Here is a 65,898-nt window from a genome sequence, read left to right on the forward strand (position 1 = left end):
AAAGGCCTCTAATAAACCAAACTAGAAAATACAAGAAGAGCATTATGGCTCCGACCATAAATTAATTATGAATCTTAATGCTATACCTCTGTTCTTTTGCGCTGCTAGAGGCACATACATAAAATAAGGGTAAACAGCCCTCATATTTCATGACCCTAAACAGGGGATTAATGCCTGCCAACATTATTAAGAAGATGCAAATCATCAATCTCTAAGTTTTACTGCCATCTTTGGTAACCTGAAAATTCTGGTAGTCAAAAGGCAACAATCATTAGACGAGCAAAACGATAACTCTCAACTTCATTACAGAACAAGGAGCTTGGTATATATAAGTTTAAGACTGGTGCCGGCAAAACTCTTTTTTCTAGGTTTAAGACTGGTGAGAACGAGTTCAGCCACGGAGAAGAGACGGATCAAGTCCGGTCGGGTCGACCTCTAGAGCGCTATCCATATGCTGCGCATAAAACTTGCTGGGTTTGTTGTTCACAGTTATTGTTGTTGGTGGGTAAATAAGAGTATTAGGTCTTGAATCTTATTATATTTGATATGATTTTTGATTTGATTAAATGGGAGTTAAGTGGATGAGAGTATTAGAGTCCAACAAATAAAATTAGATTTTGTCCGACTAATATCAAAATGATATTTTATTAAGGTCGGTTGACTTGCTAAGGTAGGAGCTTGATGAATTGATGTAGAAATTTTACTTCTGTTGAGGCAGAGAGAGGTCTTACATTTACTAAGATAGATTTTCTTGATTTTTACCAATCGACTAATCAAAAAGATTAAGGGGTACCTTTCTGAAATTTATATTATGATATTAGTTTACTGATATTCCATCACATAAAATCTCCAAAAGTAACTTACTATAACAATGCAGGCGATTATATTATATCACATTAGTACTATGATTACCACATGATACAAGTTTGGCAATAAAAAGCTGTCACTGTAGTAAAAATGTCTGAATTAACAATTCTGTTACTCTAGTAGAAATGTCTGAATTGAACTATCAGACAGCTATCTGTTACAATATTAAAGCTACTGTCATCCATATCCAAAGTAATCTCCGATCTTACAAAAGTTCAGCAAGGGATGAGAAAGAAGATGCCACCAGTAAATCATTCAATATTATGTAGTTTTGGCATCAACACCCCACTACTCCTATTTTCAAATGCTTTCCTTGAACCTTGTCATTTACCCAATCAATACTGTATAATTGAGTTTCTTGTTATAACCATTTACTGTTCTCTTTTCCTTTAATTACCTCTCTTTCAGACTCGGAATATTCCTGTTATGTTTCTCTTTATCCTCTCCCTCTCCTTCTCCTTCACCTTCACCATTCTCCTCATTGTTTGTCTTGTTCTTGGAACATATTTCTTTGGGTGCCTCGGCCCGTGGTTGCTTCTTGTTTTCTTCCCCTTTTCCCACTCTATATCTTTCTTCTCTTTTACAGGTACTCCTGAAATGGAGATCAGATGTCCCTTTTAGAGTGCTGCACTTCACCTTTTTCTTCTTCAGTTTCATTAGATTTATCAACATCAAAATCCAACTTTATATATCTTCTTCAACAGGAATTCCTTCTGACTTTGCATCAGTATCTTGTGGTATATCTTTCTTCTTTTCCTGATTCTCCACATCCTCTGCTGTTTATGCATCATCCTTTCTCAGTTTTTCTAGCTTCTTAGTTTCGGTATCTTTGCTCACCTTTGCAGAAGCTGAAGATTCCTGCTTCGCCTTTTGGAGGTTCACGTTACAAGGGCGGAGCTGCCTTTGCCTCAAGCAAACCCTGTGGGTACAGCTGCACATAACCAACAAATTACAAATTCAAATGACCGGAATAGAGAACAAGAAATGGATCAGGAAAACATTCAATATCCGGAAACTTAGACATCTAGAAATTTTCAATTAAAGGTTCCAGGCCTGGATATATAGCTACTAAGACCATCACTAATACTATATATTGGTGAATAAGAATGCACTCTGAGGTCAGAAAATCACAATCAAGTAATGCTCCATGAATTCCATTCTGCAACTTCTGAATCGCATTAAAAGTGTGAAATAAACTAAAATATGAAACCATAGAATGCACTGTGAAATAAATGAACTTATGGTTGAAGACACTTGAATCAGAGCAGATGACATAAGACTTCATATCAATGTGCTAGCTCAAATAAGAACAATGGAGATGACCTCCACAATGCTTTTTCTTTTTCTGGGTTGATGTATGAAGTAAAACTACAAGTCGTCCATGATTCTTGGAGTAAACACAAGACAGTTGTTCCAATGAAAAATTTCACATCAAAATGAGCAAAATCCCTTCAATGTGAATAAAGTTAAAACACTATAATGCATTGTAAGATATATTCAAGTTCTATGTCTTATCTTACCCTTGAATCCAAAAAGTTTAAATTGGTTTGACAATTATTTAAAAAAAGTTCTAAGATTTTAATTTGAGTCCTTAATTAGTTGGACTGTCGTAGAGAATTAAAAGATTAAAGTTCATACACATACACAAGCATTGCTAGCCATTCCGCAGCAGTACAAGCAGCTTGCCAAGTATTCTCCAAATGAACCCTTCTTGTAACCCCCTTAAATCATAACAGGGGCAAGTCTCTTCGACCTATCATTATTCAAGATGAAGTTCTTACACTACTAAAAGAAGGAGCACAGATATACTCTTGCATGGGGACAAGGAGTTGTATATTCTTCCTCTCTTAAGACGAGTATAAGAGAACAGCTATACTCCCAAATAATAATTCTGTTCTTATTAGGGTACTAATCTATTGATTGATGACTTACCTTATATCATAAAAGAATTTAATTCTCGAGAGATCCATTCTCTTGAGGTATTTTAATAATAATAATAGGACTATCTTTACCATTTTACCGGGGGAAATTGCTGCTTTACCAGCATTACACATTTATTAGACTTTGGATTTGTGGGTTATCTCTTCTATTGAGACGCAAGACAAGTAAAGGCTAGAAAAAAAAAGGAGATGGGAAATTAATTAGAACATAGAATGAATCAAAGTTTCTATTAAAATAAAACAAAAGAATGAAGCAAGTTTAATCCCATAAGTTTATTAAATGTCTCAACTCTCAACACTTTCATCAGCCAGCCTTGTGGTCCTTTGAAATATTTAGCTTTCAAATTAATCACGATGGCTTAGTTTCTTTTGGTAAATGAAATCACCCCCACAGAAGGAACACTTGGATTAGTGGTCCAACAACGACCTGGCCAGCCCATTTCTTTAGCTGGTCGACGGGTTCATTGACCCTTTAACATATAACTACCAACATTTTCCTTGAAAATGAAACATATTAAATTTGGCATATTCCAGAATAATAATCAAAACAAATTATCACCCACAAGAAAAAAAAAAAAATGACGTACTAATTAAAACTGAAAATGATATGGCATAAATATATACAGTATCCTACTTGTCCTGTAGTTTCAATTTACGCATTAAATCGATTTTCCTATTCAAATCCAAAATCAGCCTCAAGACTCTGGGCACTGTTTGTAATAAACCAAACCTATCCTTTTCTAGCGATTTAATGGAGAAAGACCTTAGGGCAGAGGGACAGGCCATCTCAGTGGCGGAACTACAAATTGAATTAAGAGAAATCTCATTTTTTATTTAATAGAGAGTATACTATATGTATAAAAAATATTGTGGGAATTTTGGAGGACTAAGATTGACAAATATAAAAGAAAAGATTAAGTTTCTGAAAATTAGAAAGAGCATAGAAAAAGACTTATCAATCTTAAAAGTAGGCTATGTGACTATCAAGTATTATCATTCAGGTCGGGAAAAAATAAATATAATCTAACAATATCGTGATTATATACATTTTCAGTGTTGGGGCAGATCCCGACACTTGCACAAAGTCTAGCCCCCAGCCCATCCACTTTACCAATCTTTATGTCTGAGATTGTTATTGGTGCTAATAATCTAAAATGTAACATTTTTTTAAATTTAATTATCAATTTTTAAAATTTTTGTTGAACTGTTTTTATTAAATTTCTTGTTTTTTGAATAATTATTTTTTTTATAAAAGAAAAAAACACTTTTACCAAACACAATTTTAAACGGACTAAAATAAGTATTTAGTCACAAAGAAAAGAAATAGGGTGTGGTCCTGGAATTAATAAGGGGTTATAAATGTGGCCATATAAATTTATGCAAACAAAAAATAATATCAGAGAAGACGACCCATCTTAGGTGGGCTAGTTTTAGAACGTGCAAGAAATCAATTAAAGGTCATGTTGTCCTGCGCCATATTGTTTCAATCTCCTGTTCTTTTCACTTTGTAATTCTGCCTGTCCTTTTTCCATGAACTTCAGCTTTCTTTCTTTGGTAAATTCTATGTTTAGTTTACGATGGTTGCCCTAATTTCTGATTATAATTAATTATTACGATAAGCAATTGTATATATTTTTCTTTGATCGTATTGACTAGGTATCTGCTGGATATCTGATCCATTTATGCATATATATGAAAACTTCATTATATCTTAATTTTAATTTTCTAAATAAGACTCAATCAGTTCTCAATTTAAAGTATATAGAGGCTGATGACAATGTGGATTTGCCAAGGATCATATCTATATACAATCAACAAAAAGAAAATCAAAAGAATTTGCATTTTCAACAGAAGCTAAGCAACAGGGACAAATCTAGCCGAAGCAACACCCACAATGTCTTGAAACATGAGACGACACAATTCCGCAGGAGGATCAGTTAGAACATGATAACCAATGGGAAACTTTTCAGCTAGACTAGCTAGACAATTAGCTGAGCGATTTGCTTCTCTGAACGCATGACTAAAAGAAACATTTTCAGCACTTTGCTAGCATAAGACGAATACCTTATGCCAACTGGATCTGCCCATTAACTTCAGTTATGAGTTCAAACAGTCAATAAATTTAAAAAGGATATTTTTTGTATAATACTTACAGATAAAGAATAAAGAAAAGATCAAAAAAATTGATTTATAAAGAAGAACCAACATAACTACCACATCTTCGTAACCATTCTTTTCGATTCAACAGACTAAGTACTACCCTTTCCAAAAATGACAATAAAAGATTGAGTACTACCATAAATTTGGAAAAAAATAGTTTTAAATTAATATGAAGGAAGCTCAAAATAGGCACTTCTATATCATCAATTATACGACAACTTAACCTAGAGAAACAGTCTAATGAGAATAGAGAATGGATGCTAGGTAAAGATAAGTTATTTGAATAAGGAGTGGCTTTTGATAGACATTTAAGATACGGAAGTACGGAAGTACATGACATTGAAACGGGTAGGAAACAAATGATATTATATATATAAAGAGTTAGAATCAATTACATGAGATTATTTTAGTAGTTTGGCTATAGAATTAACTCTGAATTTAAACATGCTAAGTTCACAAAGATTGCAGGATGGATGTGAAGCTTTCGAATCCTTAAGATGACAAAACTATAAGATCGATGGAGATCAAAGCAAAAAATATCTTATGTGATTCGATTATGGTCATTACAAGATACCTCCAGCATATGTATGGTTTGATGAGGAACTAGGCAAAAGCCGATGGCATGTGACCACCATAAGAACAGGGGAATAAAAGCAGTCCAATAAGGGTGAGAAGTGGATAATAAAGTAAGGACATATGATTGCTAGAAAATGAGTAGCTAGGGCTGAGCATGGATCTTGGTGATTCTCGCCCGAACCGAATAACCGTACCGAAAAATACCATAACCGAAATAACCGAAAGTTTTTATAACCGAATTGACCTGATCCGAATTTTTTTACTATTATGGTATGGTACTGGTTCTTTAGTAAAAACCACACCATAACCGTACCATAACCGATCCGTCTTGTACTGATCCAGACCAAACCGTAGAACCAAATTTTTTATATATATTTATTAATAATTATTTATATTATATAAATAATACATATTAAAAACAACTATAATATTATAAAATACTTTATACTTTATAAAAATATTATTTTATATTTATCATTTATATAATTCAAGCAATTATTATTAAAATAAAAAAATAATACATATTAAAAATAACTATAATATTATAATATACTTTATACTCTATAAAAAATATAAGTTATATATTTTAATATGTCACATAGTATACTGATACTAGTAATCTAGTATACATACTATAATACTAGATTTAAAGTACTTGAAAGCTAGGTGCAAATTATAGTAATTGAAAGCTAAGTATACCATTTATTATGGTGAAGATGAGGTAAAAAATTTGAAAAAAAAATGTTGAAAACAGCTTTAGAGTTGATGGTGGATGAATACAAGATAATTGATGATCAATTATATATGAGTGAGGTTGTAGGGAGCTCACAGAAATCTGCATATGATAGTGGACCAAGTGATACGGAAACAGAAGAAGAGATTGATGAATTCTTTTTAGAGGAAGAAGTACAACAGAATTTGTCTAAGATATTTGAGTTAGATAGGTATTTCGAAGAATTTGCAAAACAATTCACCATTGATTTCGATATTTTAGCATGGTGGAAGGTGAATTTAGTAAGGTATCCTATCTTATCCAAGGTTGTACGCGATGTATTGGCTATCCAAGCTTCAACAGTAGCCTCTGAATCTGCATTTAGTATTGGAGGATGAACTCTAGATCAATATAAAAGTTCTTTACTTCTTACAACAGCGTAGGTCCTCATTTGTTGTCAAGATTGGCTTATAAGTTCAAATAAACCTATCCAACTAGAAGAATCAATAGAGGATATTGAAAGCATAGAGTTAGATAACATTTCTTTACTTCTTACATATGTTTGTTTATTGTTGATGTTGTTAAGTTTTATTGACATAATTTTTTACTTTTATTGTAGAAATTATTCAAGATCATGAGATTTGTGAGTTCTTTATGCCAAGATTAAATGTGGAGTGCTAATTTTGAGGGGAGGTAATAACATTCATTTGCTAATTTTGGATATGTATTTTAGTGCTGCATAAAATCTGTAAATTTATTTATTTTAATGATTGTCATCTACAAAACATTTTTATGCTAGCAGTAACATATATTTTAAAGGTTTGTATTTGAATATTGAATGAATTATTATATTTGCAAGTGACTCAATTGCAAAACGGGTTGTTCAAGAATGTGATTGCAATTCTAATTTAGATTTTCATGCTATTTTTTTTAGGTTGGTAATCATATTTTCTCTAAATGTATTTGATTAAAGATGATATTAAAGTTGTGTTTTTTAAATTTTTTAGAACCGAAAATAGCACCGAACCGAACTGTATTTAACTGTAAAATTGCTACAATACGGTATTGGATCCTTTTATGTTTGGTACGGTACTAGTATCTTCAATTTTAAAATAACCGAGATTTGGTATGGTACTGGTGATTTATAGATAACCGAATTGGATCGATCCGTACTCAGCCCTATGAGCAGCTCCTGATAGACCTTTAGAATGGTGACACCATAGGGACGGGAGTGCATGACAGAAATTGCACACTTAAAACAAAAAAAATAAATAATTGATAACATATATAAAGAGTTGAAACCAATTACACGAGATGTTCTTTGATAATTTAAATGTAGGGTTAGAAGCATTCTAAAATTAAACATGCTGGGTTAAAAAAAATGTAAAAATAGTCTCTTAGAAAATTTTCGACTCCATCAAGAGGATAAAATCATGAGGGACTAAAAAGAATAAAAAGAATAATATTTCATATGATTCAATTCTGAATCGTTATAAATTGAAGTAATCTCATTGTGGACAAAAATAAAATCTAAAACATTATGACATCCAATATTAGATTACATAAATGCCTAAATTAATGAATATCTAAATTGAAATAACACGATAAAAAGTACAAATTAATTTCATGATTCACAAAAATGAAAATGAAAAGGGAAAATGAGACACAACAATATAGCATGGGAATGCTTAATTTTCTTACAAATAGAACACAAAAAATTGAGGAAACTTTACCATACAAATATATGACTTTATATATATATATATATATAGGGATAAAATACAGCATAAATATTAACTTCAAAAATACTTTACTAACAATATATGGAGTAATTGATCATCATAAGTTCATGCTAATATCTTTTAGTAAAAACAAAAATAAGCAAATAGTCATTCATTATAAACTGAAAATAAAAAATTAAAAAGATATTTACATATATCATATTTTAAATTATATAACTTCAAATTAAAATAACCCATCATTTCAATATTCTTAGCTATTTATTTTTACTATTATGGAAAGTATTGAAAAATAAACAAATAGAAACTGTTTTTAAAATTTTTGAAAAATGCCTAAGAATGTCTGCAAAATTTTCGGTTTCCAAAATATATCCAACATTGAAACACTGCTCTTCTTAAGGTTTCATGCAACCTAAATTAATTTTGATTTGAAATTAATATGCAAGTGAATAATCTAGTTTTAAAGAACGAATTTATGATCTTTCTCTTCATGCTTAAGCAAGCTAGATACCTGCAATTCTGCAGTGTTCCTAACCCTGCAACTTCATTAATTTTACGCCGTTGCCAACACTGAAAATTGAGATTGTTTATGAAAAACAAAGCATCGAAAGGATTAACTGGGCAAGAAATGTTAAGCATTCGGTGCTGGAGAAAAATCAATGCTAACATGTGCTGAAGGTGCAGGAACGTTGAAAAGAAAGGTTCTTTTTTCTCTTGAGCTGGCTCAATTGCTCGTTGCCCATCACTAACAATTTTACTCGCCATTTGATTTCATTTCATGCTATTACCTTAAAGCTCAGTGGATCCAAATGATTTCCAATTTAAAAGTATTACCTTAGCATTATAAATAACAACTACGAATCAGGGTAGCTTTAGGAGTCATTTGGTATGGTATAAGTAAAGAGAGATAGTAGCACCTAGAAATAGAGATTTTAATTTTGTTTGGATAGCACGATAAAAAGAACTTGTAAAGGAATAAACAACTCAACCTTCTTTTCTTTATAGAGAGAAAGTAACTTATTAGTTAGGTAAGGAGAACTTTCTAGTGAAACTTATTAACTAATATACTCTTAAATAATCTAAGAAAATTAATATTAATTTTGTTACATGTAATACTATATTTTAAAATATATAATAAAGCTACAAAATTTTCTATATTCTAGAAAGTTAAACTATGTACTAGATATTTTTAATTTTTAATTCCCGAAAAAGCAACTTCCATACAAATTTCTCAAGAAATAGACTATTTATCACAACTAAGAACTTAAACGGGTTATGGCAACAGTCTCTAAACTGCTGCCAAGAATCCGATGTCCAAAGTGCGAAAGTGGCAATGTCAAAATACTAACACACGATATCTTATTATTCTATTCTATTCATGATGGAGACTTAATAATTAAATAGCGGATAACTAACTAATAAAATTGACATTTACAAACCAATAATAAAATGGATGAATGGATAATGAAAAGCAAAGCAAGGAGCACCCAACAATAAATAATCTAAATATATATGTGACCTAGAAAGCTGCATGCAGGATGCAAGCAACGAAGTGATGGACCCTTAAGGAGATTCTTGAGTGAAGGAAAAACCTAGAGCTAGGTGGATTTTAACTAGTAGGCAGTCGACAGAATAACATATATAATTGAGATTTGAATGTAATAATTGGTACGGTTAGGATGGATCGATGTAGATGGTGCAATGTCTTAAGTTGAAGACAAGCTGAGTTGGGCATCATAAGGAAACAGAGTTCACATGCTACACATGGACTTTCATGGCAAAGATTATACCCAGCATCAACATGATGCTTCTTTTGATCCATCACTATCATCTCTGAAAGAGAAAGGTTGCTTCTGCTATCATTGAGGGAGTATGTGTACATATTTGTCAAGCCTGTCCTCGTTTCCTGTATTGGTTTTGTTTATGTTTTTGCAAAATTTCTTATATAAGATAATGGGGATTGATATATATATATATATATCAAAAGTATATACTTGGTGACATTTAATTTCCTTTCATGGATCATAATTAATTTGATAAATCAATATTCATCATTGTACATGTGTTTTCTTTATAGTTAACACTTGCAAAACTTTCTAAATAAGTATAAGATTAGTGATAGATCACTTGGATGACTTAACAAGTAATGTTTGAATGCAGAATGTAGAGCATAAAATACTATTCATCTTGTGAAAAGTATAAAATTTAATGTCAGTTATTTTTCACAACAAAAAGTGATTATCTAAAATTAAAATAATAATTTATATTAGACAATTTGATCAATATAAATTAGACATCGTACATGATATTAAACAGATCAAATAACCCAATATCGTGATTTTACTAAAAATATGATAATATATATATATATATATATATTGATAAATGAGTAAAAGACTATTTTGGTATAAAGAATTCAATAAATTAAACTTTTTCTGTTTAAAATGAATATTCAACTTCTGAATTTCGTTATCCTAGTTAATGAGAGTAAATCTGATATATGTACACTATTGAATGATTGATCTCAAAAAGAAGAACAGATAAAAGAGCCAATAATCTTGCGTAGAAAAATCCTTTATCAAGAGTCTAGGTATTGGCATTATGAAACTCAAATATATTAATTTACTTATGATGGGACAAAACGAAACCACATAGAAGTGATGCAGGAGGTAGAGCCTAGAGATAGTGAAAGTGCAGCCCCAAACCAATGCCTCATTATTTCACTGCGCAATCTGATTTAATGAAGAAAACCTGAAGAAAATATTTGAGGGACAAAACAAACAGTCGATGCAGGAAAAGCACAACTCCATGCAAACATGGTAACAGACTTCTTACTATTAACATAATGAAGTCCTCATCAATTCCATTCAAAACACCATACCTAACAAATCTGTGGACAACTCTTCTCAATTATTTAATGTTCGTAAACAGAAGATCAACGGACACCTTTACGTACCTTTCGTTTTAACTCGACTGATGATTGCAGGTTTTTTTTTTAAATCTTACACATTATAATTTGATATTTGAAATTAATGAACCTTTCTTTTTCCTTTCTTAAATTCTTTAATAATTTTGCATCTCAAATAATAGGTGCCAGGATTCAAATATCATCGTATCCATAAAAAGGAAAAAACAACATTGGAGGGACGAAGAAAAATGTACTTTATATAGTAAAAGAAGTTGTCAAGTTAAATTTTTTGTTTTAATAAACTCAATAAGTTGTGAATTACAATTATTATTATTATTATTCCACCATTAAAAACTAATAAAATATAGATACCAGTCATTTATTGGCTTCAATTGAATTATACATCAGTATTATAATGACTAAAATTTAATCGAATATTATCAATTGATTGCAAGCTTGCTTTGGTAGGCGAGGCATCTAAAATGGCATAAAAGAGAAACATAAAACAAGAATAACAATATCTTACAAGCTCTTAAGTTATATTTATTTATTTATTTTGTCATGGAAAGCATATATTAAAATTAAATTTTTAAAAAATTTCTAATTTTTTTCTTAAAATAACTTAAAAATCATATTCTTTTTCTTTAGATTTATTAGGAGTTTATGCTTAGTGATTTGTACTTCCTACATAGTTAATAAATAATGCGGCTTGCATGATTAATACTATTATTTCTCAAGAGCACAATGCATATTGTCCCATTTATGTACTGATTGATTATTCTTGTTTCTTTCAACCTTAAATACAATATGTCTGCTAAAAAATTTGAAAAGAAAATGTAAAATCTAAATAATAATAATAATAATAATAATAATGGGACGTACGAGTTGAGATTTCTTCCACAATTTATGGGACCCAGTTTTACTGCTCTTGATTCGTTGTTGTTCCATTAATTTGATTGCTTCATATTCTAATTGTCATTCAAACATGTTTCCTCGATTCTCTGTTGTTGTTACTGTTATATGTGAGTTTGTGATTAGCAACCAATTAAATAATAGTTTCATTCAACTTAATTAAAAATAAAGGTTGATATTCAAGTTGTACAAATTATTAAGGGCTGAAGAATTCAATGATTCAGCCATTATAGATTTTCCATTTTGATGTTCAACATTTAAAAAGAAAAAGAAATAAAGATTAATTGTTTAATCCAATCTCTATCTATCCCTTCCAACTGGGAAATAAACTCATTTCATTTACACATTCACACAAAAATGACATTGACGTTGAGGAAATACATTTTGGTTCTCTAATACTTGCAATCACTTTAATAGCTAGAGTTTAATTAATAAAAAAGAAAATAATTTTTATTTTGCAATAACACTTTTTCTTTTCACTTTATAAATCTAAAGTTTATTTATTTAGCTATTTTCACACTTTAAAGTTCTTGATATAATATAATAAACACTTCAATTTAATTTTTTATAATACTTAAATACTTTTTAATATATGATTTCATTAAATAATTTCATATGTATGGCCTGTAATTGTTTAAATATTATTAAAAAAATAAAATTTAAAGATTTATAAAAATTAAATTGAGATTAAAAGGTATTTAAAGTATAAAAGGAGTACATGTATTTAATAAATAAAATTAAATTATTAAAATAATTAAATAATCAAAATATAATTATATGTTTTGCTATTGATAATATAGACTTAGGATGCTGACACATAAACAACTGCACAAAGAAACAGACTCTTCTTTTTGTTTTGCCTTTGTGTAATACCATACTCTCTGTCTCTACGGATTGGCTTGTAAAACCAAAGCAAACCCTTATTCTGAGAGGAGCTATCCAAATCAAGATAACCACATGGATATTGACGACCAAAACTAAAACACTCCACATGCATATTTCTTTCCTATTGCGTACCTTATTTATATATACTGATGATACAAATAGAGGTAATTGCATAATATTCATTGCTAAGAAAACTTAACCTAAATGATTATTTATACTCTAATCATGAAAAAGACTATACTACCCTTACAATAAACCTTTACAGTGTTTAACATTCCCCCTCAAACTCACGATGCGATAGCAACAAGCATCGAGAGTTTGTCAGATAAAAAACGAAAACGTGAGGCAGTTAGACATTTTGTAAATAAGTCCGCAAGCTGTAAAGAAGAAGAAACAAAAGGTAAAGTCAAGGTGCCATTCTGAAGATGATAACGGGTAATATGACGGTCGATTTCGATATGCTTGGTCCGTTCGTGAAAGACTGAATTGTGTGCAATCTGAATAGCGCTCTTATTATCACAATGTAAAGGAGTTGGTTGCCGCAGAAAGACACCCATATCAGCAAGCAACCATCGCAACCAAACTATTTCACAAGTAGTAGAAGCCATAGCGCGATATTTAGCCTCCGTTGAGGATCGAGAAATGACATCCTGCTTCTTACTTTTCCAAGAGATAAGGGAATCACCTAAAAAGATACAAAATCCAGTAGTTGATTTGCGGTCAGTGGGATCACCAGCCCAATCAGCATCAGAGTAAGCACATAACTCTAAAGATGAAGCAGATGAAAATAGAAGAGTCGGCGAGTCCCGGAGGTATCTCAAATCTGACGGCCCGATGAAGCTGTAGTAGGAGAAGTAACAAACGACCGACTATATGAACAACATATGCAATATCGGGGGCGAGTGATAGTAAGATAAACTAAACTTCCAACAACAGTCCGATATAAACTCGGATCCGTGAGTGAGAACCATCGGGCGAGTAACGAGCGTTGAGCTCAATTGGAGTAGCAGTCTTATTGTCGGGAAAGGCGAGCACGCTCAAAAATATCGAAATATACTTAGATTGAGAAAGAAGATACCCTTTTGGAGAAGAAGCAACTTCAATACCCGAAGTATGAAGGGAACCCAAGTCCTTCATAGCAAAACAACGAGTCGATTCGGACTTTAACAGACTAATTCCGACAACATCATCACCTGTAATAAGCATATCATCAACATATAGAGAGAGCAAAATTCGACCGGTACCAAGTACATTTGATAAGCGGTCGAGTCATGATGGCTAGGATGAAAACCAAGTGAAGTAATTACGAGAGAACTTCTCGAACCAAGCGCGAGGAGCCTGTTTGAGACCATAAAGAAACCTTCCTAAGTCCTGCAGACTTCACCGGGATGATGATCAAAACCGGAGGAGGGACCATATAAACTTCTTCATGAAGATCGCCATTCAAAAGGCATTTTTGACATCCATTTGAGTTATATCCCAAGGCAGGCAATGAGAGTTCGAAATGTAGTCATTTTAGCAACGGGAGAAAAAGTCTCTTCATAATCCATACCATATTCTTGAGAATAACCTTTAGCCACTAAACGAGCTTTATACCTTTCAATAGAACCATCAGACTTAGTTTTAATCTTGTAGACCCAACGAGAACCAATAGCACGTTTACTGCAGGAAGGAAAACTAAATCCCAAGTATGGGTTTGGTGAAGAGCGATTAACTCCTCGGCCCATAGCACGCCAAAGAGGATCAAGAATGGCTTCTTTGAAAGATGAAAGTTCAGAAAGACGATGAATAGAAGCGAGAAAGGAAACAAATGAACTCGAATAACAAGAATAATCAAAATCAGGTTGTTTAGTGGACTTACGATTGCGTCACAGGGATAGCGAGAATGCGATAGTATCCATGATCTCGGAAGATGATTGGGCGGGTGTGTAGTAGAGGAGCCAATAGAGGTGTCGGGAATGTCGGTGAGGATAGCTCATCAACATCGGTAATAAAAGGGTCAATATGGATAAGATCAGACATAGATATATGGTGAGGACGGTCAGGAATTGTAAAATAAGGAATATGTTCAAGAAAAATAACATGACGAGAAACATATAATTTATGATTGATTGGATCAAAACAACGATACCCTTTTTGACCTGCACCATAACCAAGAAAGACACATATAGTAGATCGAGATGATAGCTTACTGCATTCAACATGAGGAAGAAGAACAAAACATGTAGAACCAAAAACACGAAGAGAAGTATAATCTGGCGGACGACCATACAATCTTTCATAGGGAGACAAGCCAGAATTATAAGAAATAGGAATTCTGTTAATTAAATGAACGGAAGTAAGAACTCCTTCCCCCCAAAATTCACTAGGAACACTAGCGGACAACAAGAGTGATCGCGCTCTAGAATGTGTCTATGTTTTCTCTCGAAGAACTCCATTTTGTTCAGGAGTATCAGTGCAAGAAGTTTGGTAAATTGTACCATCTAAAGTAAGTAGATCCTTAAAAGCATGAGAAGTATACTCTCCCCCCAAATCACATCTAAAGCATTTGATAACAGCTGAATGTTGGGTTTTTACAAGAGATCAGAACTCATTATATATGGCAAAAAAGTTTGAACGACGTTTCATAAGATAAACCCAACAATAACGAGTGCAATCATCAATAAAAGATACATAATAGCGAGAACCCCCTTTTGTAGAAACAAGAGAGGGTCCCCATACATCAGAATGAATAAGATCAAAAGGAGAGACAGATATAGCAGTGCTTTTAGGAAAAGGCAATGCATTAAACTTGGCTAGTTTATAACCACTGCAATCAGAAATGTCATGAGTTTTCAAATTTCCTAAAGCTCCTGTAGAAACTAAAAATTTTAAACGAGACACAGAGACATGACCAAGGCGAGAGTGCCACAAATAAAACACAGATGAAGAGGGATTCAAACGAAAGGATGACAAATTCACACCAGGAACAACAGCCGCAGTGTGAGGGGTTTTGAGTTGATCCAATACATAAAGTCCTCCTTCTCTATGGCCGATCCCAATCACTTTCTGAGACTGTGGATCCTGAACAAAATAAGCGGAAGAGGAAAATGAGACTGAGCATCTAGTATCACAAATCTGACCAACAGAAGCAAGATTCAAAGCAAGACTAGGAATGTGATAGACATTAGATAAAGATAGAGAAGGCGTAATAACCAAACCAACACCTTGCAATGGCATAGGTGTACCACTAGCACTCATAACAGGAATTGAAACTTCAGGGGTTAGAGAAGTAAATGATGATAAATTAGGTGACATATGGTTTGAAGCACCAGAATCTAAAATCCAGGAGGAGGGGGATATACCTGAAGGACTAGATGACAGACCTACTTGAGAGGAAGCAGACATGGCATGAGGCTGAGAAGCAAGGCTACTGGCCTTTCAATCAGTGATGGGTCTAAGGAGGAGGTTGATAAGGCATTGTGAGGACGAGGTAGAAGAGGAGGTCCATTGTGGAGAGGCGGTGATCGATACGACCACTGGTGATGCTGTTGATGAAACTGTTGCTGTTTTCCTCTGCCCAATTTCGGACACTGAGATTTCCAATGACCTTTTTGCTTGCAAAACCCACATTCATCACGAACAACAGATCCATATAGCCTAAACTGAGATTTAGAATTTGATCGAGGAGGCATGACAAAAACAGATGGAGTAAAAACTGAAGAAACCTCTTTTACAGCCGAGGACTTTAAACGAATTTCTTCAGCCAAAAGTTCACTAACAACAGAATCAACAGAAGGCAGTGGATGACGATGCAGAATAGACCCACGAAGTCCCTCAAACTCATCACGAAGGGCCATTAAAAACTGTACCAATCTATGCTCCTCTCTTCGTACAATATAAGGCCCAAAGACTTGTAATTCAGCAGGTTCTGTGAGAGCCAACTGATCCCACAAATCTGTCATAGCATCGTAGAATTCTTGAATACTCATACTTTTCTGCTGAAGAGCACGAATGTCAGACTCCAACTGGTATTGCTTTGCAAAATTAGACTGTGTATACAGTCGAGCTAGGTGATCCCAAACCTCCTTAGCCGTCTCATATTTTGCTAATTGGATGCCTATCGAATGCTTAACAGAATTATTGATCCAAGTAATAATTTTTGAATTATCAACTTCCCATTTATCCAATAATGCCACATCATCTTGAGGCTTAATATAAGCACCCGAAATATATCCCCACTTTTATTTCCCTTTCAAGAAATTTTTCATCACGTAGCTCCAATATGCATAATTCTTACTATCCAACTGAACACTAACTGCTTGAAGCGAATCATCTCTAGCTTCAGCCATACGGAACAGACAAACGAAAGGAAAACTCAACAGAAATCAACAACAATCAATTACTCTAAAGACAGGGCAACAAATCTACTTTCACAGATTGCTTATGTGCCATAACCATTTATCAATATAAAACCACAATGCATAATTTTCTACCAATTTTCTTTTAGTGCAATGGCTCGTACAAAGCAAACAACAAGAAAATCAACAGGAGGAAAGCAAACAACAAAGCAAAGTGGAGTAAAGAAGTCACACCGATTCAGACCAGGAACTTAAAGAATTTTGTCGAGCAAGTGGTGTGCAACGCACACAGCACACGCATCAAGAAGAAGAAGACTCACGCGTTGACGCCCGGCGGTCGATGCATAGCGATCGACATACGCGACGACAGGAATTTTGTCGAGCGGGTGGTGTGCAGCGGCAACACACGCATCAAGAAGAAGACTCACGCGGTCGGACGCAACCAAAGCGGTCGACACCTCACACGCATCAAGAAGAAGAAGACTCACGCAACCAGCGATCGGCCTAAGGAATTTTGTCGAGCGGGTGGTGTGCAACGCAAAGAAGAAGACGCACTCTACCAGACGGCCAAAGAGACCAGGTTAGAAGACTCAATCAATTTAGGCTCTGATACCATGATACAAATAGAGGTAATTGCATAATATTCATTGCTAAGAAAACTTAACCTAAATGATTATTTATACTCTAATCATGGAAAAGACTATACTACCTTTACAGTGTTTAACAACTTACACTGTTGGAATTTAAATGCAATAAATTAAGAGTCAAAAACTGTTAAATATAGTTCATAATTACTAACATTGAGACAGTTATCTGCAGTTAGCTAATATTTTTCTTTTCAGAAAAAGAAAAAGGAAAAGAGTAATAACCATTTCATTCTATATTAACTGCTATTTTTTAATAGATTACTTAAATGAAAAAAAAGTATTTAATAGGCTTACTTTCAACACTAAAAAATTAATATTTGTATTAAATATAAAAATAATGAATAATTAGAATTTTTTGAATTGAAAAGGAGATTGTTAGTATAAAATGCTGCTGTAACTAAAATTAAGAAGAAAAGAAAAAGGCAGGGTAAGCTTTTTAGAACAAGCCATGTGGCAAGCTCTTATTACATTCTTCATCTTTTATAGTTTGTATCAAAAAAAGAAAAGTTTACTTTGAAGAGAGAGAGAGAGAGAGAGAGAGAGAGAGAGAGAGAGAAAAACTATAAAAAAAAAAAAAGAATTGCAGTGTGTGCGTATCAGAGCTTCCTCCATTAATTGCCAATCTGATAGTTTTTCTCAGAGAAGTTAAGCTGCATACACAGATTTACAAATACATGCACGAGAAATTTAGAAATGCGGGAAACATCTTTAATTTTTCTTTTTCTTTCTAAAAGAAAAGATTGAAAATCTTCACACACACCCTTTAATTCACCATTTATGTATGCTGCAGTATATACCCTTTTGAAGTTTTTTTTTTTAGCTTTAATTTTACTTGTATAAACATGCGGCTGAGGGAAGAGGGATTAAAACAGAAAACTTTTACTTTGCTATCAGAAATATCTAGTAGATTTTTGATAAGTTGATAGCAAAGAGGATTAATCAAACTAGTTGTCACGATCTGATCTCTGTGTCTGTGATCGGCACTAAGAAATGGATAGGTTTAAAACCACTAAAGTCCTGTAATAAGTTTTATTAATCGATATTCAATAAAGTGCATATGAAAACATAATATTGATCCTCTCTGACATGTCATACACAAATCTCTAACTGGTCATTGATAACATTTTCACCTTTTGTTATAAACCAGGTTAAACATAACATATCAAAAATACTACTGCGGAAAGATAAAATTTTAAATTATTCAAATATAAAAGTATAAGTTCATTACAATAGACCCGATGGAGAAGAAAGTCGGGCTATCAAAATGAAGGACGGCGAAGAACTCTAACTGTCACCTGAAAAAATAAAATCGAGCCTGTCAACCTCGAGAGTGAGTTAAAATCATACAACCCTGTAACTATTGCAGTCTCCTAAATATAATATTCACTAAATCAGTATATCATGTCATTTTGTATTATAGTACGAGTCATGCTATAATTTAGAAAGAAAGTATATTTGAAGACTTATGGGACGAATAGCTCAGCAGAACCCTAACTCCAAATGCTAGTAGCCTTTTGGCCCTCTTATTCCAATAGGTATGGTGCCCAAAGAGCAAAGCTCAACCAAGGTCCTTACATTAAGCATAGACACTTGATTCCCAATTAAGCCGGCGCTCGGAGAGCATTACTCGACTAGGGACCTTTGTCCAGCAGTCAAGCTTTCACAGCCTAGAGAATTATACTCGACCAGGGCAAAATTCAAAAATAATCTTTATTACCTGTATCTAATTATTACCGATGTGCACGCAGCCCTAATATAACCCATCAGGTGGCATGTTCTACTGTCACCTCATCCCAATATCACAATTACAATATTTATAAGAACCATAAATAGAATAATCATAGGCCAACATAAATTATTCAATAACATATTAAAAATTAAAAATTTAGAAATATCGGGATTAGTAAACATGCAATTATAAGTAGTTATAATAATACTAGTATTAAAATAGCATTAATTAAAAATATCAAAAATAATAACATAAATTTACTAATAATAATACTAATGTTATTCGTGATAATTATCAATTAAACGAAATTACTTATAATAACGATAATGATAACCATATTAAATATAAATCATTAAACATCCCAATAAATTTAGATATGCTAATGGTACAGTGATTATATGACTTTAACTATAGTTTTGTCGCGCTCCGTAGTCCGCTCCTACGCTTCGGGTGGAGCTGGCGAGATGGACGAATTATCTATTCACGAAAATACTTCGTTAATAGATGTTCTTAAATTTTCTTAGGCCTAGACCCTGTAGATTAGGCTGCCTAAAAATATTTCAGACTTGAAAATTCTGTCAAAAATTCGGCAAAACCTCCTCTAAATTATGGATATTTACCTCCCGTAGAACAGGTCCAGAACCTGCTAGAAACACTTCAAATATTTTGCAATTAACTAACGAGAGTTGAGCTGCTAGTACTGTATTATTTTTTTTGACTCCGCAATATACCACAAATCACAATTAATTAAATCCAATTAAGTTTAATTTATCTATAATTGATAATTAACAGCAACAAAATTTTTCTAAAATTATAACATAATTTTTGAGGTCTAAATTAAATTATACCGAGCTGAAATTTCAATTCCTACCAACAGTTTCGGAATTCAAATTCGTAAGCGTCTACGGGAAGCTCGCATTGCAAGGAGTCCGAAAACACAAGAGTTTCGATTGGACATCGGTAGGCGGCCAAAACAGCGACGACAACTCCTTCTTCCTTCGGTTGAAGTCGCTGTGGAAGGGAAGGAGAAGGGGAAGGGCAACACAGTAGCGTGGGGGGAAGGAGGCGCTGCTGGCGGCGGCGGTGGCCTGTTCGGTGCGCAAGCAGGAGGGGAAAGAGGGGAGTCGATGTAGGGGAGAGGAAAGGGGAGGAAAGAAAAAAAAGAGAAAAATATTTTTTAAAATTATTATTATTATTATTATTATTATTATTTTCGGGTATTACACTAGTATTGGGTGTATCTTTTAATTTTATTAACTAAGATTTGTTTTTCTGTTTCGACTCAACACCCTAAAATTTATTTCTAAATATAAAGATAAACGAAATCAAACTGAAATTAAAAAATTGAAATCAAAATTGAGTGTTTTAATTCAGTTTTAATTATTTTAATAGTTCAATTTATATCAGTTTTAAATTTTATGGACTAGAATAAATTCAGTTCACTTCAGTTTTTAGTAAAAAAAGAAAAGAAAATAGTTTGCAGTTTTAACGATATTATGACTTAAATTTTTTAAAGTCGTAAACTTTGTTTTTAAATTAAAAAATTTTATTTTTATGTATGTAAAATAAGAGCATGTCATTGAAATAAATACTCAAGTTCACATTTTAAAAAGTTCAAATGGGATACTTAAGAGCTTATAGCTCAAATAGTATTTTTTTTTTTAATTTAATTAAAATTTTTAAATTCGAATTTTAATATAAAACTCAAATAAAAACTTAAATCAGAAACTAAATCATATTAATTTAGTTTGATTTCATTCGCTTATAATTTATAAGGAATCCGATCGGTTCTATTATTTTGACCCTGCTTCGTTTTTAATCTAATTGCTAACTCCGATTAAATGAAGCAAAATATTTCAAATTATCACATACCAACGTCAATAACAATAAAAACAATAAAAAAAGAAGAAAAAGGAAAGGAAAAAGAGGCATGGTATTGTTAAGTCAACCCTCCAAATATCATTATTCATTAATGGAAATTCAAAAAGGTGGGCAGTAAAGAGTCTCGATCTACTTGAGAGATACTATTTTCAATCTTGTGTATTTATTAATATTGGAACAAAGAGAATTCTTTTGCCAAAACAATTTGAATCATTTTTCTGTTTTCTCATTAACCCATCTTATAAAAATCAATTTTAGCTGAGTGATATAACATTATTAATTTATATGTATTTATAAATAACGTCACAAACATAACTTTGCAAGAACTTATCTGTATTGAATTCATATGTAACAGTAAAATAAGGGATGTAAAACGAGACATTTGAAAACAGGTCCATTTTGGAACCACAAGGCCTGAAATTTGGAAGATATAGTTTGACAAGTTGACATTTTTGAAATGGAAAGAAAACAAAAACTATATATTTTTTCTCCATTTCTCTCATCTTCTTCATTTTTTTCTATCTTTTCTCCGCTCCTCAAAATTTAATAAATAAATAAAAATTTATATAAAATTTTAAGTAAATAAAATCAAATTTTGCAATTCATTCCTCTCAAACAATAAGGTCATATCCCAACAAATTTCATTTATTTTCATAATTCAAATCCTTCTATTCCTTTTATATATTTTGAAAGTTAAACTTTTTAGCTATGGGGCATAACTTAATATTTGAAAAGAAAAAGGGGAGGAGGAGCCTCCTTTTTCTTGTCCTTTTTTTTTTTTTTTCTGTAAACTAGTCTTTTTGATTAATTGCTTCTTTCTTTAAAATCATTCCATTAGAATGGAATCCACCCTCTCCTTCATCGCCGATGCTACTAAAGAGGCATTGACCACTTCGGCCTCTTCCCTTTAGCCGGTGCCTCAGCTAAGCAAAAGAAGTCTTAATAGTTATATTCTTTTGTACGGTTTCGTCTCATTACCACTACCACCATTTACAACCTTCGTTACACCTTCCGAATTCCTCTCGTCAGCACCACCGCCGCCGTTTGGCATGTCATACAATTATTGGTGTTGGCTGCACCATCTTAATTTGGTGTTGGTTGTTATCTGGAGTGTGTGGTTGTTTTGGGTCCAAATGGATGTTTAATGTTATGTTAAATTAAAATTTATATGTGTTGTTAATATTAGATAGATTTTTCTTTTATATTTTTTTCTAAGAAAATATGAAAAAATTATAATCTTGCAATTAAAGAGAAGAGAAAATAAGTATACATGTCGCTCACGTGTGTTACTCAATGACATAAATCCTTTTTTTTTTAAATTACCACATTGACTGTCTCAACAGCTTTCCATAAGTGTGGCTAATGGAAATTGATGGTAAGGAATTTAGTGTTATTAAAGCTTATAGGATTTAGTAGTTACAAATTAAAATTTAGAGTCTTTAGTGGCAAAAGTTTAGGACAATGAAGGTAATTTAGCCACAAGATTTGTAAAATCATGTTTATGCTATTATGTTCCTATATTATTAACAAGCATTAAGGTAGAAAGTGAATTGATCACTTCTAACAATTTCTAAAAAAACATTTATGATGACTTGGTAACTTGATCTTTTTATTAGAGAAAAAGGATTTCATTAAAAAAAAAATGAATGGGTAAAAATTTCTATCAAAAGATTGCTTCGTTAAAAACCTTTTGAGATAAAAATTCAGTGAGATAAAACCTCACAAAAAAAGGAGTGCAATCGAAATATAATTACATAGACTATAATAAAATAAGGTCATGAAGCCATACGGGGCAATCATCCTCAATGAATTCCCTAATAATAGGGATAGAAACACTAAATTTTGCTAATTCATCAGCCACAACCATTAGCCCTCCTCTAAACTATCTGAAAATCAATCACACCACCCTCTCTAGCAAGACAATAAATATCATTAGCAATCAATCCGGCTTCAGAGATTGAGTTTTGACTCTTAAACAAATTAATAGCCTCGGTGCTATCGCTTTCAACAATTAAATTCCGAATACCACAGTCTCTAGCTAGAATGAGGCCATCCCATAAAGCATATAACTTACTCAAAAGGACGGAAGTACTCCAAATCAAAGAATTAGCTGAAGATACAAGATTTAAGCCAAAATTATTCTGAATTGTTACACCTGTAGCACATGTATCCAATTCTACATGAAAATTTAATTTGGTTTGGCCCAATTTTGATTTTGTCCATACAGCATCTGGTAACTTGATCTTTTGGATGCATACAGTCAAGAACAATTAACAAATTCATTCGGCTTAGTTAACTTCTAAATAAAATAGTTAATCCAAAATTAGTTTCCTAGTTCAGATTGGAATAGAGAAACCCATCTTTATTTTCTTTCCGAGGGATGTGGGATTTTACGCATACAACTTTAGGTCTAGCTACAAGTGGTATTACCACTAATTTGTATAATGGAAATATCACTATCTTTCCATTTGAATCTCTCAGTTGAAAGTACAATTCATAGGAACTGATTGGCATGGACTTCACATATACACATGATTAAATTTTGATTGCTATCATTGCCACTAGTTATATAGGGTCATCATTAGTCTAACTTTGATGAAATTGTGGAAGACGGTTAATGGTGGGAGAGAAAGATAAATTGAATTTACTGTTATTATCGCTGTATTTAGAAAGTGATTCAAATTCTATTTTTGAAGTTTTATTTCAAAGTATCTGATGCCATTGACAGTTGCTGGGTAAAAATACCTCCATTGCTACTCAATTTTGCACTAAATATCAATTTCATACTATGTTTCTAATTTTCTTTATCTTTCATACCTATGTTCAATTTTTAATTTCAGATAATGGATACCCAATAAGATTAAGTGTAATTTCATATTATTGTCATTTAATACCTAAAAGTTTATATAGTAAGATATAGAATTTCTATATTCGAAAAGTCTATCATTTGATCCTTAATCATCCCCATATAATTAATTTAAGAGTAATTACTGTTTACTTCATGTATTTTTCCATATTATACTAGTTATTCTGTAATATTTAGAAATTATATTTTTTATTCTTCTATTTTATAATTTAATATTAAAAACTCTTTCTATCAGAATTTCTATTAAATAATCGTTAATTAAGTATTTGTCCCTCGATCTCTAGTATAATTATACAAATTTCTCTTATAGTTTATTTATTATACTATAATTCTCTTATCTGATTTTGTGCAAAAATTAATTTTAGTATATGTACAAAAATAATTAATTGTTGTTCTTTAATTACTCTTTTTTCTAGTATAATTAAATCCTAGTAAAATTTAGATATCTTAAAAGTATTTCTATTTTGTAAAATATTAAAAATTCATATAACTTAACTTAAATTATTAAAATAAAATAAATATTATTCTTATTATTAATTTTATTAGATTAAAATTGTAACTTTGATAAAAAGTTTAAGGATCAAATTATATTTTCTTATCAATTTAGTCCTTTAATCGCATTAACTTTTAAAATTTAAATAGATTTTAGTGCAATAAATAAATAAAAAATATACAAAGTAATTTTTATATTATACCAAGAATCAGGAAGTAAATAATATAAAAATTAAATATAATTAACTACTATTAAATAAAATTTCTGACGCAATGAGTTTTTAATATAAAATTACAAAATAAAGTGGTGTAATATAGAAAAATACGAAAGTATATAGTAAGTAATCCTTAATTTGGATATATTTTTTTATGAATCTTAATTTGAATATTTAAAAACATGATAAATTATGTTCTTACTTGTCCATACTTTAAAGCCAATGACATTCATTATTGTTAAAGACATAAAATTATTTTTTAGACCTTATCTTAAAATATTTTCTTTGATAAAATGCATTCAAATTTTAGCTCAAATAGTAAGAATATTTTAGTTTTTACATCAGCAAATTATTATTTTAGTTTTTGGAGGAAAAATTTCGATTCCAAATTCTTTCCACTAGAGTTGTTATGATTATTATAATGAATATAAATGAATTACTATCTTTTATTTTGCAGTAACCGGCTATTATTATTTTTTTTATAAATCACAAAAAAATGTCAATACAACCATTATATTTGTTAATTATCCTAACTTTTTATATTTAATCTCAAAGATGTATTTTGCTATATTAAAAATATGTGATATATAATAACATATACACATGATTTATTTTTTAAAACTATATTTATAATAATAAGGCACCAGAATTAGTTAGTTATCAGAGTATAAATGTTCATGCACATGCTCGTGCAGTCTCAGTCTTGCACACGTCGTTACAAGTACACACAAGTGTTTAGTTACAAAAATTAATTGGGGAAGCCTTAGGTTGCTCAAGATAGCTGGCATATTGCACTACCTCCATATACATATGCAATAATTTGATAGACCCATAACAACTTGACATCTTAAAGCTTCAATGCCTACCCAGTACAGAACATTTTGATTCCACAAACTCAACATTTTTTGCTTTTTAATTTAGTGATTTTAGGGTGCGTTTGGTGCCCTTTGTGCTTTCTGTTTCTTATTTATTTCTTTCTTTTTAAATTCAAAATCATTATTGTTAAAAAACAAGCCAGGGAAACTGGAAAATAAAAACAAAATACCAATAAGAGTTTATACCAAATAGGAATATTATTCAGAATTATATCGTTTAATGATTGACCAATCTATAGATTATGTGGTGACTTGTTCTTAAGATGTCTTCTATCCGGAGCTTAAATCTACAAATGGCGTCAATGATGATGAAACAACTCACTGTTGAGATATTATCTGCCATATATAATATTATAATTTTGTGATGGACCAACTCAACTTTTGAAATATTGTCTGTTATAATATTGTGATTTTGTGATTTATAAAAAAGAATGGAAAAGATGTTAGAGAAAAGGAGCGGAAACAAAAAAATATGAAAGAAAGACTAATAGATTATGCAATCTAAAATCTAATAAACAAGGGTGGTAAAACAATATATATTGTTGATTGAACATTGCCTATTTATATATATATATAATAGCGGACATGGAAAAGGACCAAAGCTAAATAGGCAATATTCAATCAACAAAGAAGAAATCCTAATAATGTTCCGCTCTTGTCCATCTCCTCTTATGTCTTTTACGTTTCAATGTCTTTTATTGCCATTGTCGTCTTTCTCAATCTCTTGCACTCCGTATGTACAACAATCAGAAGGCAGTTCACTATATGTTTCCTATTATCTACTATATTTTTCTTGATTTTAAATTTTCCTCTCTTAAGGAGAAAAAAGAGAGAGGTTATTGATCATTACTTTAGACTGTGTCTCATTGTGCAAACTCTCTTTGATATGTCCAATTAGCAAGAGTATTTTACTTGGCAAATTCTTTCTGAGGTGAATGCCAGTTTTTGTTTGAAAAGTACTTTTCGATTAGTTGGTATTATCATAGAATATCATCTAATTAATTAGAGATGTTAATAAAATGCATATTTGGACATTCTCCTACAAATCTCAGCTGTTAAAGTTGAGTCTAAATGAAGCAATTCATGGACATGATACTACCTATAATAGAATCTCTTTAATGGTAAGTTTAACAGGATTCTAAATTAGAATAGGATTCAGTTCAGATTCGATTCAATTCACACATATCTTTTATTGCCAAAATCCTAACAAATGTTAGCTAGATGACTAACTCAGTTCTCTTAATTAAATATGCCTTTTCCAGAAAATGGTGTTCCATTGATTTGCCATAGGTGTTACCTGCCTATGAACCCTTGCCTACAAAGGAGTAATTATGTTAAAAGGGAAAAATAAAGAAAAACAATGATTATATTAATAGAATCTTAGCTGATGTATAATTATAGTTTCAGAAAGCAATCACATACATGAGCATTGATGAGACGGCGTTTAGAAACATTTTCCTAAGAAACTGATTCTTTTAAAGTTGATTTAGAACTTCTAATTATATTAAAAATGAGTTATATGAGAACTGAATAAAGGTATACAATTATCTATTAACTGATGTGATTATACTTTGATGTCAGATGTTATTATTTGGCACAATACTCAATATACATAACCTTTTTGAGGCACATCTTAGATGGTTACCTCTTGGCACTTAGACTACCTGCAAATGACAGGAATTCACACTTTCAAATGCAAGCTGAGATGTTTTTTACACTTAAAAGTTATCTAGAAATTAAAATTTATTACAACTATTTTAATATAAAAATAAAATAATTAATATTACATTAAAAAATAAAAATTATGGATAATTAAAAATTTTAATTTGAAAGAAAAATTGATAAAATAAAAATATTTATTTTATTACATATTTTTATTTTATAATCAACTTTAAATTTATGAATAGATAAATATATTTTATAAATATAAATATACGTGTATTTATTTATACAATTTAATAAATAACTAATTATTTCTTTAAATTATTCGTGTTATATATATATACTCTTATTGAATATTCATATTTACTTTACTATTTATTAGTATTTTTTATTTATTTTAAATTATTTGTGTTATATATATAAATTATTTTATTATAATTTTTTATTAAATATTCATATTGACTTCATTTATTTATCAGTATAATTCAGAAATTTTAGAATTGGATTTGACATAGATGCTAGAGTCGAATAGCATTTCAGATTGTTGGACTCCATTTACGTAAGAAAATGTAGTAAATCGGATAGACCCGTTTCACTATGATTATGGTCCTCATAATTATTGGTATTTTGTGTTAGCTTTAAAGTTTGTATTAGCTCCAAGTGAATCTATAAATATGATATCTATATTATGGTTTCTTATTTGAATGCATGTTAACTTTTAAGGCCGCAGAAACTCAGGCTATCTCTATAAAGGAGTCGGTTTTGGCTATGCTGGCTGCAGCTGAGAGTTCTGCAGTACTATAAAATGTTTAAAAAAAGAATAGAAGAAAGGTAGGTTGAAAACTTTTGTAGTCTTTTTGAATTCCAATTATTTTATATTGGGTACAATTCTTGCCTCTCGAATTGGGCAATGGACTGGGCATTGGGTAAAATACTATCATACTCTCATCCATTTTCAAAAGGATGCATGTCTATTACTCTATTTATATTTATTTGGACAATAAATATTAGATTTGTTCTCATATTTTATTTGGATAATGCGTGGATAGTTTACTATTTAAATAGTTATCGATATATAACAAAACTTCTATAAGATAATATTGTTGTGACCAAAAGATACTATTTTTTATATAAATTATTTATTTTTTAATTATTAGTTTATCAATAAATAAATATTTAATTAATTTTAAAAATTATATTTAATTATTTATTTATACTTTTTTATCAAAAGTTAGTGTGCATATACATAGAATTCAAAGCTAATATTTATATACATATATAGTAGAGATTATATACATATAGGCTGAATAAATTTATTATTTTATGTATTAAGCAAGAATCTATTTAATACATTGGTTCAAGTCAAGATCGAGAAATTTTATTATTTAGTTGAAATTATTAATTTATCGATCATTTATTTATTAAGATTTCAATGTATATATTAGAAATTTAAGTAAACTAGAACATTAAGTACATAATTATTAACTTATAATTTCATTTAACTAAAATTATTATATAATATATTCAAAAAGGTTGAAAATAATAATATGAGAAATTAATAAAATATTATAAAAATATTGAATAATTAAATAGTTTATTTAATTCTCTAAATACAGCATATTAGATAATAAAAATTATAAGTTTAATTATAAATTTTTTAATAATTTATATCCAATTTAAAAAGAAATTTTCGAGTAAGGTATGGATATATGTATGAGTAGGATAATATAATATTTGTATCATGCTAACATTACCCAATATAATTTTTTTCTTGTATGAATTACCCATATTTATTATCTAATCAACTTAAATATTACCCAATTTGACCGGATAAGAATCGATTGGATATCCATAGATAGGGCACAAATTGCCATCTCTATCTTCAACATATCACTGCCTAATCTAGCATTGGAATAACTTTCTAACTCCAAGTCAAAAAAAAATATAAAATTCCAAAGCGAGTGGTGTTGTTGCCGCACCCTATGTTGTTAAGGCTAAACTAGAAAATTTTATTTTAATATAAAATAAAAAGATGAATTTATTCATTAATAAAATAATAAAAAATTATCGTATTTATAATTTTATTAACAGATAATTAAATTGTAATATTTTTTTTATGTTTTTTAATAAAAAATATAACTTTTAGTTTGTCTTTGACATGTTTTTTACTTACATTATTTATTTGATATTAAAAAATATTAGTATTATATTTATTTTCTCTAGTAAAATATCTACACAGATCTTATATTATCTTTTAAAGTTTTTTTATTATAAATATTCTTTTATATTTTAATATGGTACATAGACATTTATAACTTATTAAGAGAGTTAAAAAATAAAAATTTTGAAAACAATATTATAACGCTAAAAAATGTAAGGTGAAAATTTTAATATAATAAATATAACATTAAATGTGAAATATTTATATATAATTATTGGTTAATCTTGTTTGATATGATGACTTGACTTTATTATATGGCTAAACTGGTCTTTAAATTAAATAAAAAAATTTAATATTTGGCCTTAACAAAAATAAGGTATGACAATATCGCTACCCATCTAAAGCTTTCGAAGTTGTGGATACGTTTTTTCACGATTTATTATTATCTCTTCAGTGAATTCTTTAGTGTCATAGTTATAGTAATTCTTTTAATACTTTTATATATTTATTTAAAGAAAATTTATAAAATTTTGATCAAATTTATATAAAATATATTACTATGTAATTTCTATATAAAATTACATACTGAAACATTTTTATATAAATTTCTTAAGAAAACCTACGTAAATTATTCTAAAACTTTATAATCTTTATTTAATAAACATATAAAGGTATTGAAAGGTGACTGTAAATTATGACATTTTAGAATTCACTAATCTCTTACTCACTATATGCGCAATCGAAATAAATTGAGCCATATTTTGGCCAACTTGGATTGGTCTTGTTTATTTTCTAGCTAACCTAAGATTGAATTCATTAAATTTTTTTATTTCTCACAAGTTTAAACGAGTTTAATGAAGACTAGATGAGTTTTAATTCTTTTAAAAATATTTTATTGATCTTTTAAGATAAATATTCATTAAATTATACAAATATATTTAATAAAATTTATAATTTTAATGTAGTAAATAACTTTAACGATGTAGGTAATTTATATATCTATTACAAATAGAGACATTTAAATCCTATATTTAAATCATCAACTTAATAATACTTTAATTTATGAACTAATTGAAAAATCTATAAATGAGTTAGCCCACAAATCTAAAGAATTAAATTTTCTTTATTCAAATTAAGCCGGTTGTTTACTTAAATAAATTCAAGCGAGTTGAAATAACTTAACTGAGTGAACCCTACTTATAGTGAACCCTTGCTTGCCCCCATTCAACGCAAAATATAGTTGTCTAGATCTTGAACATATCTTACATTTAATTTAACTACGGTCTATACTAAATTCTATCTCTTTGTTTTTCACTGAAAAATAGTCCCTCTAGAGATGGTTATTTTATAACTTTAATGCTCAAGAGATTCTCACAAATTCTTATATCATGTCTTTTAATTTAAGAATTTGAATTTCAAATATTAAATCTCAAGAGTTCTCTTATTACAAGAAAATCATTTTTTTCTTAGAATATACTAAATAAAACAAAAGATTTTTTTAATAACTTAGGTTTGGTTACCCTTGTATCCTAATTAACTGAGCCTCCAAATTCTTTATGAATTTGGTTCAAGATTTTTATCCATGTAAACCTACATCAATTTAAATTATTTTCAAACAAAAATATGGTACAAATGTATGTTCATGGGTCCAAATGGTTGCATCCGGTGACAGGAGTTGTATAATTTTAAACATCTTAGTTTCTCACTAGTCACTGTAGTAGCTAGTATCTAGTGCAAAAGGTAATAAATAGATGGCAGAGATGTTAAACTTATCCGCTGGTGTCACCTAATAGCTTAATTTAGATTTGTAATTAATGAATACACACATAGGATTACTGGTTACAATAAAACTATTGGTATTTGTGCGTTTATTTATTTTATGGCATTCCTATTTCTGATAAAAGTTATAATCCAATTTCCTGACCTTTTGGACAACAATTGAAGATTAAATCATTGGTTCAATAAATAATGTTGATTTAATTAACATTCGAAAGTGGTAATAATGTTATGTTGAAGGGAAGAAGTAAATATGATGACACATGATAGAAGTGAGTCAAAATTCTATTTTCTCCATCTATTTATTTATTTGTTAAACCAATGAACAAGTAATTTGTCGTAAAAAATGACAATAACTGCAAGCAAACAAAATATAAGAATTTGGGTGAAAGAAGAATTTAAAAAGAAAAGAAACCCAAAAACTTCGCCCCCCTAGTCCGCTGTGAAGAAGCAGAAATGATAGAGAGAGTTTGGTCATATCATACTCACTTCCTCATCATCATCATATACCTACAAAGTTTCAATCTGTACAGATAGTGTTTTTATTTTTATTTTATTTTTTTTAAAAAAAGAAAAAATTAAATAAAATTTACTTCTGTATTGAAAATGGTATTTGCCAAAAAGCTATCCTCTCTTCAATTCCCATCTCAAACCCTAACCCTCTTTCTTTTTCTATTTCACTTCCTTTCAATTTTTCTTTTCAATATTATTTTCTTGGGTTTTGTTTTTAACTTGCCCATCTCACTCTTTTTTTTTTTTTTTTCTTTTGCCCCCTTTCACTGTCCCAGCATTTTTGCCTTTCTTGAGCACCACTAAAACCCAACTTTTTTTCCCTTCTAAATCCTATTGGCTTTACCCTCTCTCTCTCTCTCTCTCTCTCTCTCTCTCTCTCTCTCTCTCTCTTATTTCTTCTTTGGATTTTCTCTCTCTTTCTATATATATGGGCCACATAGTTTTACTGTTATGATACAATATAGCCCGGTATCAAAGCAAGGTGTTGTTGTGTCTGTTTGTTGGAGAAGAGAATTAAGGAAAAAAAAAAAAGGAAGAAACTTTTGCTTTCTCTTCCTTTGTGCCTCCATCGCAATTTGCAGCTGCTATAACACCTTTATTTGTTCTTGTTCTTGTTCTTGGGCTATATAGCTAAGGGGGTCATAAATTCTCACAATTAGACATGTCGAGCTGCGTGGATGTTGTGCCTGAGCAACTCTGCTACATCCCTTGCAACTTTTGCAATATTGTTCTTGCGGTATATATATTTAGTGGGATCTATAATTCTACATCTTTTATTACTCATCTTTCTTTCTGTGTAATATTATGAAGTTGGTTTTTTTGTTTTATTGTGGCTTCTATTAAACAAACAAGAAAAGAGACATTTTAGATCCTGATAAAAGCCAGTCTCTGTGCTTTTTCTCTGCTGAACATCAGGCTCTCGTGCTATATTTGAATCAGAAATCTTATTTTTTATTTTCTCTGGGGTTCTTGTTTTTCTTTACAGTCAGGTCTCCATCGTTGGACTTTTTCTTTTTTTTTTTTTTCGTTTTCTTTTTTATCTTCTTTTCTTTGCAGTCAAAGCTAAGTCAGAACTGAAGGTCCTCTAGTATTGCTTCTACAGACCACTCAGAATGAGATTATAGGGATTTCTTTCGTGTTATTTTCGTGAACAGATGAGATTATTGGACGTCAAAACAAAGCATTTGTTGATAATTTTGTCATTTGATGAAGACAACTCCACTACTTGAATTCCACTACATCTCTCTTTCTTTCCTTTTGTCATGCCTAACCCTTTAATTTCTGAAATACTGTCACATAAAAGTGTGTTGCAGTTCAAAAACCAAGTTTCTTTGAGTAAAGAATATGAAGATCCCATTATCAGCTTGGGCTAAGCTATTTCTCCAAATCACACCCAACCCAAGAGTGTCATTTTCTTGTGCTTATATATTTTCTTTTCCATCAAAATAATCCCATTTTATCAAATAACCCTACAAGAGTTTCAACTTTTTATTCCTGATTAAGAACTCTCATCCGTACTCGTTTATCAAAAGAGTCCACAAGTCTTCTCTTCTTTTGACCTTTCCTTTCCTCCTGTATTAGAATTGAAGAAGATGACCATCAGAAGTGAAGATCCCCGCACTCAATTAAATAGTTTCCAGGGAATCGGGTTCTATATATTTGTTAAGTCTAAGTTAATTTTAGCAAGAAAATCATGAACGGCTATGATGATGTGTGTTATTGCAGGTGAGTGTTCCATGCAGCAGCTTGTTTGACATAGTGACCGTCCGATGTGGGCACTGCACTAATCTATGGTCCGTGAACATGGCAGCTGCCTTTCAGTCACTTTCATGGCAAGATTTTCAGGTGATAGAATTTTCTTTTTCTTTTTTTTTTTTATACTAAGAAAAAAAACATATTTCAGCTTTTCTTAGGGGGTTTTGCTATCTATTAGCTATCTCTCATCTATATCTGGCCTCTGAAATCTAGGGTTTCTTGGATGTTCTCTCTTGTTTCTTTACATCTTTTGAGGAAATTATAAAAACCCAGCTCCAATTAATGATATGTATTTCATACAGATCGAGTCTTCCAAAGCTTTGTTTTTCCTTTTTTCTGATTTTTTAGTCTGTTAAGATCTAAAACAGTTTACAATACTGCAAAATCCTCAGCTGGAGCCGCCATAAGCAAAACCTATTTTTTTCACTTTATGTAATAGAGATAGCCTGATTTTTGCGGCCATAACAGTTATATATGCGTCAGGGGCCTAGCTATTTAGTCTCTAGGGTTTTTTTTTAAAACTTTCCTGAGCCCACTTTTTAAAGATTTTTTTTTATCTTTGATTTGATAGACTGCCTATGCATATATAGTTAGGGTTCTTAAGTTTAATGATTTCTTTTCATAAACATTTGTCCTATAGTGTGGATTTATTGATACACATCTCAAGAAAAGGAAAAGAAAAAGAAAGAAAAACAAGACTAGATCCTTAAAAAAGCTTTTATTTCAACACCTGTCTGTCAATCTGGGTTTTATTTGCCTTGTTTGCATACAATCCAATACAATTCTAACTGATACCGTCACTTCAATGCTCCTTTTCCCTTCACTCTTATCTCTCATCAAAAGGGAAGAAAATAAAAACATCATTTCAGCTCTCTCTCTCTCTCTCTCTCTCTCTCTCTCTCTCCTATTGTTGTCAGTGTTTTGAGTTAACATTTTTACCAGAGGGAGTAATGTTTTTGTACTTGATCAGCTCTGGTGCATCTATAAAAGAGAATTTTTAAGAAAAAATAAAAAATAAAGGGTTTTCGTTTCTTTACTTGGTTTTGATTAGAGACATGAAAAATTTCTCAATTCCTAAATTAATGATTCGTAGGCACCAAGCCACAACTCGCCTGATTACAGAATTGAATTGGGTTCTTCATCGAAGTGCAACAACAGGATCTCAATGCGTGCACCAGCTCCTCATAATATTGCTGAAGAAAGGGTCGTTAATCGACGTAAGTTTCCCATCTTTTCTCTTTTGAATCTTGGATTCATAATCTTAATTTTTTTTCTTTAATGATATATGCTTTGTTTTTCTTTGATTTTCCAATGTTTCATAATAATATATAAGAGAAAAATAATGTACACTAATACAATTCATGTGCTGTTATTTTCGGTTTCAGCTCCCGAGAAGAGGCAGCGAGTACCTTCTGCATATAACCAGTTCATAAAGTACTGTAAAAAACCAGTCACTTGAAATTATTTTTTTCCCTTATCTTTAACATGATGAAACACCTTTATTCATTGCTAAGATTTTTCTTTTCTTTTTTTCCTATATATATAAATGAAAAATTTGTAAATCTCTGTAGGGAGGAGATTCAGAGGATCAAGGCAAATAATCCTGAAATCAGCCACAGAGAAGCATTCAGTACTGCTGCCAAAAATGTAAGTGGACAAAGATTTTTGCAAAAACTCTCATCAGAGATTGTTGGACTTCCATAAGAATATCATATCAAAATATTATGGGTACTGACCAGCATTCTTTTCTGTATTCCAGTGGGCACATTATCCTCATATTCACTTTGGTTTGACATTGAACAACCACCAAACTAAGCTCGATGATGTGAGTACTTGTATTACTTCTCCATATATTTGCCAAGTTGCTATACATACATACATACATCCACAAATCATTTTTAATATCTTTTATTTATTTATGTTAGGAAAATAAGGAGGAACAAATATACCTATTTCTTTTTCTGTTGCAAATTATTTAAGCAATTCTCTGGCTAATTAAGCTTAAATTATTAGAGTTACCCAATGAGGAAAGATCTCAGTTCGTCCACTTAATTATAGTGCATTGGTGCGTAGTAATGTCAAATCCCGAAATCTTTCCCACTTCTCTCCAACTAGTTCTATTGCATTATGTTATGCTGTGCCAATGGAGTAGATAGTAGATGGATTATGAACTCTTGAAAGATTCACGAAAAGCCTAAAATAATGGAATTTGTCGGTAATCATGTCTTAGAACAACATATACGTATGACAGAATGCATGGATTCAATCTACTTAATCATTAGTAGAAGAAATCACATCAACTTATGGTATGATGACTAATTTTTTGTAGCTGATTTTTTTTCGCAGGCCTCTGAGAAGCACCTAATGTCAAGGGCTGCACTATATAACAAATGATGGTTTTGGAGTTTCATCAAGACCTGTTCTTAATTGGAAGTTCATGCTCTGGAAGCAATTAAGGAAAGGGTTGAGACTTCAACTTAATGTGTTTGAAAGACATGATAAAATCTTATATATATCTTTCTTCTTCATTGTATTTGCCTCAAGCTGTTTAGCAGATGTTTGTTTACTTGACTTGAACTAAACTACTTTGTTATTTTGTCATTTATGTGAATCTTTCCCCTTCCAAGATAAGGCCAAAATAAAATTTCATTATATATTCTCATTTCTCCTTCTTCCCGTGGGAACATGAAAATGTATGAAATTATTTTATAGTTTTTTCTTAATATAATTAAACTCGAATCTAAAATTTTATTTAAATTGAAATATACATGGAACACGAGATAAAATATGTATATTATTTTCTATTTTCTTACAGTTAGTTAAATGTCCATATAAACAACGACACGTTTATTCCTGCATTAATTTTAAGAAATACAATTAAACAGCCATAATCATCGGTTCAATGTTCAAGCCTTACTTCGTAAGACCGAAATACAAAGGAATTACAAGAAATACAAGATTATGGATCTCTGTGATTAGTTACAATTATTAATCCCCAATGAGTATATACCTTATTGTGGTTTACCCAAAAAAAATGTACACATATGTAAGTTCACTACCTATGCTAATAAAATTCAGACTGTCTAACCATGACAGGCACTGCATCAACATTTTAATGTATGTGTAAAAGATATGCAAAGCAGGTATAAATTTAAGACTGTAATTGTTCCAAGCAGGTATAATACATGTTGGTGTATTTTCAGATAAACATGTGTGAAGCTAATCAGCATGCCATTGATGTATGGTACTTGATTTAATAGTTTAATTGAAATGAAATTTGTACTGGGATTGAAAGGAAAACATTATGGAAGTTAAAATTAAACTTGAAACTAAATAGAATTATTAATTGTAAAAAAACAGTTTTCAGGAATAGTGAAGAAATATCTCCTTCTCTTTTAGATTAGTACTGCGCACCTCTTTGATCGAACATTACGAACACATACTAAAAATTAATTGAAATGACAAAAGCTTGAGAAACTGCGAATGCCTGAGAGAATTGTTGTTTGTAATCTTGTAGTATTTGGATCGAGTTGGCTGTTGAATTAGCTGTCCTTTTCTTCATCTTCAATTCTGACGCATAGAAAACTCTAAGAATAATTATCCTCCCATGGTCTATTTACTTCACTAAAATAGATAGTTTTTAGTTCTCTAATTTTTTATTATTTAAAACTAAAAAATATGTAGCAACCATCTAACGGTATATATAAATGGAGACAATATATCAAATCTAGATAAAAAATATCTTTTATTCCGCTACCTCAACCGATTACTTTCCACTTTCCCATGTAACTCTCAAATTCCACTCTTTCCCATTTTGTAACTTTAAATATAAAACATATGCACTGTATTAGGCTAAAAATAATATGAAAATAGTTAAGCATGATCCTAGTTTCAGTAAGTTTTAGGCAGTCCTATTTTAAGCTCGGCTGCAAAGTGACGAGGTTATGCAATTTGTATCGGCCTTCTTTGATTACATTTTAATTTTTTGAAAATTTTTTATGTCAAATGGCACACCAGTAGTTAAGGTTTTAAGGAGCTTTATATCAGATTTATATCAGACTTCAGTCCATGGGGAGCTCAGGATTTTAAAGAGGAAGACTCAATTTCAGCAATGTAACTCACTAGCTAAACTAAAACTTATTAAGGGTGCCTATTTTTTATCCATGATCTCACTTCCATTTGTCTCATTAGACCATTTCTAGCACTTGAACACTAGAGCCCGAACTTGATAATTTTTTAGTCATTTTTATTTGTATAAACCGAATTAATGGAAAAATATAATATTGGATGCAAACTTCATATATAGTTTCCTATTAATTGTTGCAGTCTAATTAAGCAAGCAAGTTCATTTTTGAGCTGACAAGAATTTCCATATTATTTAATTTTGCACTAGGAGTATAGCAGATTAATAGTGTAATCTATTGATTGTAATTCTAATTTTTTGTATGATTACATATTATGATTAATTACATTTCTAAAGTTTACAGTTTCAATTTAGACAGATATATCTCCATAATCATGATAAAATCATCCTTCTAAACAAGCCATCAATTTGGATAGCCTGCTAGATATGCAAGCTGACCATGAAAAATCCATGCAAGGATATTGGTTTCTATGGTAGCCAAATCCAAGCAGCATCTAAGGCAAAATTCTATATTCATTGCTGTGGTAACGAAATCTCCTTTAAAATGCTTGATCTGGAATCCGATCCTTTATTTTGTTTGCGGATATATAAAGGACAGGAATATCAAAAACCTCTAATCAAAATTCCAAGAATGCACGTATACAGAGATCATACTGTACAAACAAAATTCATCTAAAGGAATCTGGAGAAAACTCGTTTGATTCTCGTAGCTAACACCCTGTACTGTAGTAATTCCCGACAAAGTGTATAGAGGCTGAGCTTGAGGGAGCTCCCTTTTCATTCAAATGAAGGCCGAAGCAATGAATTTGTCGAAGTGCGTATAAAATTAGTTTGTGCACTTGATTGTTAAATCAAAATATGAAATACCTTTCTTTAAAAAAACCAACAACAGCATAAATAATGTAAGGAGAACCCAAGATAGACCCTTTTTTAAAACGCAAAAACAAACATGACCCATTGGAAAAAGAAAAAGAAAAAAAGAAACCCAAAAAAAGAAAAAGAAAAATGACCCACTTAATAGATTTTTGAGTTACAGCTAATGAGGATGATGCTTTGCAAGTTGGGTGGTCAATTAATGAGCACATAAATAAGGTAGAATTTCCTAGGAATATGAAAATATATGTAATTAGGCGAAGATTAAAAAGAAATATAAGTTGCATGAAACATGACAAAACAAGTTGTTTCCTGACCTGGAAGCTGAATATATATAAAAAGCTATCATGGCTTTTATATGAAAGAAAAAAAGAAAATTACCATTTATATATGCTAACTATATATTTTCTTTTGAATGAATAGTATGACATAAAAAGTTGTTTACTTTCTCTTTCAAAAGTAGATATCTAAGAAAAGACTCTGTCTGTCTACCACTCATAATCCATGACCTCTTTGAAAAGGAATTTCCAGGACCACCATTTTGGCTTCTGGCAAAGAGCTTGCTAGCTAGGGCATTATAAATCCATCTCCACACCCATATGAAATAAAGAAGGAAAAATTAATGAAGAAATTAAAAAGAAAAAGAAAAGAGAGGATCCTCCACAAAAACACTAAAGAGAGAGCGAGCACTTTTGCAGATTGTTTCAATTGCTTCAACCTTTTATTTCATTGAACTCTTGACTAAAGTGCTACATACGGTCAAAGTTTTCTGTTACTTTCATAGAATAAATCTCTTGTAGAAAAGAAAAATTAAAAATAAAAGTTTCTTACAATTTAATTTTTTCAATCTCTATTTTTTTGTATGTGACTCATACACGAATCTAATAATGTACTAATCAAATACTCTCAACATAATTTTTTTATAAATATTCTTAATTAGACTGAAAACATAGCCTAAACTAAGTCAGAATCAAATTTTTTCTTATAATTGATTTATTTTTAAGTTTAATCTTTTAGGTAGTAAATAACTATTTCTTATTCAGAAAATAATTATACCCTAAAAATATTAAATATTAAATAAATTTAATTCTATTAGTTTTATAATAATTTATAGTGGTTTTTATCAACATGAATCAAAATAACAAAGCCTACTAAATTTAAACCATGCAAACAGATTATGATAAGCCAATATTTTGAACTCTAAATTCTTTTATTAGGACAGTTTTAAATTTTACTGAAGGATTATTTAATTAAAAACAAAATTTATAAGTGAAAAGAGAAAACTTATAAATTGAAGATCTCGTAATATTGCCAGAAATGAGTCTATTTCGACAAGGGTTCAAATCAAGAAGCCGAAGTTGAAATCCTCTTCCTTGCCCGAGACAAAACGGAAAGTCTATTAAATGAGCTCCACCATTACTGGATTCGGTATTGCTGCGGGAAATTCCAAAAGAGAAGTGATAGATGGCTCCGGTAAAGAAAGGAATCATAATTTCTTCTTTTTATCATGGGAAGAGAGGAGCGGAAGTTAGAATCTAAAACTAAATCTCTTCTACTAAATCTAAAAATTAATAGTATTCGTGATTTATTTTCGAAGATGAAGAATATGAATTTCAAAAGACAATTATTTTAGCGTAAAAATAGAGTTAAGAATTTACTCGATAATGAATATCAAGAAAGGGTAGATATTTTTTTATTTGAAATTTTTTTTTATTTTCTTTTATTTTTAAATTCTTTAATTAAAAAATCTTGTAATAGTATTACTAATAATATATAAATGGGATTAACGATTCAATTTTAATGAGAATCCACAGAATTAGCATACAATTTTTTTCAAATATGTAAATTGTAGTCGACTTAATTTAGTTCCATTTAGATTTTGATTTTTGATCATATTTAGTTTGAGTTTTTTTATTCAATTAAATAGAAAGTTAAATCTCAAAATATAATATTAAGCATATTGATTTAATAATTAAAAAACTAATATTAAAAATATCAATTTATTATAATATATTTAAAATACAAAGATATGATTTTTTCTAAAAATCGAAAATTTAAGAAAAAATTGAATAAAAGAAATTCTATAAAAGGGGTTGATACTGAAGGCTCCTTTTTGTTTTATCGACCCGTCAGGATTCAGATTTGATTAGTCCAAGTAAGTATGGTCCGGTTCCCGTTTAAATCTGGTCTCATTAATATTATTGTTTTCTCCGGTTTCTGATGTTTGCTTGAAAAGTAAAGAAAAAGAAAAACTAAAATGGAAATGAGTAATGATTGAAATTCATCGGGATCAGCAAGTGGATTGTAGTAGTAGATCACAAGCTGGCAAATGTGTCTGTGACTGTGTTTTTTATTTTTTATTAATTTTGAGTTTGAAAGCAAGAAAGATAAAATAATAAAGAAAGAGCAGTAGAGAGAGAAAGCATGTCTGAGTCTGAGTAATGGAGGTGGTGGCTAAGGTGAGGTGAGGTGTAAGTAATCCTGACAATTAGAATCTGAGACGTCGTATTCATGTCTGAGTAATGAAATGCATTGAATTCATTAATTTGTTTGTATTTTTTTTAATAAATTTCCATTGTCATTTCACCTCTGACTTGTTCCCAACTAGCAGCACAAACACAACCCCCCTTCCCTTCCGCTCCCTTTCCCCACCTATTTTCAACCTCTTACTCTTACTGCTTTGGAATCTGCACTTTCCTTGGACACTCTCTCTCTCTGTTCCATACTGCTAAATGAGTTTTCTTTTTTTTTTTAAAAAAAAAAAACAATAACATAAAAATAAAATAAAAAATCATAAGCTAGAAGTCTGGCCACGGCTAGGTTCAAACCTGATATTATATAAGTCAAAATTAAAACTGAACTCAGACTTACCTAAAATGAAAAATAATTATCTAAAATTAGTCGAATTGATATCAAATCAATTAGATCCAAGCCTTAATCTGTTAAAAACTGAAGAGATTAATTTATTGTCAATTTCTTTTTAATTAAAATTTGAAATCTTTAATCCGTATTTCATAATTGAGGATTTTAAATCTAACTGTAAAGGTATATATTTTATTTTTATAATGTTAAAATCAATGATACTGAAATCAATCAATTTCAAAAAAACTGTAAAATGATAATTCTTGAATTTAGTTTTAATTAGAATCCATTAGAATAAAGATCGTGAACCGAAACTAATCGATTTAAGATGGACTGTAAAATAATAATTTTTGAATTTGATTTTGAACCGTGGCTAGCACTAGTAGAAGAATACTCCAAACTCAAAGGTCTGCAAATTAAATTATTAAGATAAGTTTTTTTCTCTCTCTCTCTCTCTCTCTCTCTCTCTCTCTATATATATATATATATATATATATATGAGATAATATTATTAAGATGCCAATTAAAGAGTATTCTATTTAACATCTATAAATCTAATTTGATATTAATATATATTTTAATTTAAATAAAATTTTAAATTCGAATACCTCTTTTCTCGTTTAATAACTTTTAGTGTTATTACTTATGATAATTATAAAAAATATTAGTTAAAATCTATTTATTCACTAACCCCCAATATGAGTAAAAATCTGTTATTATATAGTTAAGAAATATAGAAAAAGATATTGACCACCAACATCATTTACTGAATTAACAAAAAGAAAATGAAAATGAACTAGGGTAACGCGGTCAACTTCGGATCGGAGCTTGGCCAATTACTGCATTATTACTGAAAAGAAATATATCATTTTTGCTGCCACCTAACTAAGAAATTATATTAAATAACCTGATATATACTTGTCGACCAAATGGTAATTGCGCTTGAACAATGGATTGTCTTTTCCATTGAAGAAAATCAGAATCATGACCAACATGTTGTTATTGTTATTGTTCTTTCCTTTAGAATGTAATTTGTTTGTTTCTTTAGCATGAGAAAGAATATAACACAACTAATAAAGTACCCAGTACTTATATTCACACCCAAAGAATAAAGGGAAGTGAGATATATGTTGCTTAAAAGAATCTTAAACATCTCCTAAAAAGAGGGGAAAAAACATATAAAGACTTGTAACATATTTATCACTGAAGAATCGGCCCACAAAGTGACAAAGTAATAGATAGGTGAAATGGGGATAAGTTCTTCCTGTAATGAGAATTGGAAGCAACATGTGATTCCTGTGGCATCTTGTTCCTTTCTTTCTTTCTTTCTTTACCATGCCAAATTCTCATTTGCGTGATCAGAATTTGAGCCGCGTACCCCCTTTAATCATCCACCTAATCTAAAGACAATACCAGAACAACTGGGTCATCACCTCTGACCCACTCTTGTCTTGCCTCCCCCCAAAATCAATGTCCATCCGTCATTACCCCAGAGGTTTTTGGGCCAACATAGACCAACCATGGAACAATCCTAAGGGCTTTAAAGTTCAAACCCTAGCCCCTTAACATTACCTTCCAGATCTCCATTCCACTCGTCAATTTCTTTTTAAAAACGAATATTCAACGTCTAATGATATTGAAAAATTTAAATTCAAGGGTAAAAGAATATCCACAAAATGTCATCCTTCCACTTAATAGCAGATGGCGTCCTTGCCTACTGAACTAAAAGATAATCTTGTTGTCTCATCTGATCCAAATTTGAATTTCACGTCTGATGCATCATCAAGTATAGGGGTACTGCTTGTTGAAGGGAATGAAAAAACAAGGGGAGGAGCGGTCCTCCTTGTGCCAAAACTGTAAGAAGGAATCGACGACCCTTCATTTTGTTGAAGTTGATTTGATGATCCATCATTTTGTTGAACCTGACTTAGCGATCCCTCACTCTGTTGAAGCTGACCGATGGCTGAGGATGAAGGCATGATGGATGGTGTAGGTGGCTCCGATGACACCCCAGAGGCTGCAGAAACGGGGAAGGTAAATCCCAAGCTATTGTCAGAAGAAGAAAAATTCCACCTTTGGTTACTCTTATTGATGGCAATAGAAGGCAACACCGGTTTTGTACTGGACGATTGAGGTGGAAGCTTCTGGAAACTTAATACCTCAGAACCAGCAGCATTTGGCACAACCTTTGAAGCATCCTGTGCAAAACATAAATTGATTAGGAACACAGGTCATGTGCTTCCACGAATCCTTAACAGTGTGAGCATGAGTGGGCGTGCATCTGTGTGTGATACCCCCTTTATGCAGACGAAAAAGGAGAAAAAAATCAATCAACGAAATCAGTATTTATCTCATAGAAAACTGGTTTAAATAATTGCAAACACTATCATCATTTGTTCTTGAGGAACTGGGTCTCCTTTTAATTTTATTGCATAGGAAAGCTATAAATCCTCATAATTTAGGTACTTATTATGATAGAAATCCTCTTCTTTCTAATCCCAAGTACACAAGCATCTGGAGTTCAAGTAGTTAAGGATTACCTTCGAGTCTACACGTGCTTGTTATGCTTTATTTTCCATAAAATATACTCAAGTAATCAAGATGAGAATCATCCAAATTAAATCCTAGAAAAATGGAACTCTTATAGGAGTGAACCTAAATCCTAATACTCTTAAGGCTAGCAATTATGTATAGCAATCACATATTGTTTAAGTTATTTTTGCAACCAAGTTAATAGAATTGCCTTTATCTCTAAAACTAATTTCTTAGTTCTATCAAGCTTCTCTCCTCAACATGAGGTCCACCACTACGGTTGCTCCTCTATTGAGCTTCATTTGATATGATGGTATAGCATATTAATAAACACTGGCTAAGCAATAGGAAAGATAATGCTATAAAAACTTGTGCATACACTACTGATGCAAGAATGCAAGAATGCACTCATACATCTATGTACTAATAGCTTGCTTGGTACTTCGTCAGACATGAATCATGACATAATAATCTCCTGTGACAGATCCAAAGACAGGCCCCAGGTAAAAATCAGCAGAATGTTGCCTACCGCACCAAAAGATCAATAAAGAAAGAGATCTATGCTCATGAAAACAACAATCTAAAGAGTAAAGACCAATAAATACCTTAGTTACATTCATGAATTGAAAATCCTGAGGTTTTCTGAAATCTGGTGAAGGCCTAGTATAATCACCAAGTGTTGAAGCAGTCGCAAGTTTTATGTCAGAAGTTGAAGTGTTATTATTTACAGCAACATTAACCTCATTAGCAGATTCCTGAGAATCCTTCTTGTCAACTTCAAAGGTTTTTTCAGCAGAATTAAGACCTCCAAAACGTGTTAGCCTATTAAGCTTTTTGGGCATGAAAGTAGCTACATCCGAGGATTCAGGTTTCTTCCATGAAGTGGCTAGCCTCAACTCAGCAGACTTATCTTTAGGAGTAGGTGGATTTCTCTCAAGGTGCTCTAATATTTTCTTAGCCACCTGACTAGAATGTGCAGGAACAGTGGGGACACTGACTTCAGAACATTGAGGCTTACTGATTAGGACACTGACTTCAGAGCTTTGTGCCTTACTGCCGATTGACTGTACTTTCGCAGAGCTATTTGTTACTCTGTTTTCCAAGTTTGTCCAAGGTGCAGAAAATAAGCCTTCTGAAACACTGAAGTTTTCCACCTGACCACCATTTAAAGGCGAATGAAAATAAGCAGATCCTCTGGAGGGGGTTTCTGCTACACCTTTATGCCGTATCCTGCGAATAGGTCCCACAGATCCATGGCCATCATTTAATGTCTTGCCCCTTGGATTTAGCTAAACACTCAACCAAAAGGTCAACAATAAGAATCCCATATCATAATTAACAATCTAAAATTTATAAAATTTAGCAGCAAAAAGAACTTATTCTACCACATTTCATTGTTGAAAACTAATGTATCACCATGTACACGCATTAGTTGTCGAGAATTCCCTCAAGCAACTTCAGTAGATATTTAATATAAAAATAAAATCTCTCTACAGCACAAAAAACTAACTTGAGACTCAGAAATAACAGTATCAATTTCATAACCCTATGCTTCCCCAATTCTCATGACTAAGAAATACAAAAGATGTCCTTGATAATCCATCTAGGACATAATTTTGAGTTCGTTGAGTGTTAGAACTTTATTTGCTCAAATCTCGTCATGTCTAAGTCATCTAATGATGAGTCTTAAAAAGATATAAAGTGAAAAACAGCAAACAAGCATAGTACGCAACATTATATCATGAAAAATGGATTATATTAATTACAAATAAAAATACATAGTACATAATTATACTGATGACTATAAGAAATCTTTCTAATAATTAATAATTATATAAATACTGATAAGCAAACTCATACACTACAGACATCAATTTTCATTCTCTAGAACGTAAAGAAGAACCACCAAAGGAGGAGCATCACAACAAAATTTATAATGTGCTCAAAACAACACCAAGTTCATGGATGAAAATCATAGAGAAAATGATTGCATTGTCACCAAGATACGCAATTCTAAGGACACTAGTATGGAAAAGTTACCTTTCCAAATGATGGAGCTTGAATCTGCTGGAAAGGAGTTGAGATCATGCCAGGTGGCCTATCACTATTGGCCTGTAACTGAATCGACTGATGAGACAGAAGAAAACAATCGTCACACATGCAAAAAAATATATTTAAGCTTTGGTAGCATAAAATAAACCCACACTCCCACATACCCTGGACTTGGTCTTTGTATAAATACTTCTGGAATAAGGGGTTCGGGGAAAATTGTGAAGCCCAAACCTCCCTCTTTGACTTTGTGGGGTCATATACCCACGCTGATCTTCTACTGAGGCACCTGGCCAGCATGGGGATGACTTAGGAGCAGGTGATGGAATATAGGATTTCACCGCAAGCTCGTCACCACGTGGCACTTTTCCTTCATCTTTTGATATTAAGCTATTAGTACCAAAGCCTATGCCTAATGTTCGATTTTCCATATATGCTCTCGCAATTTCAATCGGTGAAGCGCCAACATTATTTTGTAGCTGCCAGATTGCAAACTGTTATTGTCCATGGGTATGAGAACGAGCAAACAGAACATAAAACACTCAAGACACTTATTATATTACATGATACAACAAAAACCTGTACAAGTCAATCATAATTGGCAGCTGAAAAGCCCGGAAAACGGGAAAATGGATAATATGCAAGTCAGCATCTTCAGCTTTTTCCAGCAGTTATTAGACACAGTTTGTTTCTGTACACCCTTCTTCATTCCTTCTGGTTCCCAAATTTCCTACCTTAGGCTATTCTGATTTCTTATGTCAGAGCTTATCTATCTACATCATAATTTTGATGGTCCTTATGCTGGAATGACATTCTTATAAATACAAAAATTTTACACTTGGCAACAAAGGTCAAATAACAGTATATATCAAGTCATTATTTAGGAATGATTCTTTTGCAAATATTTCCCCTAAATATGAAAATTTCAGTGGCTAATGTACGGCCTAGGGCATGAATTGAGGTCAAACAAGAACCATGCACAAGCTAATGCAAATCTGAGCCTGAGCACACATGTCGAAGTAAAACACAAGATGATTGTAACAATTTCTACTTACTTTTGACTCGGAAAGAGGGGTTGATGATTTCCAAAGACCTCCATCCAAATCCCCGTTCTTTTCTTCAATAGACTTTCTTGAATTTTCAAAAGCATTTGCCTTGTTGCCATCATCTATTAGAATTGCACTTGAATATTTTCTTTCATTAATTTTAGAGGTTTCCCAAATGGAACTACTGAAATCTTCTTTCTTTGCTTCTGTTAACTTCCCAGAATATTCAGGGGCACGTGCATGTTCTCCAAGATCTCCTGCAGGGGTGCCTATACATTCGTTTTCGTGCTCAACATCAGGAAGATCAACACCCCTCGAATTCAAAATCTCTATCAGACGGTTAATTTCATCCCTACACAGAGATGGAACGAACTTAGGAAGAGATTTTCACATTAAATTAGAACAATCGAATCCAAGTTAATTCATGGGCCTTGTAGCACAAATATGTTACAAAGGGCCATTTGTTTCACAACACTATTAATGTCTGTAAATTCACCTGGAAAGTCTTTGATCCTTCATTAGTTGCTCAATTTTAGAAATTCCATTAGGATCAGAAACTTGAACTTGTTGGTTCTGTTCATACCCATCAAAGTCAGAATGGGAATCTGCTACTTTGCTAGTACCAGCCAATCCAGTTGGTCCAGATTCCAGATTCTGCAAGGTAATAATCATTTTCCCAATAGTTAAAAATATTTTATATTTTACAGAAAAGACACAGCTCATATATGCCTATAAAAAGTTTTATATAAATGAGAACTCTTTCCTTTGCAATTGATCATACTTGTCCAAATCAAATACAGCAAGCTTTTACTACATTGCTTTCAGTGGTATGTATAAGTACAAGCAAACAAAGTTAATTGAATCAAGTATGTACCTGAACGACGTCGTCGTTTACAGCACCAGTAGGATTTTGTTTCGGTTGCACCTCCGCTTGCAAGTTATCTGTATGAAAAAAAAACATCAGAGTATTAAAAAGAACCCGAATTTCACCGAAACTGTATAATAATAATAATATCTATCTGCTTATAATTTGTTTATATTAATCTTTATATAAATAATAAACCGTAATTAATTTCACTCAATCTAAATTCATTCACAGCACGACTTTGCTGCGGTGCAGAACTAACCGTCATTTTGTTCGTCTTGATCAGTAGGACCAGGGAGTGCATTGATTGATCCCGATTTGAAGAGAAACGAAGGTAAGAATAAGTTGGCGCCGCCGACGATAAGGCGGTAAGCAGGATCCACCAGTTTAGAAAGCCAACGGCGGCCGCCTCCGCCGCCGTGTTGAGCCTGGTTCGGCGGTGGACGAGCGTAGGGTGTGGATAGCTGCCTACGCGACGGTGGTTTTCTAAACTTGCCACCGGCGCCTCTGTATTCTGGCGGTGGTTTGGGCGTAAACGACGGCGTTCCGAGGCGTTCGTTCTCCATGCGGTTTACTGTTTTGTCAATTGACTATTTGACCACGCTGAAAAGTACACACATACATGCTTGGACCTGTTCCTTTTGCCTCTTCGGTGTTTTTATATTTGCTTATAAAATAGAAGGCGCGCTCTCTCTTCTTTTTTTCTTTTTCTTTTTCTTTTTTCCGACTGTTTTTAGATTTATGGGTTTTGGCATATGAGAAGAAATTGATTTTTGGAGTTTAGTCAGTTCATTATTCATGTCAGCATTATATTGTCTCGAGTTTGCGGGGACCATTTAATGCATGACCAATGGAAAATCGACACCTCCTAAATAAGTAATAAAATTAATATTAATGAAACCCGACAAAAATCTGAAGTTTTTAATTTTCTCAGATCCAACTATTATTATTAGAATTCTGTTTGGAAAGTTGAGCATTCAATTTATTTGGCATTCATAAATTATCTGAAGTTTTTTTTGTTAATGGTTTTGTTTTGAGATAAAAGTTTTGTCTTTTAATTAATAATTACATGTTTCGATTTATTATTTAATATTATATTCTATTAAAACTTATAAATAATTTTATTTGACAAAATATATGAAAAGAATAAAGCAAAATAAAATATTATTGATTTATTATTATAAAATTAAACTTTTATTTGAAATATAATTTAATTTTATAAAAATCTAAAATTTATAAATAAAATTTATAAAATCTAACCAAATATAATATAAATATAAAACTAATTTATATGCGGATATAAGTACATGAATATTTCAAAAGATGGGTTAGAACAAAAAGATTGGACATGAACTCAAATTTGCATGTTAAAAAATGAAGGTATTAGAACCGAAATATTTCATCGTTGTTAAAGAAAAAATAAAATAAAAGAATTACTAGCTTTTAGAGGTAAGGAATCAAGATACTCGAAACTTGGATTTTATTTGAATTCTTTTGAGACAATCATGAAGATCAACTTAAAAAGTTGCTTGGAATATGAATGTGAGATTGACAGCTCAATTATTCATATTTCCCCACCGATTAGATGAACATGTGTCGAGCAAGTAAGCTGAGAAAACTTGCATATTTTCATGTGCATGTTATCTTGTTACCATTTTCCAGGGACTGACCATCAATTATTTTATAATTTTGAATAGTTAAATATAATATTATTCAATACGAAAATTATAGGTGTTATTTTTTATTTATTGTTGTGAATACTTTCGATATAAGCAAGAACTTTCTAGAGTATAAGTGCGTGTATAAAAATGGTAACATGTTCCACTCTTCATAAAGTATATAACATTGTGAAGTATAAAACATTGGGAAAGTTCCGATCGAGGGTACATTTCAATGAGGGAAAAGCTTGTCAAAAAGCTAGAAGCAACAAGATGTGAGATCCCATGTATGAAAAACACAGTACTTTCCAGAACTATTTCCTTTTAAGCTTTCTTTTCCTTTCCTTTTTAATATTAATCAAGAACCCAGAAAAGATGACTATTAAAGTGAAAAAAGGTTGATAAAAGGAATACATCCAAAGTGATGGGCCTGAAAGACACAAAGTCTAATTGTGTTGCATGATTTTAGAAAATTTCACATTGGGGTTTGAGAGGAATCATTGTCTGTTCATACTCCTGAGCATTCTACTAAAAGAAATGTTTTAATTGTTTTAAGCCGTGCCTCCACCCACAATCCTCTAGTATTTCTGTAAGAAGAAATGCAAGACATGTCATCAGACCCTAATTTGATTAGACTAGTGAAAAGTTTTGTACTTGTAGAATTCGTAATTGTATACTTTTTTGATGATCAGTTGGAATTTGTAATCTTGATTTATTGAAATTACAAGTGACTAGAAACAGGCAGATAGGAAAGAAAAAAAAAAAAACGAAGGGTATAATTCATGTACTTAAACAGCAAACATCACTCAAAGTTACCACTGAGGAGGAATATGGTGCATGGGCAGCAAATAGTAGCAACCACTGGATTAAATTATTTGTTACAGCCATCCTTCATCATTGACTTCGAAGTACTAAATGGACAAACCAATCATATCCTTCTGGAAAACCAGTAACATTTATCATATTATAGTCATCACCATTCTCAGAGTTATGTTCAGCAATGCTGGTAGTCTGCCACTTCAAACTTCAAAGTTTGTCTGCTACTGTCTCTTTTCTCTTTCAAGTGTGAACCATTTTTATATAAAAGGAAGTCTTTTGTATTCGTTTTTTTTTTGGTTCTGTTTACCATAGGGCACAATGAAAGGTGGGTGCTAATTGAACTGTCAACTTACCATAAAGCAGGAGAAGGAATAACAATGGCAGCTGATAAGAATGGAGGAAGGGGACAGTTGTCGAAATGGGGATTGATCAAGCTTATTGTAGTTACAATTTCTTGGTATTAAATGGATGGAAATGGAATCAATCAATCAAGTTACACCTGCTAATCAACAGGGAAGGGAACCTCTCTTTTTGCTCGCACTGAAAGTACTTTCTCCTTTCATTTCAAACCTACCTTGAGCACCATTCTTGATAAGACCATTTTGGCTCCATTGCAGGCCCCCATTTGAGAAAACTTTTTTCTTGAAACAACAATCAAATCTTGGATTACTATGATTGTTCTTCTTTTTTATTGGTGCACTTAATACTGAAATTGTGGCTAGCATGGGTGAGTTTCATGTTTGATTCGCTTTGAGTAACTGATATGTGTTCTGCAACTTGTGAAAAAGATCTACAGGAAGATCTTGAAACTCAAGAAAAGACCAGTGACCTGAGTGGACCCAAAACAAAAGCTAGTACTAATCATGGTCCTATCTTTTGCTCCTAGTAAGTAACAGTTCTAGTAAGATTCTGGGGCTAGGCAGTGGACAAGCAAGCTTGCCCATGTGTTGTAGTACACTTAAAAGGTACTTCTAACATAGCCCATCCATTGTTGTCCCCACACTGCACAAATATTTCTACCTGCATTAGCTCTATTGATTCCATAATCAACCCATCAATCAAATCCAGAAAAGGAAAAAACGCCAAGTAGAGCTGTCAACTAGCCCTGTTAGCTCAGTTTAAGCCAGTTTACAAGTTGAACTGTTGAACTAATGTTGGTAGCAATAAGCATTATCATATATTTCAGGAATTCTTGACGAAACAAGCCTAGCCTTGAGCTAGTCATACTCTGGTGGTTTATCAGCTCAGCTTCTTCTTTATGCCTTTCTAATCAACGGGACACATAGTAATGTTCGACCCACCCGCCGCTTATGTGAAAGCTTAAATTCCAGTCCCCCACAGGCTGTTGTTAGATATCAAAAGCTTGCCACAATGGAAAAAACAGAAGATATTAGTGAGAAAGGAATTGAAGATCAACCTGAGCCAAGGGACACTTACAAGATTGCTTATATTATCCATTTTTTGCTTGGTGCAGGTAACTTGCTTCCATGGAATGCTTTTATTACAGCTGTTGATTACTTTGGCCATCTCTATCCAACCAAGCACATAGAAAAGGTCTTTTCCGTAGCTTACATGAGTTCTTCAGTTCTAGTGTTAGTTATAGTCATGAGTAGAGGTGGATGGAGCAAGAAGCTGACATGTAGATTGAGAATGAACTTGGGATTTTCCATGTTTGTTCTTTCTTTAATGGTTGCTCCAACAATAGACTGGGCCGGAAGACCCAAAGGCGGCTACTATGTGACGGTTGCATCAGTTTTGATTTGTGGTTTAGCTGACGGTTTGATAGCTGGAAGTTTGATAGGATCAGCAGGAATACTTCCTAAAGAGTACATGCAGGCTGTATTTGCTGGAACTGCCTCTTCAGGTACTTGATAAGTCTACAGTTTGCAACTCCTATTTTCTTTCTTTTTTTCCATTACTCCTATGATTTCAGAGATGGCAAGTACCAAGAATATAGCAATAGAGAAATAGGACACCATAAAGTCTGGTTTATGGAAATTTGTTTTTCACTGTTGGAAAGAATTTTGAGGAAGAATGGCATCTTGAGGGAACTTTTTCCTTGCCTTTTTAGGATCACAGATTATAGATGTAAGCACTAGAAGCTATAAAGGTGCTAACCTTCCACTGTTTTTCAAATAAACCAGAACAAGGCACTTGTTTCCTGCAATAGCATATTTTCAATTTTCCAATTTGTAGGCACACTAAGTTTTCTTTCCACCATTTTGCAGTTGGGTCATATACACCGCTAGGAATAAGAGAGGTGACATGTGTGTATAAATGTTTTACATTTAAAGTGGCGATTATTTAAAATTAATAAATACATGTAAATAATTTAGCAGCTTGGTATATAGATGGTTACATACACCTACAATATTGAATTGCTGTGCTGTCGGACATGCGTTAGCGGCTAAGATGGTACACAAGCCCTATAATTGCGTACAACCAGTATCTCAATAAACCTTTAGAAGTGGAACAACTTCGCATTCTAGAATTCTTGCAAGAAATTGTTTTCCGGCTGGGAAGCTGGAAGCATAATTTTGCATGGGGTGATAGTTCTGTAGAACTCCATATGTGTAAGTTGCCTTCAGGATTACCCTAAATACAGAGAGAAGGAGCCACTTTATGAGCAGTTCTTAGCTAAAGCAGTTTCTGTCATAAGTTAAAATTCACTGTCTTCTTGTCACAGGTGTTCTTGTCTCTATCTTGAGGATTATAACAAAGGCATTGCTGCCACAGACTCCGCAAGGTCTTCGAACGAGTGCTCAGTTCTATTTCATAGTTAGCACAATTATTTTGTTGTGTTGCACTCTTTCATGCAACTTGCTTTACAAATTACCAGTTATGGAACAGCATTACAAGCTCCTACAAGCTGATGATTCACCAACTTCAAGGCCAGAATTTTGGGCTGTCGCAAAAAAAATCAGGTGCCCAGTTTTTGGGATTGTCATCATTTATCTGGTGACTCTGTCGATTTTTCCTGGATTCATAGCTGAAAGTCTTCAATCGAAGTTGCTAAGAGACTGGTATCCGGTTCTGCTGATAACCGTTTACAATGTCTCAGATTTCGTAGGCAAATCTTTAACTGCAATATATGTTCTGAAGAGCATCAAGAAGGCAACATGGGCTTGCATTCTTAGGCTGTTGTTCTATCCTCTTTTTGCAGCATGCCTCAATGGACCCAAATGGTTGAAAACTGAAGTGCCAGTGGTAGTACTGACATTCATGCTTGGTGTAACTAATGGGTATCTGACAAGTGTAATCATGATTCTTGGCCCGAAGTCAGTTCCAGTTTCAGAAGCAGAGTTGTCCGCAATTGTACTGGTTGTGTTCCTAGGAATTGGGTTGGTGGGTGGCTCTGTCCTTGGCTGGTTTTGGGTTGTATGAGCCATTTTTAAGCTGTCAGGGCTACATGACTAGTTGAACTTGATCCTGAAACAGGTAGAAATTCTAGTTAGAAATTCAATAACATTGTTAGCCTAGAGCCAATTCCTAGTTACGGATAGTCGATTACAAATTTGTATTAGATAAAATCTGAGAGCTAGAAACCTGCAATTCCTTGAGTAATTTTCTGTCCAAAGTGGGCTAACCTTCTATGTACTAATAAAGATAATTATTAGATTGTTATTCAATAGTAGCGTTTACACCTGAGCAGGCATAACTTAAAGAATATTCTCATTCTTATTCGTGCTTAAAAAGCTGATATAACAAAAGGAGAACTCGTGAGCTTCAATAGCTGCAAGAAATACAGTATTGGATTCCTCATCTGAAAGCAAGAAGTAGAGGACAAAATGAATACGCCAAAATGTATATGGTAGAGCTTTTCAAAATGTCTCTCTTTGTTCAGGAATCATTAACCCGAAGTCAGATCTTTCAGGCTTAGATCTCTTAGGCTTAAACTTGAGGAATCATTAACCCGTAGTCAGATCTTTCGGGATTAAACTTGAGCCAGGGATCAGGCTTAGATCTTTTAGGCTTAAACTTGAGGAATCATTAACCCGTAGTCAGATCTTTCGGGCTTAAACTTGAGCCAGGGATCAGGCATAAACTTCAACCAGGGATCATTATCCCAGTCAGATCTTTTAGGCTTAAACTTGAGCCAGAAGGATAACTATGTAGAAGATCATGCGATTGCAAGTACTTTCTGTTACTGAAATTATCACATCTTCACCTATATAAAACAAATTGAATTCTGGAAATTTAATCCCTAACTGTGTTGGATTATGATAATCCAAAACAATAAAAATTCATTCCCATGCGCAAGAAGAAAAACGGTCTGAGGTACACCAATATCATTTCCCCTCTTGCTGTTAAATTCTTATAGGAAATAAAATTTTGAATACCATTGGCATGTATATATATAGAGAGAGAAGTTTTCCAATAAAATTTCACTCCATTTCTTATTTGCTTTTCTACATGGCATGGCTCAGTCATAAACAGGGCAAAAACATAGATGGTTAAAATAACTCATCTCAGCAAAGGGAAAAGGCCTAAACGGAAGGATATATATAAACAGAAGTCAGAAGTTAAATCCAAGCTATGACATAGTTATGGCGCTTAAGAAGCAGCAGCTAAAGGGGGGAGAGGAGGTGCTCCATGGAATTGAGTCAGTGGTGAAGATTTAGTTATGTCTTCTTCCTCTTTCCCATCCTCCTCATCTTCTTCCGCATCCCATAGAAACCGAGCATATGATGCCAGAATAAAACTGCACCACAAAACGAAGTATGTTTAATATAGAGATTCACCATAGCAGATTCCAAAAAAGCTATTAACAACAACAGCACCAATAAAATCACTTAAGAAAATCTACTAGTAAGTTGTCTAGCATGTATGGTTAGTCATCAAATATTAGAAACTAAAATCATGTAAGAATTCATATTTATATAGGTATGGCTGTAAATCAAATCTGATATGCCATTACAGGCAAGATTCTTACCAGTCATCAGGGGAGGCTTTAACAGCTTGATCGAAATATGTCTCAGCCCGAGAAGCATCCTTATGGCTCTGCCATATCAAATCAGCATACATAGATAAACTATTTCCATCACTGGGGTTTGCTAAGATTGCTCTCTCATAATACTCTTCAGCCTTTATAAAGTCTCCACGAACCTGTTCAGAAATCCAAGGTAAATATGTTAACAACATATCCAAGCTTCCCATAACAGCTCAGGCTCATCCATTCATAGTTTTAGTTATTCTATGTCAGCTAATTCCCAAAAAGAATAGTAGACCTTTTGGAAAAAAAAATTAAGAATATAGTAGATACTAACATATCCCTTAAGACTAGATTCCCATATTTTTGGAATGAAAACAGCAAGATTAAAACTTTAGACAAATGAAAACCATTCAACAAAAAACAGAACACAAACCCAAAACTAAAACTAAAATAAATCTAAATGACAAAGAATAAGGCTTTTGTTTATTTATTATACCTCTTTCAAGAACCTAGCATAATTGCTAAGGAACAGCGAATTGCCTGGATTAGCTTCAATCATATTTTGATAATAAAGATCTGTGCTTCCATCACCACCACGACCACCACTATCACCAGCGCCACAGATCTTCCCGCCGCCGCCAACACCACCACCAACAAAAGCCGACAGCCCATTATCCTGAATCTTCCCAACCTCACACTCCTCCTCCTCATTAAACAAAAAACTAGAGTCCAAACTCAACCCAGAACCAGAAAACGTCATCTGATCCGCTTCCACCTCCTCTTCAAAAGTGATCCCATCCATAATGATGTTGTTTATGGGTTGCTTCTTTTTAAGCACTGAGAATTGTTTAAGATCCGTCTCCGATAATGCTCTTGTCATTTTTTTAACAGAATCCTCAGATGTATAAGAAGAAGAAGATAATGAACTTGAAGAATTACAACATGCTGTTAATGTAATTGATCGGGGTGCTTTCTGGATTTGGTGGAAGCTTTCTGGTTCTGGTTGTGGTTTCCATGAGTTTAGTATTGGCGTTGATGCGCTGCGTAGAAGCATTTTTTCGATGTATCACTAATTCTTCTAAACAGAAACTCTCTCTCGGATTTGAAATTTCTTTTTTTTTTCTTTCTCTGCAACTAAAGGTAATGCTGCTGGCGGTTGGTCATGGAAGGAAGGGAAAATGAAGAAGAGAGATTTTTATTTTATAGGGAAAGAAAGAGAAGAGTCAGTGGGTGCTGCACGTGGTTTATTTGTAATTGAGTTCCTTTTGCTACTTGTTTGGTTGGACGCAAATCAAACCCAAAAAATGTTTTTGCTCAGTTACGGGAAGGAAAGTTTCTCCTTCCCCCCTTTTGGTCACCCTTTTAAGTTCTTTTCTTCTTTTTTTATTTTTTCTGTTTGTGTAATTTTTAAAGGTATTTGATTATCAATTATCCAAGGTATATATTTCCGTGACATGATGGATGATATATTTTCTCACTAGATTTAATACATTTTCAATTTTATTAATCAAAATATTTTTAATTGAAATCAAAATAAATATAGAAAATAAGAAATGATATTTTTATCATTATGATTCTGGCATATAATGTAAATATAATTTAAGAACTCATTAAAATTAAAATTAAAATAATTTAAAACTAGATCCATTTAAAGTTTAAATGTACAAATTTATCATTTTAAATTATAATTTTTTTTTCTAGCAAACAATGGAGCTATTCCTTACTAAAATTGAGGATCTTGTTAATTTAGAAGCTAGATCTACTCCTTTGACCCATTTGATTTTTTCAAGAGAAATGAATTTCATTAATTAAACATGAGCCAAATGTCTTACATCATCTAAAATGAGCAATTCTACATTTTATAGCTTTTCAATCCTATAAGAATATATATATATATATATATATATATATATATATATATATAATTCAAATAATTCAATATAATTTCTTATAAAAATGAGATAAAAAGTCAAAAATATATATATAATACTTTTAATTTTATTTTATTAATATATTAATTTATATGTCCATTATTATTATAATACTTCGTTTATAGAATTATTTAGTTTTTAATAATTTTTGTTAATATTTTACTTTTTAAATTATATAATAATACATGAGATCTTACTATACTATAAAAAGAATATTCATAAAATAATTAAATATTTTAATAGATATTATATTTATATTAATTTATCAAAAAAAAATTATATTATAATTTTTATAATAATAATTTACGAATGTCTGTTATGAACAATATTAATATATAAAAAGTGTAAAATTAGAATACTCAAATTTACTGAAAGTTTAAAGCTTCATTTTAATTCTTATATTTTTTTAATCAATAAAAGTATTTATTATTATCAATTTGATATTTTTTATTTTTTATTATATAAATATAACGAGCTCAATTATTAATATTATATGCAAAACATAATAAATTAAAAAATTAGTATTATAAAACTTAGAAAAGAAAAGATTTTAGAGTAAATATTTACATAAATATCATTAATTTAATGACATTTGGATGTTTTGCATTAATCAATTTATGCAAGTCTACCACACACAAAAATCTACTTCTTGCGACAAAATTCGTGAATGAGATGTAATAAGTGAAGCCATGAATGCAAACATGACAAAATACTACAAAGAGTTTCTATTCGTTTTACCTCAACACCAAACGCGCCCTAACAACACTAGTTTGGCTTCTTCTCTGGACGGGGCAGTTCACGGTTGACATTCCACGAAGCTGAACAGTGAGTAAACCCTTGAGCCGTTGGATTGACTACTCAAAAAAGTACTTTAACGGTACAGATTCAATCTCACGGCGCGAGACCACTGTGCCCGAAAACTACTGCCATTTCTTCCTGGCGACTTCGAAAGCGAAAGCCCAGGATTTTTCCGCGGTATTGGCATGAACCGTAAAAGCCCATAGATATTCCGGATTTTACGAGGTTGCCACTGTTTTGTTTTGGTGGCTGGCCTGCACTTGTGTGGGGCCAGCTAGCAAATTGCAAGAACCATTCGGGAACAAGTGGGGAGCCGATGGCTCAATTGAACGGTTAGGCTTTGTGGAAAGAAGCCACGACCAATGACGTCTTTGGGTTGGTTGGTGCCGGTGCAGCTCCTCTTGAGATTTTTAAGGGTCCCATAGGGAGTCCTAGTTTTTATTTTGTCGACAAGTGATGCAAGTTGATGAAGTAAGGGTAGAATTGTCATTTTTCACCGAGTTATAATGTAGTGAGATATTTTTGGTTTCTTACTTTCGACAGTTGGTTCATTTCAATTAATGAGCAATGATGTTTAACAGCCTTTTGTAGTGGGGCCGATACCACTCAAAACTTCTTCTTTCTTTTTCCAGTGAAAGCGAATATTTTTGCTTAATTAAAAAAATATCTAAAAATTTCTTACGTAATAAAAACGATATTTTTAAAAATATAAATTATTAATTTTAGAATAATTCTGAAATGTTTACAATAATAAACGGTGAAGAAGTATTAATTCTCTGGTTTTTATTAATGATATCAGTTTCTATAATTGAAGATCAAAAATATTTTACCTAAGTTAGAATATTGAGATTTGAGACAATTAATAATTTATATTCTCTAAAATTGTAAAAGACTTTAATCTCAATTTCTTTAGTGATGAATTAACAAAAACATACTTACTTGAGTACAAGGTCATAATAATCGCTGGGCAGGTTTGTCTTATGCCTCACTTGACTAAGTTGTTGCTCTTACTTTAGTCTTTCGGTAAAATTATTTATAAATATAATTATTTTTTAATTAAGTCATATTTATCATTATTTCTAAAGAGTTTGTTATACTAATAATAAGTAATATATATTATTTCTTTATACTAAAAAGAAATGAGTTAAGATTTGTAATATAAATACGATCCATTTATTAATTGTGTCAACACATCTCAATCTTAACACAACACAAAATTTAAATGAGTCACACAAATACGACACTTGTAAATAAATTTATTTAATTAGTTATGCAGTAATATGTGTAACATGACCCGATACGTATAACACGACACAATGCATATAACATATTTACTTAAATAGTAACTAAATTAATTAATTGTATTTGGTAACACATAACACGACACGATATATATAACATGTTTACTTTAAATAGTAGCTAAATGAGTTATAACGGGTTGGTGTATTAACTCGATATACAACACGCTTCAAGCTGTGTCATAAATAGATCAACCTGTTTTTGACACGAGCCCTCTAACATTCAACTTTAACACGCTAATTTTATATATTAAGCGAATCCAGTGCGCATGTCATGACCCATTTTGACACCCCTCTCAGCAACCACTCAAAAAAAACCAAACATATTGTAGTTGTTTGGACTAAATAACTAACATCTCTTATACAACATCTATGTTAAAAAAACCTTCTCAATACAAATGGGGAGCCAATTTAGAAAGAGAAAGATTCAGAGGATGCGGGATGAGTGTTCTAGAAAGCATATTGAAGCCATAGAGTGGGTAATTCCTTTTCTTTTTCTTCCTATTCTTGGGTTAACCAAATTATTTCTCACTTTGATACCAAGCTTGACGCCAAGTTTGCTGAATTTGATGCTCGGTTTAAATGTTTAGAAGGAAATAGACACCTTTTAAGCCAAGGTCGAATTTATTAAAGACTAATTTCTAAGTCCTTCTTAGTTCTTTTCCTTCTTTTAAGCACTTTTCAAACCTTTTATATTTATAGCTTTAGTGCTTTTAGAAACATCTTTTTTTTATACTAAAGGGGGAGAAAGTACAAGTGCATATCTTTATTATCTTTGTTTGTTCAATTAGTCTTAATTAATTATCAATGATAAATCCATCTTTATTCAAGCTATGTTTGTGTTGACAATTATCAATTGCAAATGAATGATCTTTGTTGTGATTACTTCTATGACTATCTATGATTTAAATGAGTTGATATTGATCTTGATCAAAATGTTGAAAATCTTGAAATATCACTAGCATAAACTCCTTTTGATAAGGGGAGAAATCAATCTTAAAAATAATTATTTATCACCATAAAAATGAGAAGAATGTTAAACCTTAAGGATTATTAATCATATTTTAATGATTACAAGCAATTAAAAATGACTAATTTTATGTTTTAGTATTTATGTGCAAGGAAAGAAAATTAGTTCTTTTAAGATAGGGCAGATTCACGATTGTGAAACTTCAGTTTTCCAGGCATGAAGATTCTCGCATCAAACAGTAGCATTTACGATATTCTTTCCAGCTGTGAAAACGAGAATTCACAACCATGAAGAAATATTCACGCCTGTGAAAGTGATCTTTTTCTCAAAATTAAAAGAGACCACAAAAGAGTTCACAAGGAGAGTTCCCAAACCGTGAAGATGTGAAGAATTATTCACGCCCGTGAAGCTGTATTTATGACAGTTGCAAAAATGGTTATTTTTGCATTTAATGAGGGTGCAACAACTCTATTTCACTTAGAAGTATTTAAACATCATTTCTCAGTATTCTAATTCAAGCAAGAACATTTATTTTGAACCCCCATTATGCATTTATTCTCAACAACTCAAAATCTTTATCTTTTCATATTGTATTGCAGGTTTAAGCTTGTGATTGAATCTTTGGGTAGTTGAGTATTTAATTCTTATATTGAAAGCTCAAAATGTGAGGTTGAGTATTTAGGCAAAGGATTAAATGCTCTTATCACTAAGATTAAAAATCTTAAAATGGGTTAGAGTGTAAGTCTAGAAAGACACTTGGGTTAGAGTGTGAGTCTTTGGGAAAACACTTTTATTCTTAACCTTATAAAAAAACACAAATAGAATTAGGTTTATAATTCTATTTGATAGTAAAAATATCAAGAGGGTTCTTGATGAGTGGATGTAGGTAAGAGTTTGTCGAACCACTATAAATTTTTGGTGTTGTGAGTTGTATGTTTGTTATTTGTATATTACCAATTCACCTTGTTTCTTGGTTGCTACTAGAATCACAGTAATTAATATATTACAAATTTTTATATATTTTATTAATTGATATCTATTATTTTTACTTTTTTTCTTAAAAATAAATTTTATTTCCCTCTCTAAAAAAAATCACAACATTAATATTTTTTTGGATAAAATAAAATAAAGATAAAAACAAAGAGACCATTTGACTCATTTAAAATTTTCTAATTTTTATATTTAAGTATAAATAAAAATATTCTCTATTAAACAAAAAATACTCTTTAAAATAAAGAGCTCTAATGAAAATGCTCTTAGCCAATCTAATGAAAGGAAGTGCTAAATACTTTTTTTATTAATCTTTTTTTCTATAAATAAGAGATATATTATGTAACTAATATAACTATATAAAATAAGACCAACAATAATAGCACTCTTGTAATACTTTTAAAGTATTTTAATTTTTTTGCTTTATTCTACTATATAAATTTAATTTTATTAATCTTTAAATGAAAAGCCAATTAGGAAAATATTGTAATTTATGAATAACTAAATATAATTTTTTGATAGGTATATCAAAATTCTAGCTATCAGGGTTTTCTTTTTTATTTTTTTCACCGTTATTGATAGTTTTTTAATGTCGTCGACGGTAGCTAATTTCAATTACTCGCTTCCTTTTTTTTTTCTCTAGTAATTTTTTCCAATCACAATAAAATAACCAAATTATATTTTCATCCTATTTATATGAGTTGTTCTGAATTTATAAACTTTAATTGTAAAATCTCTTATATTTTTTCAGTAATAAATTTGAAAAAATCTAAGACAATGGAAGAAGATCTCAAGACTAGTAAATTTTCAATATTCAAAAATAAGTTAAGATCTTTCAACAATGAAGATAAATTTATGTGGTTGAAATTTCATTTAAGATCTTATTTTATATTTGCTTTTCTTGGTTGTTTGTTAATTTTACTGATTAAATATTGTAAGTATTTTGTTTGTCTTTTTTATAAGAGTTTGGATGAATTTGATCATAATGTTCAAAAGATCATATTCGTTTAAAGACTCGTCAAATAATAATAAAGTCAATTAGTGGCTCAATATAGCCATTGAGTGGAATATATTTCTTGTCGCTACACCAAACGCAACCGAAAGCTCATAGGAAAAGCTCATCTTTATAACAAGATTAATATATATTTCTTGAACGTAATCATGTTTACTTATCTATTTATAAATTTTATTTATTAATCATTTTTAATAAAATACTCCTTTTATTTCAAAAAAGAATACAAGTTTGTATATGAGATGATTGTATTAAAAAAAATTGAGGTTTAAATTTTTTAAAAAATATATTTTTAATTTATTAAAAAATTATATAAAGAAAATTTTTGAATACTTAATTTGGATTCTTAATATTATTTAGGGAAAAGTACACAATAATATGGTTAGACATTTTTGCACTTAAAGGGCTATGGTTTTTTTTTTTTTTGTGACAAAGAAATATTACGTGATTTCATTTTCTTATATTTTTACTATTTACAAATTAATATCTTTGTATTTCTATGATTTAATATTAGTATAATACTTATTTTTTCATAAATAAAATTATTTTATGGGTGATTTAATATCAGAATACTTATAAAAAAATATAATTTTATTTTAAAAATTATTTATTTTATTCCTAATAATCTTTTAAAAAAATATATTACTTTTATTTAACATGAATTTAATATAGTTAATTATATAATAAATAACTTAATAAATAATTTTATTATTGAAAATGAATATTATACTAATATTAAATTATAAAAATATAAAAATATTAATTTATAAGGTACTAAAAATGTAAGAAAATTAAATTACAAGATATTTTTTATCACAAAAAAATTAGAATCTCTTAAATATAAAATCACCAAATCACAGAATACTTTTTTATATTTTTTATATTATTTATACTTTTTTATATTTGTAAGTCAATGAAATATCTTCTTTTAAAAAATATAAATAAGAAAAACAATTAGTGGAGAAAAAAAAACTTAAATAATTATCAGTTAAAAATCAAGTTGTGTGAAGTAAATTCCAATAATGTTTTTGTTGGGGAATAAATTATAAGGCTCAGGAAGCATTTTCAATGGTTAATACAAACAAGATCACAACTGTATCAATTTCTTTATCCAAATTTGAAGGATCATTTTGTGATAGAAGTTTTCTCACCCTCCAATTAGTATCTGAAGATCATTATGTAGGACCCATTCGCTCTTAAGCCCTTTTCATTCATATCGTTTTCAACATGTCTAAATTTAAAACATCACTTGGTCGTGATTTTTGTCTTTTTTGCCTAAAACAAATGTTGTTTATATTTTATTCTTGATTGAATGATTTTTTTTATATATAAGAAAAATGAAAGAAAAGAAAAGACGACAATGATATTTTTGAGCTATTTTATGTGGATCGAAACTAAATTGTTTCTCTAACAGAATTTAGGAGTATGTGTAGTACTTGGAGGATGGCAATCTTTCTCAACACAGAAAATTTCATTTTATATTTGAGGAATAGAAAATGAAAGAATTTCACGGTGTATTTTTATTTTAGAATATATATTTTATTTTTTATTTATTTTGATATTTTGTAAATATGACCGTTAGTAATTAACGGTAAAATTATACAATACCATTAATAAGTGCTGACGTGATAATTGGAAGATCAGTGGCTACTGTATGACACATCATAATTTTTTAACAGTACTATACAATTTAATTATTATTTATTAACGGTCATATTTACATGATATCAAAGCGGTAAAATAAAAATATATTAACTTAATAAGATTTTTTCTAGAAAATATATCTTCTAGCTTGATGGATGAAAATTACCAAAATAAAAAGAAGGAGAGTATAGATGGTGTCTGTAAATTCTTGGGGGAACATAATTGAAAGAAATCTTCTCCTCATTTAGTTTGTAGGGCAGAAATCGAGAATTAAGCAACTCTTCATCCCCATTTCACCATCGAAGAGTTATTACTTATTTGATAGTCATTGTCATCCACCATGTTATCAAAAGACCCATGAAAAAATAACATTCAATTATTTCAAGATTATTTTAACATTTAATTACATGTTAGTTTTAATTTTAAGATTAATAATGCAGTTAATTATTAGAAATAAGACTGATATAAAAAAAAATAGAATGATATGTTATTATTTTATTTGATTATTTTTTTAATAACACAGTGGATTAAGTTCATATAATAATTTTTCATTACGATGTCTTAAGTGGGCTACAACCCTAAGATATTACTCATTTTATTTGAAAGTGTCCTATATTTTAAGAAAAATAACAAAAATATATATATTTTTTCATTCTTTATCAAATTTACGGTGTTAAAATTTTTTATTTTTACTGTGTTAAAATATAAAAAATACAGTTTTTTTTAACTTATTTTCAAAATAATAGTTTTGATTATTTTTTGGTAAAACAACCAAAAAAACAACTAAAGAACAATAAAAAAAAAAACTAGAAAACAACCAAAAAATAAATAAAAAATAATAGCATCATGTTTTAAAAAATAATAAAGAAACAGTATATTTCTAAAAAATTACATAAAATTATATATATATATATATATATATATATAATTAGCATCATGTTTTAAAAAATAATAAAGAAACAGTATATTTCTAAAAAAATTACATAAAATTATATATATATATATATATATATATATATAATTGTTGATTTTAGGGAATTTCTAAAATATTCTCTTGGTTTTACTTATAACATTAGTTTGGAGCAGCCGGCTGGCCCATATTAGGTTTCTAATTGATTCCATGTGGAATGGACTGGGGAAGAATTGGAAAAGCAGACAGGCCTATTGCAAGCTGCCACAGCCCAGAAGGGATGAGAAGTGTTAAGCACCAAAGTAAATCATCTTCAACTACAACAATATAATAAATTATGGATAAATTCAGCAATAAGAATAATAGTAATGGTTCATAAAAAGGATAATGAAGCTCGAATTGATAAATGGATGATTTCCATTATAATGGACGGAACCTCTCAGTGAGTATCATGTCTGTGGCCCTTAACAGCTCCAAATGGCCACTGACACCTCAGTTTTCAGAATGTAATTCCAAGTTAATGTTATATATTCTGCGTTGTGCATGTGCTTAAAGCATATGTCAAACAATGGTGACCAACTTATTATTTTCTTTTCCTTTTAGATAAGAATATTTCAGAAATAAAAATTACAATAAATTTTTCGAAAATAAAAATACCGACCATAAATACTCGGGCAAAAATTAATAATATAAAAACTATTATAAATTAATCAATAAAAAGTGTCTAATCCATAAAGGTGACCGATATTATTATTAGTTTTTAGTGATAAGAAATTTAGACAGATCATAGTGGAGTCACCACTGCCTAAAGTTTTCATGTGGTTTCTATGACTCGTTGCATCAGAAAAATAATAATTGACTTTGTTGGATTAGCAACTCAAGGATTATATTATTTAAATGCACCTTCTGAACTAAATAATTGTTTCCTATATATATATATATATAGAATCCTA

At 31.1% G+C, this 65,898-nt stretch overlaps 4 protein-coding genes and 1 long non-coding RNA gene across 7 annotated transcripts; 2 read left to right on the plus strand and 3 right to left on the minus strand.

Moving 5' to 3' along the window:
* Window positions 1-18,685: 18,685 nt before the first annotated feature.
* On the minus strand, window positions 18,686-20,608 carry LOC125369468. Its single transcript, XR_007215150.1, has 2 exons — window positions 20,287-20,608; window positions 18,686-18,981 (listed from the first exon to the last, which is right to left on the minus strand). It is a non-coding gene; the product is annotated as an uncharacterized LOC125369468 (long non-coding RNA).
* An 11,603-nt stretch (window positions 20,609-32,211) lies between these two features.
* On the plus strand, window positions 32,212-36,273 carry LOC8270224 (axial regulator YABBY 5). The gene is made up of 7 exons (XM_002527155.4): window positions 32,212-32,592; window positions 33,582-33,701; window positions 34,705-34,828; window positions 34,997-35,045; window positions 35,183-35,258; window positions 35,371-35,436; window positions 35,958-36,273. Exons 1-7 carry the CDS (start codon window positions 32,518-32,520, stop codon window positions 36,003-36,005), a joined length of 558 nt encoding a protein of 185 aa, XP_002527201.1. The 5' UTR covers window positions 32,212-32,517; the 3' UTR covers window positions 36,006-36,273.
* Window positions 36,274-42,552: 6,279 nt separating this feature from the next.
* Window positions 42,553-48,783, minus strand: LOC8270225 (nuclear pore complex protein NUP1). 2 transcript variants are annotated; one of them, XM_048371835.1, is made up of 8 exons: window positions 48,245-48,783; window positions 47,992-48,059; window positions 47,614-47,771; window positions 47,127-47,469; window positions 46,239-46,565; window positions 46,063-46,149; window positions 44,628-45,311; window positions 42,553-43,688 (listed from the first exon to the last, which is right to left on the minus strand). In XM_048371835.1, the coding sequence occupies exons 1-8, from the start codon at window positions 48,546-48,548 to the stop codon at window positions 43,182-43,184; spliced, it is 2,478 nt and encodes an 825-aa protein (XP_048227792.1). In that variant the 5' UTR covers window positions 48,549-48,783; the 3' UTR covers window positions 42,553-43,181. The 2 variants fall into 2 exon arrangements, with proteins under 2 accessions (XP_048227792.1, XP_015579678.2); XM_015724192.3 differs by having other exon boundaries at window positions 46,239-46,550; window positions 48,245-48,779.
* Window positions 48,784-49,803: 1,020 nt separating this feature from the next.
* LOC8270226 (equilibrative nucleotide transporter 8) lies at window positions 49,804-53,945 on the plus strand. 2 transcript variants are annotated; one of them, XM_025158778.2, is made up of 3 exons: window positions 49,804-51,186; window positions 51,934-52,323; window positions 53,146-53,945. In XM_025158778.2, the coding sequence occupies exons 1-3, from the start codon at window positions 51,183-51,185 to the stop codon at window positions 53,841-53,843; spliced, it is 1,092 nt and encodes a 363-aa protein (XP_025014546.2). In that variant the 5' UTR covers window positions 49,804-51,182; the 3' UTR covers window positions 53,844-53,945. The 2 variants fall into 2 exon arrangements, with proteins under 2 accessions (XP_025014546.2, XP_048228036.1); XM_048372079.1 differs by having other exon boundaries at window positions 49,804-52,323.
* An 884-nt stretch (window positions 53,946-54,829) lies between these two features.
* LOC8270227 lies at window positions 54,830-56,592 on the minus strand. Its single transcript, XM_002527158.3, has 3 exons — window positions 55,889-56,592; window positions 55,393-55,565; window positions 54,830-55,161 (listed from the first exon to the last, which is right to left on the minus strand). The coding sequence occupies exons 1-3, from the start codon at window positions 56,444-56,446 to the stop codon at window positions 55,014-55,016; spliced, it is 879 nt and encodes a 292-aa protein (XP_002527204.1). The 5' UTR covers window positions 56,447-56,592; the 3' UTR covers window positions 54,830-55,013.
* Between the last annotated feature and the right edge of the window lie 9,306 nt (window positions 56,593-65,898).

Source organism: Ricinus communis, chromosome 3 (assembly GCF_019578655.1).
Source record: "Ricinus communis isolate WT05 ecotype wild-type chromosome 3, ASM1957865v1, whole genome shotgun sequence".
NCBI classification, from domain to species: domain Eukaryota; kingdom Viridiplantae; phylum Streptophyta; class Magnoliopsida; order Malpighiales; family Euphorbiaceae; genus Ricinus; species Ricinus communis.

Bases quoted from the DNA above. Each gene is read 5' to 3' on its own strand.
- LOC8270225 (XM_048371835.1), bottom strand. From the start codon at position 48,548: ATGGAGAACGAACGCCTCGGAACGCCGTCGTTTACGCCCAAACCACCG. The intron at 46,150-46,238 runs GTATGTGGGAGT...CTGTCTCATCAG, and splicing joins ATACAAAGACCAAGTCCAGG to TCGATTCAGTTACAGGCCAA. The intron at 45,312-46,062 runs GTAACTTTTCCA...TTGAGTGTTTAG, and splicing joins AAGCTCCATCATTTGGAAAG to CTAAATCCAAGGGGCAAGAC.
- LOC8270227 (XM_002527158.3), bottom strand. From the start codon at position 56,446: ATGCTTCTACGCAGCGCATCAACGCCAATACTAAACTCATGGAAACCA. The intron at 55,566-55,888 runs GTATAATAAATA...ATTTCTGAACAG, and splicing joins ATGCTAGGTTCTTGAAAGAG to GTTCGTGGAGACTTTATAAA. The intron at 55,162-55,392 runs GTAAGAATCTTG...TTTGTGGTGCAG, and splicing joins AAAGCCTCCCCTGATGACTG to TTTTATTCTGGCATCATATG.
- LOC8270224 (XM_002527155.4), top strand. From the start codon at position 32,518: ATGTCGAGCTGCGTGGATGTTGTGCCTGAGCAACTCTGCTACATCCCT. The intron at 32,593-33,581 runs GTATATATATTT...GTGTTATTGCAG, and splicing joins TTTGCAATATTGTTCTTGCG to GTGAGTGTTCCATGCAGCAG. The intron at 35,437-35,957 runs GTGAGTACTTGT...TTTTTTTCGCAG, and splicing joins ACCAAACTAAGCTCGATGAT to GCCTCTGAGAAGCACCTAAT.
- LOC8270226 (XM_048372079.1), top strand. From the start codon at position 51,831: ATGGAAAAAACAGAAGATATTAGTGAGAAAGGAATTGAAGATCAACCT. The intron at 52,324-53,145 runs GTACTTGATAAG...TTCTTGTCACAG, and splicing joins TGCTGGAACTGCCTCTTCAG to GTGTTCTTGTCTCTATCTTG.